Below are 72,089 nucleotides of genomic sequence, written 5' to 3' on the forward strand. Positions count from 1 at the left end.
GAGAGAGTCGGCTCTCGCTGCTCTGGACAGCCTGCCTTCTGTTGGCTGTCTAATATACTTTCATTTAAATGTAACTGTTTGACAAAGTTGCTGAAGTTTCGACTTCAACCCAAGTTTCTGAGCACAGTTGGCAATTGCGCCTTCTGCGTAAAAGTGGCCTATATTGTCCGTCTTGAGCAGTTTAGGCTAAAGTTGACTGTATCAGAGTTACTGTGTGACTTCGCTTGTTAAAATCAATCACTGTACCGTTAGTGATTGTGTGGCGAGCCTTCTTCGTCTCCCTCAGAGGCGCATTTGTATTGATAGGAAGTCTTTAGTCTGGAACAACCAGACCAGGATAATTTGTTTCGGGCTATACTCGTGACATTATCATCACCACGACGGGACGCCGAAGCAACCAGCCATCGCTCCCGATACGCCAGATCGTGTCCCTGCAGTTAAGAAGACAGCTTGGTAATGTATGACCGCAGCACTGGCAGATTAGGGAATTTTGCTCTGTGATAATCAGAGCTCTGCAGAGCGTGCCTGTTCCCGTCTTTTCTTACGTGGTTCTGTCTTAGGTGTTCATTGTCTGAGTTCTCACTACTGTAACAGCAATTAATGTTGGGTTGGCTGGGTGTTTCTCTTAAGATTTTAGTTGCAAGGTATTGGCTCCACATACCACTTGGTCAATAACGTCACAAGCTAGTTTACGGACAACTTCGCCTTCACAGCATTTATTTGAGTATCCAATTTGACGTATTGTAAATGTTTCATGTGTTGTGTTTATTATTTTGAGTTTAGTCATAACAAATCAAATTGTTATTTTGGATAGAACTTTCATTGTGTAGATCGGTAGAGCAACCTTTTCATTTCTCACCACGTTAACGAAACTTAATTACCAAATTAATTTCTATCAAATTAAATTATTGCAGGTGCCAAACTCTTTTCTACTCCACTTGCAGGGTCGATTACAATCAGTTCGTGTTTCTTCTTAATCCATGTGCAACAACCAAAGTCGAAGTTAGAAAAGGGGAGGGGGGCTTAGAGCATCATTTCCATATGAAGATTCTAGAAGAATTTAGTGTTAAATACACTGCTAGCCCCGGCACCTCGCAAGTTGCTCCGCATCCCATGTTACGCAGCTCCAAACAGCAATATAGGGCGACCGTATTCGTTCTGCTAACGAATTTCTAAGATATGATATTTGAGCTGGAAGCCAGCTTGCAGTGTCCAGGGCGCTGAGACTGGCTAGAAGAATCCTACTCTCGCCGCGCCCTAGGGCCGAGTGAACCACGCCCGCCCTATTGGCTTTTCCTAGCGCCCCCACCCAGCAGCCGCCACCTCCACGATTAAGCGGGTCGGGGTCGCCGCCGCCTGGGAGATTCTCGGCCATCGCTGCCGGTAATTAAGGAACCCTCCTCCTCTCCCCAATCGCCCCAAGAAGTGAGAAGCGGCGACAAAGTTCAGGGGTGAGCTTTGGGTGGCGTCACTTCTGACGGCACTTGCCGATTCACCTCGCCCTCCTTGTCCAGCGCACACATGACCGCGAAGCTGCCGCACCTTATTCTTACACACTTGTTATCGTATCGCATCTACTGGGATGCGAGTACGAGAGACGTTCAATAAGTAATGCAAATGCATTTATTTCTCAGGCTGTTCCTGTCGAAAAGATGCGCAATTTGTTGTGGAACACTGTGGAATATTCCCGCTTCAGCCCCTATAGTTCACGAAGTTCTCATAGGTGGATGCGGTATACCTCTTAAAGCTCGTTAAATAAAACTAACCTTATTTGCATGCTACATCTTTATTCTTCATGTGTTCTTATTTATTTCTCAGCGTAGTCATCCTGACGAAGAACACATTTCTCCCAACAGGCGACCAGTTTGTTGATACCGTCACTGTAGATTGTCTTACTTTGTTGACGGAGCAACAACGTCACCTGTGCTCGCATCGCTTCAACACTGTTAACATGAAGTCCTCGAAGGGTTTTTTTTCTTTACTTTTTGGAAACGGATGAAAATCGTATGCGCTCAAGTCGGGACTGCACGGAGAATAATCGGTGACAGTGAACCCAAGGTGTCGAATTGATGCAGATGTCGCAACGCTTGTGTGTGGTCAACCATCGTCATTCTCAAGGAGATGGTTATCCATGTCTGGGACGAACTCTTCTACGAGGTGCATTCAAGTTCTAAGGCCCCCGATTTTTTTTCTCCGGACTGGAAAGAGATAGAAACATGCGCATTGTTTTAAAATGAGGCCACGTTCATTGTCAATACGTCCCAGAGATGGCAGCACCGATGGCACAGATGGAATTTTACCACCAGCGGCGAGAATGAAAACTGTTTTAAATACTTAAAATGCCGAAGTTTTCCTTACTTGAACAGCGTGCAATCATTCGTTTTCTGAATTTGCGTGGTGTGAAACCAATTGAAATTCTTCGACAGTTGAAGGAGACATGTGGTGATGGAGTTATGGATCTGTCGAAAGTGCATTCGTGGGTGCGACAGTTTAATGAAGGCAGAACATCGTGTGACAACAAACCGAAACAACCTCGGGCTCGCACAAGCCGATCTGACGGCATAATCGAGAAAGTGGAGAGAATTTGTTTTGGGGGATCGCCGAATGACTGTTGAACAGATCGCCTCCAGAGTGGGCATTTCTGTGGGTTCTGTGCACACAATCCTGCATGACGACCTGAAAATGCGAAAAGTGTCATCCAGGTGGGTGCCACGAATGCTGACGGACGACCACACGGCTGCCCGTGTGACATGTTGCCGAGCAATGTTGACGCGCAACGACAGCACGAACGGGACTTTCTTTTCGTCGGTTGTGACAATGGATGAGACGTGGATGCCATTTTTCAATCCAGAAACAAAGCGCCAGTCAGCTCAATGGAAGCACACAGATTCACCGACACCAAAAAAATTTCGGGTAACCGCCAGTGCTGGAAAAATGATTGTGTCCATGTTCTGGGACAGCGAGGGCGTAATCCTTACCCATTGCGTTCCAAAGGGTACTACGGTAACAGATGCATCCTACGAAAATGTTTTGAAGAACAAATTCCTTCCAGCACTGCAACAAAAACGTCCGGGAAGGGCTGCGCGTGTGCTGTTTCACCAAGACAACGCACCCGCACATCGAGCTAACGTTACGCAACAGTTTCTTCGTGATAAGTACTTTGAAGTGATTCCTCATGCTCCCTACTCACCTGACCTGGCTCCTAGTGGCTTTTGGCTTTTTCCAACAACAAAAGACACTCTCCGTGGCCGCACATTCACCAGCCGTGCTGCTATTGCCTCAGCGATTTTCCAGTGGTCAAAACAGACTCCTAAAGAAGCCTTCGCCGCTGCCATGGAATCATGGCGTCAGCGTTGTGAAAAATGTGTACGTCTGCAGGGCGATTACGTCGAGAAGTAACGCCAGTTTCATCGATTTCGGGTGAGTAGTTAATTAGAAAAAAAGTCGGAGGCCTTAGAACTTGAATGCACCTCGTAATTCGCCTTATTACCGCCATATTACAGGCTACAGTTCGGAGCCCTCTAGCGGCAGAGGGCTGACAGTACGAGTAGTATGTATGAAGAATACATATGTAGGATGTTAATAACGTGTGCTACATTTAAAAGACTTTAGGAGTTTTGATATAAAAATTTCGGAGGCGTTACTTTTCAGCTGCAGTCGCCAACTTGCGCATCCCTCGTAAGGCGGCCAGGTGAATTTTCGCAGTTATTACTACCACCCCTTCAATGGTTCAAATGGCTCTGAGCACTATAGGACTTAACTTCTGAGGTCATAAGTCCCCTAGAACTTAGAAGTACTTAAGCCTAACTAACCTAAGGACGTCACAAACATCCATGCCCGAGGCAGGATTCGAAACTGCGACCGTAGCGGTCGCGGCGTTCCAGACTGTAGCGCCTAGAACCGCTTGGCCACACCGGCCGGTACTACCATCCCAAACAGCCATAGATCAGGGTCAGATATATCGATGACAATGCCGTCGATGAGTAAAGTTAAGAATAGGTGGACCGCTAATACGAGGGTCGTTCAATAAGTAATGTACCACACTTCTTTTTAAGCCATTAATTAATATACAGGGTGATCAAAAAGTCAGTATGTCCGACAGATGGCGCTTCATCCGATCAGAATAGCAATAAGTAGCATAACAAATTAAGACAAAGCAAAGATGTTCTCTACAGGAAATGCTCAATATGCCCACCATCATTCCTCAACAATTGCTGTAGTCAAGGAATAATGTTGTGAGGAGCACTCTAAAGCATGTCTGGAGTTATGGTGAGGCATTGGCGTCGTATGTTGTCTTTCAGTATACCTAGAGATGTCGGTCGATCACGATACACTTGAACCACAAAGCCAATAACCGCTCGGACTGAGGTCTGGGGACCTGGGAGGCCAAGTATGACGAAAGTGGCGGCCGAGCACACTATCATCACCAAACGACGCGCGCAAGGGATCTTTCACGCGTCTAGCGATATGGGGTGGAGCGCCATCCTGCATAAACATCGTACGTTCCAGCAGGTGTTTATCAGCCAGGCTGGGGATGATGCGATTCTGTAACATATCGGCGTACCTCTCACCCGTCACGGTAGCAGTTACCTGTTGTCCAGCGCCATCTGTCAGACATTTTATGTTTTTTTTTGTTGTTGTTGTTCTAATAAAACTCCATGTCACTCCAAGCATGTGTGTTAATTTTTATCTCTCTATCTACATTATTAGGAGGTTTATTAAGTTTTCAAATTTATACTGACTTTTTGATCACCCGGTATATAGACAAACGTCCTTGTTGGCGCTTCACATTTGATGTTTGTTCAGTCCGCCCGTGAAGTTTCGAACCGTTCTGGCAGATGGCAGAGCCGTAGTTCGGCGTCAAAATGGTGTCTACATACGACTCACGTCACAAGCAGTATGCTCTTATTGAATTCCTTGAATTCTTGTGTGCAGAAAAAGAAACCGTGGTGAACACCCATAAACGTTTGTGTGCAGTGTGCGGCGATGCTGCAGTTAATAGGAGTACAAATGGGGGATGGGTAAAGAGAGTTACAGCCTCACGAAATGCAGAAGCAAAGCTGCGTGATCAGGCACGCTCGGGACAGCCACTGCTGCCACAGCCACTGCATCATAACCCGACAATTGGTTGTGCTGTTGTCGGTCAGCATTCGAAGTGCGTCTGCAATGATCGAGACCCCCGGATATTCAAACAGGTGCTCACGACGGGTTCCACGATGCTCACAGCAGACCCCAAGATTCGAAGAAAGGCCATTTCATCTGAACTGTTGGAGCGTTTGGAGACCGGCGGCGAGGTCTTTCTGTCGCGGATCGTAACGGGGGACGAAAGCTGGGTGTACCACTTTGCGCCGGAAGCAAAGAGGCAGTCCATGGAGTGGCATCATCTTCATTCACAACAAAAGAAAAATTTCAGGACAACTCCCTCTGCCGGGAAAGTCATAGTGACTTCTGGGACTGTGATGGCATCATTCTTGTGGATGTGATGCCAAGAGGGTCAACCATCAATTCAAAGGCACACGTGAAGACTCTGAATAAATTCAAGAACCGTTTCCGACGTGTTCGATCGGACAAGAATCCAGCAGAAATCTTGCTCCAACACGATAATGCACGCCCATATACACGTCTGAGAACTGTAAGGGGTCCGTAGGCCCTTACTATAACTTTGCACTAGGCACAGGTCGACAGGGCGAACAATCGATTGTGACGTGTTGCGGGAGCGAGTGTCGAGATGCGCCAGAGTGGTTGGCGGGAATGGTGTGTGTGTGGAGGCCATTATTGGAATACAGGGTTTTTAATCGAGAAGGGTGTCACCATCGCCATGGCTAGACCCCTAAATAATATACAGGCTGTTACAAAAAGGTACGGCCAAACTTTCAGGAAACATTCCTCACACACAAATAAAGAAAAGATGTTATGTGGACATGTGCCCGGAAACGCTTAATTTCCATGTTAGAGCTCGTTTTAGTTTCTTCCACCTACGCTCAATGGAGCATGTTATCATGATTTCATACGGGATACTCTACCTGTGCTGCTAGAACATGTGCCTTTGCAAGTTCGACACAACATGTGGTTCATGCACGATGGAGCTCCTGCACATTTCAGTCGAAGTGTTCGTACGCTTCTCAACAACAGATTCGGTGACCGATGGATTGGTAGAGGCGGACCAATTCCATGGCCTCCACGCTCTCCTGACCTCAACCCTCTTGACTTTCATTTATGGGGGCATTTGAAAGCTCTTGTCTACGCAACCCTGGTACCAAATGTAGAGACTCTTCGTGCTCGTATTGTGGACGGCTGTGATACAATACGCCATTCTCCAGGGCTGCATCAGCGCATCAGGGATTCCATGCGACGGAGGGTGGATGCATGTATCCTCGCTAACGGAAGACTTTTGAACATTTCCTGTAACGAAGTGTTTGAAGTCACGCTGGTACGTTCTGTTGCCGTGTGTTTCCATTCCATGATTAATGTGATTTGAAGAGAAGTAATAAAATGAGCTCTAACATGGAAAGTAAGCGTTTCCGGACACATGTCCACATAATATATTTTCTTTCTTTGCGTGTGAGGAATGTTTCCTGAAAGTTTGGCCGTACCTTTTTGTAACACCCTGTATAAACACCGGGAAAGTGATGAAGTATCTTTATAAAAGTGATCAGTGACGTTACTAGTGCCGATACTTAGTTTCGCGTCTACCGCGCCAGCCTAACCTTGGATTGCAGTGTTGGATGCAGTGATGGATTAGCGTGTGACGATAACGGCAAATGAAGAAAGCCTGTGCTGAGATTAGCCGTAATTAGATATGTATGACGAAGGCAGTGGCTGTCTCCTTTTTGTGTTTTGAGAAGAATGTAAGTTCGTAATTAGTAAAACTGTGTTGGTGCTCCTTATTACCATACATTCAGTATTATAGTATTGAACAGGACGAACTGGAAAGTAACAACTTCCATACCAGTCAATTCCGATTACCAGCCCCATTAGGTTCACGGTCATGTTAATAATAAATATTGGTGTGCTATTCGATCAGATCAGGTCGGGATAAAAACGCAGGTGTTAGAGAACCCGGGAACAGATCACCAAATTGGATTGCACATCATTGCCTCATCCACCCCACAGTCCAGACACCCTCGGACTTCCATCTCTTTGGGATGCTTAAAGATTCTGCACGGGGAACACACATTGAAGATGACGAAAGTGTCAGTCACGCAGTGAAAACACGACTACCTCTACAGGACAAGAGTTTTTACTAGCAGGGAATATATGGTCTTCCACAACGTTGGAGTACGGCCATAGAACGTGATGGACACTACGCAGAAAAATAGGACATGGACAAGACATGTTGATGTACGTATATTGTCACCAAATTCTGACTCGTTAACAATAAATATGTTCTGAGAGAAACAGTGTGGATCACCACACACATCTATGCCCGAGGCAGGATTCGAACCTGCGACCGTAGCGGTCGGGCGGCTCCAGACTGTAACGCCTAGAACCGCTCGGCCACTCCGGCCGGCTGACGGGTTATATACAATATGTACAAGGACCAAAGGGAGCAATAAGACTCGAAGACCAAGCACGAAGGGCTCGGATTAAGAAGGTTTCGAGACAAGGATGCGGCCTTTCATCTCTACTGTTCGATCTGTACATCGATTAAGTGATGACAGAAACAAAACAAAGGTTCAACAGTGGGGTTAAAATTCAAGGTGATTATTAGTGATAAGATTCGCCGATGGCATTGCTATCCTCAGTGAATGTGAAGAAGAATTCCTGCCCGCTGTGTCGGAGCGGTTCCAGGCGCTTCATTCTGGACCCGCGCTGCTGCTTCGGTCGCATGTTCGAATCCTGCCTCGGGCATGGATGTGTGTGATGTCTTTAGGTAAGTTAGGTTTAAGTAGTTCTAAGTCTAGGGGACTGATGACCTCAGATGTTAAGTCCCATACTGCTTAGAGCCGTTTGAAGAAGAGTTATGGATGGAATGAATAGTCTAATGTGTACAGAATATGGAATGAGAGTAAACAAGGAAAAGGCCAAGTTAATAAGATGTAACAAAAATAATGACAGTGAGAAACTTAACGTCGACCAAGAAAAATCTACTGGTATCAGACATAGTCCTTAATTTGAGGAAGAAATTTCTGAGAATGCATGTTTGGAACACAGCATTGTTTGGTAGTGAAAACTGAACAGTGGGAAAGAGTGAGCAGAAGAGAATCCAACCAATTTAGATATGGTGCTGCTGAAGAATATTGCAAATTAAGTGAACTAATAAGATAATATATGAGGACTTTTTGCAGAGGATCGCTGAACAAAGGAACATTTGGAAGAATGGACGGAATGATAGGACATGTATTAAGAGAAGACAACAGGCAATAACCTCCATGGTACTAGAGGGAGATGCAGAGGGTAAAAACTGTACAGAAAGACAGAGATAGGAATAGATTCAGCAAATAATTGAGGACGTATGTTTCAGTTGCTGCTGTGAGATGAAAAGGTTCGCACAGGAGAGAAATTCCTGGCGGGCCGGAGCATACGAGTCAGAAGATGCCGATAATACTGTACGAATTGCACACTGTAGGCAGTATCTAAGAATACTAATTAACGTCGAGGGTATCGATTCGAACTGGGCTTGAGTGAAAGACAGGGCTAACCATTAAATGTTACTCCTACTCTATGTCATTCATCAGTCATTCAGGCTGTTGCGCCATTGTTTCGCCATACGACGACTAGATGGTATCAATGACTGAAAGATCTGCAGAACAGTCGCAAGAGCAATACGAGGTTCTGTTGTATCTTGTTCAAAGTTAACGTTACAGAGACCTTGAAGATTGTTGTTGTTGTGGTCATCAGTCCTGATACTGGTTTGATTCAGCTCTCCATGCTACTCTATCCTGTGCAAGCTTCTTCATCTCCCAGTACCTACTGCAGCCTACATCCTTCTGAATCTGCTTAGTGTATTCATCTCTTGGTCTCTCTCTACGATTTTTACCCTCCACGCTGCCCTCCATTGCTAAATTAGTGATCCCTTGATGCCTCAGAATATGTCCTACCAACCGATCCCTTCTTCTAGTCAAGTTGTGCCACAAACTCCTCTTGTCCCCAATTCTGTTCAATACCTCCTCATTAGTTATGTGATCTACCCATCTAATCACAGCATTCTTCTGTAGCATCACATTTCGAAAGCTTCTATTCTCTTCTTGTCTAAACTATTTATCGTCCATGTTTCACTTTCATATATGGCTACACTCCCTACAAATACTTTCAGAAATGACTTCCTGACACTTAAATCAATACTCGATGTTTACAAATTTCTCTTCTTCAGAAACGCTTTCCTTGCCATTGCCAGTCTACATTTTATATCCTCTCTACTTCGACCATCATCAGTTATTTTGCTCCACAAATAGCAAAACTCCTGTACTACTTTAAGTGTGTCATTTCCTAATCTAATTCCCTCAGCATCACCCGACTTAAATCGACTAAATTCCATTATCCTCGTTTTGATTTTGTTGATGTTTATCTTATACCCTCCTTTCAAGACACTGTCCAAGTGCTTTACTGTCTCTGACAGAATTACAATGTCATCGGCGAACCTCAAAGTTTTTATTTCTACTCCATGGATTTTTTTCTTTTGTTTCTTTTACGGCTTGCTCAATATACAGATTCAATAGCATCGGGGAGATGCTACAACCCAGTCTCACTCCCTTCCCCACCACTGCTTCCCTTTTATGTCCCTCGACTCTTGTAACTGTCATCTGCTTTCTGTACAAATTGTAAATAGCCTTTCGCTCGCTGTATTTGACCCCTGCCACCTTCAGAATTTGAAAGAGAATATTCCAGTCAACATTGTCAAAAGCTTTCTCTAAGTCTACAAATGCTAGAAACGTAGGTTTGCTTTTCCTTAACCTTTCTTCTAAGATAAGTCGTAGGGTCAGTATTGCCTCACGTGTTCCAACATTTCTACGGAATCCAAACTGATCTTCCCCGAGGTCGGCTTCTACCAGTTTTTCCATACGATTATAAAGAATTCACGTTAGTATTTTGCAGCTGTGGCTTATTAAACTGATAGTTCGGTAATTTTCACATCTGTCAACACCTGCTTTCTTTGGGATTGGAATTATTATATTCTTCTTGAAGTCTGAGGGAATTTCGCCTGTCTCATACATCATGCTCACCAGATGGTAGAGTTTTGTCAGGACTGGCTCTCCCAAGGTTGTCAGTAGTTCAAATGGAATGTTGTCTACTCCTGTGGCCTTGTTTCCACTTAGGTCTTTCAGCGCTCTGTCATACTCTTCACGCAGTATCATATCTCCCATTTCATCTTCATCCTCATCCTCTTCCATTTCCATAATATTGTCCTTAAGAAGGTAGTCCTTCAGAAATATGGCGTTAATGTCCGAATTATCGGCGATACGAAGCAGAGGTGATCGTTCGGTGCATCCAGCGGCACTCTGGACCAGGTTAGGGATCAGAAATGCAGTCTGCAGCGTTCACTCTGCAGTGAGCCTCCGCGCGCGGCTACGTCCAATCGCGCCTCTGGCGGGTCACACAGTTGGTGGTTCGCCCCTTGGCCCTTTTGGCAGTGCTGCGACCGCCGCAACAGGTCCCAGCGAACGAGCGGCCCTGCCGCTAGTAAAGTGACGTCACGGATAGCCGCATATGGCGACCTGTTGCCTAGTCCGTCTGCGGGGAACCTCAACGCCCTGATATCTGACCTCGTTCGAGGCCGTCCGCGTATTTCCACAGACTTTCTCTGTGGAAGGAAAGAGCTCGAATCCCTTTATGCAGCGGCAGAGAGGGTATTTTGTTCATGCTAGCGAGGCGTCCTCTAGCATATTCCATCGTTCAGAATTCATGTTGTGTACAACTACAGAAAAGAATCTAGAGTTATAAATTATGTGTCCTTTTGGAAGTCATATCTGGAAACTCGAGAGACTGAATAAGAGTCTCTGACCGACCTTTCCATAAACCTATCGTCTTAAGTTGTGTCCCCAGCGCAGAAGACAGCTATATCGTTACTCTTATGTTTCTCAAAACTTGTGAAAGTTAACCATGAGAGTCTGTCATACTAAAAACTGGGTTAGATACACCACTGGCCATTAAAATTGCTACACCACGAAGATGACGTGCTACAGACGCGAAATTTAACCGACAGGAAGAAGATGCTGTGATATGCAAATGATTAGCTTTTCAGAGCATTCGCACAAGGTAGGCGTCGATGGCGACACCTACAACGTGCTGACATGAGGAACGTTTCCAACCGATTTCTCATACACAAACAGCAGTTGACCGGCGTTGCTTGGTGAAACGTTGTTGTGATGCCTCGTGTAAAGAGTAGAAATCCGTATCATCACGTTTCCGACTTTGATAAAGGTCGAATTGTAGCCTATCGCGATTGTGGTTTATCGTATCGCGACATTGCTGCTCGCCTTGGCCGATACCCAATGACTGTTAGCAGAGTATGGAATCGGTGAGTTCAGGAGGGTAATACGGAACGCCGTGCTGGATCCCAACGGCCTCGTATCACTAGCAGCTGAGATGACAGGCATTTCATCCGCATGGCTGTAACGAATCGTGCAGCCACGCCTCGATCCCTGAGTCAACAGATGGGGAACTTTGCAAGACAACCACCATCTGCACGAACAGTTCGACGACGTTTGCAGCAGCATGGACTATCAGCTCGGAGACCGCGGGTGCGGTTACCCTTGACTCTGCATCACAGACAGGAGCGCCTGCGATGGCGTACTCAACGACGAACCTGGGTGCACGAATGACAAAACGTCATTTTTTCGGATGAATCCAGGTTCTGTTTACAGCATCACGATGGTCGCATCCGTATTTGGCGACATCGCGGTGAACGCACATTGACTCAACGCCCATGCGTATCAAGGCCGTTATTACGGCCAGAGGTCGTCGTTCTGGGTACTGATTTCTCAGGATCTATGCACCCATATTGCGTGAAAATGTAATCACATGTCAGTTCTAGTATAATATATTTGTACAATTAGTACCCGTCTATTATCTGCATTTCTTCTTGGTGTAGTAATTTTAATGGTCAGTGGTGTGCAATGAAAAGTATACAAATAGTAAGAGAAATTAGGCGTTTTGGCGCCTAGCATCCGAACGTTCCGACCTATCAGAAGCAAGTGCAGAACAGTTGACGGACTCTCCCACGGGGCTGGTACATACTGGAACAACTGTCGCCTGTAGGTTACTCCACTTTTGTACCATATGCTACTTCACGCGTATCAGACAGGATATCAGCGACAAGACTTCGTGAAGACATTGCTGTCATCAGTGGTTTGAGGAAGCATTTCAGCACCTCTCGAATGCAATTAACACACTAATGCTAATGAGTGTATAACTCAGATTGAGGGAGAATAATAGGTTAGCGATAAACTTAACATCAAAACTGAGGATTGCCGGCCGTGTGGCCGAGCGGTTTTAGGCACTCCAGTCTGGAACCGCGCGACCGCTACGGTCGCAGTTTCGAATCCTGCTTGAGGCATGGATGTCTGTGATGTCCTCAAGTTCGTTACGTTTAAGTAGTTCTAAGTTCTAGGGGACTGATGACCTCATATGTTAACTCCCATAGTGCTCAGAGTCATTTGAACCCTTTTGAAAACTGAGGATCAAATAAGAGAAGAAGTGAAGCCAGTCTCCTGATCCAGCTAAGGTGTTGACGACAGATATTTCTTGAAACGTTGGAGATATCTTAATTGTTTTCACACTGGTGAACTGTGAAAACGTCCTCACTAAATGGAGGAAGGTCTCTTTACATAGCTATATTAATTACACCTACATCTCTATTTGACTTTACAATTCACCTTGAAGTGTGTGGTGGAGGGTACTTTGTGTACCACTTCTTCATTTTCCTGTTGCAGTTGCGTGCGGTTCGTAGGAAGAACTACTTCCGATAAGCTTCCGTGTGGTCTGGAATGTATCTAATTTTGTCTTGATGGTATTTTCGCGGGATGTACGCAGGAATACGCGATATATTGCTTGACTCTTCTAGAAACGAGCGCTCTCAAAACTTTAACAGTAGATCAAACCTGATGCAGAACGCCTCTCTTGCAGCGTGTGCCCTTGGAGCTGGCTGAACATCTCCGTGACGTTTTCGAGCTCACTAAATGAACCTGTGACGAAACGCGCTGCCCTTCTTTGTACCTTCTCTGTTTCCGCTACCAATTCGGTCTGGTGCGGATCGCAGACTGACGAGCAACATTCAAGTATCGGTCGAACGAGCGTATTGTAAGCTACTTCCTTTCTTGATGGATGGACTGCGTTACCTGAGAATTCTTCTAATGATTTTCAGTCTGGTATCTGCCTTAATGTGATAGTTTCACTTCAGAACGTCCCTTCCATACGCTCCTAGATATTTTACGGGAGTAATTGCTTCGAACGATTTTTCTCCAATTTTGTAGTCGTACAATAAAAGCTTTTCCTTTCTATGTATGTGTTACATTTGTATACGCCAAGAGTCAGTTGCCACTCCCTGTATCAAGCGTCGATTCGTCGTACAATATGCGTTAGATGAGTATGTCCCAAGCAAGATCGTGAGAGATGGAAAAGAGCCATCGTGGTACAATAACCGAATTAGAAAACTGCTGCGGAAGGAAAGGGAACATCACAGCAAACATAAACATAGCCAAAGCCTTGCAGAAAAACAAAAATTACCCGAAGCGAAATGTAGTGTGAGGAAGGCTATGCGAGAGGCGTTCAATGAATTCGAAAGTAAAGTTCTGTGTACTGACTTGGCAGAAAATCCTAAGAAATTTTGGTCTTATGCCAAAGCGGTAGGTGGATCAAAGCAAAATATCCAGACAGTCTGTGACAAAAATGGTACTCAAACAGAGGATGACAGACTAAAGGCCGAAATACTAAATGTCTTTTCCCAAAGCTGTTTCACATAGGAAGACTGCACTCTAGAATGTCGCACAGATGACAAAATGGTAGCTATCGAAATAGACGACAGAGGGATAGAGAAACAATCAAAATCGCTCAAAAGAGGAAAGGCCGCTGGACCTGATGGGATACCAGTTCGATTTTACACAGAGTACGCGAAGGAATTTGCCCCCCCCCCCCCTTCTTGCAGTGGTGTACCGTAGGTCTCTAGAAGAGCGTAGCGTTCCAAAGGATTGGAAAAGGGCGCAGGTCATCCCCGTCTTCAAGAAGGGACGTCGAACAGATGTGCAGAACTATAGACCTATATCTCTAACGTCGATCAGTTGTAGAATTTTGGAACACGTATTGTGTTCGAGTATAATGACTTTTCTGGAAACTAGAAATCTACTCTGTAGGAATCAGCATGGGTTTCGAAAAAGACGGTCGTGTGAAACCCAGCTCGCGCTATTCGTCCACGAGACTCAGAGGGCCATAGACACGGGTTCCCAGGTAAGTGCTATATTTCTTCACATCCGCAAGGCGTTCGATACAGTTCCCCACAGTCGTTTAATGAACAAAGTAAGAGCATATGGACTATCAGACCAATTGTGTGACTGGATTGAAGAGTTCCTAGATAACAGAGCGCAGCATGTCATTCTCAATGGAGAGAAGTCTTCCGAAGTAAGAGTGATTTCAGGTGTGCCGCAGGGGGTGTCGTAGGACCGTTGCTATTCACAATATACATAAATGATCTTGTGAATGACATCGGAAGTTCACTGAGGCTTTTTGCGGATGATGCTGTGGTATATCGAGAGGTTGTAACAATGGAAAATTGTACTGAAATGCAGGAGGATCTGCAGCGAATTGACGCATGGTGCAGGGAATGGCAATTGAATGTCAATGTAGACAAGTGTAATGTACTGCGAATACATAGAAAGAAAGATCCCTTATCATTTAGTTACAATATAGCAGGTCACCAACTGGAAGCAGTTAATTCCATAAATTATCTTGGAGTACGCATTAGGAGTGATTTAAAATGGAATTATCATATAAAGTTAATCGTCGGTAAAGCAGATGCCAGACTGAGTTTCTTTTTAAGAATCCTAAGGAAATGCAATCCGAAAACAAAGGAAGTAGGTTACAGTACGCTTGTTCGCCCACTGCTTGAATGCCTCTCAGCAGTGTGGGACCCGTACCAGATAGGGTTGATAGAAGAGATAGAGAAGATCCAACGGAGAGCAGCGCGCTTCGTTACAGGATCATTTAGTAATCGCGAAAGCGTTACGTAGATGATGGATAAACTCCAGTGGAAGACACTGCAGGAGAGACGCTCAATAGCTCGGTACGGGCTTTTGTTGAAGTTTCGAGAACATACCTTCTCCGAGGAGTCAAGCAGTATATTGCTCCCTCCTACGTACATCTCGCCAAGAGACCATGAGCATAAAATCAGAGAGATTAGAGCCCACACAGAGGCATACCGACAATCCTTCTTTCCACGAATAATACGAGACTGGAGTAGAAGGGAGAAGGTACCCTCCGCCACACACAGTCAGGTGGCTTGCGGAGTGTGGATGTAGATGTAGAAGTAGAGGAGATTTTGCGTTCGAAAATTCTACAACAGAACGACGTCAGAGATATGGGCGTTTAGTTTTGTCCTTCTGTTCATGAAAACGGGAATGAACTGCGCTTTTCTTCTGCTGATTAGGAAACCTTCGCTCCTCCAGTGATCTACGTTACACTGCTAGGAGAGGTGCAAGTTCTCTCGGATAGTGTTTGTATGATAGTATTAGTAACCCGCCAAGTGTAGTTGCCTTCCCACTGTTGAGCAATTTCAGTTCCTTTTCTGTCCCACACTCACCTGTTTCAGTATATCTCATTTTAACATTCGTACAGCTTTTTAAAGGAGGAACTACAGTATTTCCGGTTCTCTTTGTTATCCGCCGTTCCTGTGCCATTACGGTCACAAAACGTCTAGCCAGTTGGCTTCGATTTCTTTACTAACATAAGCCAAAACGTCTTAAGACGTCAAGTCGGTAGATAGAATTTTACCTTCGAATTCGTTCAGTTATTGCACACACGAATGTTCTTATGTTAATTTTGGCTTTACACAGGTTTTTAAAATTTGCAGTTAAGCTCCCTTTGCTTCCGTGGCAGCTCTCTAACATGTCTGTCGAGCCACGGTGGGATTTCTCCATGACTTTGCTCGGCACATACCTAAAGCGTACTGCACACTACTCTCGAACCTTACCCTTTCTCAGTGATAGAGATGAGAGTCTCATGTTGTCCCCTCAGGTAATCTAAAATCTGTTTCTGTCGCCTTCGCTAAGCAGGAGTATGTTCCTATTTAAAGACGTGTTTGGTGACGCTATAACAACCATAAAATCTCTGATTCTATTTTTTACGCTAAGTGAGTCTTATAGTATGGGCGTGTCGGTGACCAAGAGAGCTAGTATATTGTTACCGTGAGTCGGTTCTTTGGCTAGCTGCTCAAGGTAGTTTTCAGATAAGACATTTAGAACAATTTCACACGATTTCTTAGTCTACTATTCGCCGCAAATGTGGAATGCACTTTACAAAGAACCATTTGAGTGTTGGACAATAGTAACTTTAGCATAATGGCTATTAGCAGTAACTTCCATCTACAGAGCACTAATAAAATGTAATTTGCCCAAATGAGATGTTCATTTTCAGAATTTTAATGCGTAATGAAATAATTAATGAAATACGGTACCTAAGCAAAGAAGAAAGAAATACTGTAAATCCGAATGTAATACAAACATTTGACTGGATTACACATTATAAAGGACTGTGTTACAATCCAGAAATCAAAGAAACAGAGAATAAAGAACAACTGCAAGCAATAGATTGTATAGATGTGGTGTAACTGAAGACAGTGCTCTAAAAAAATTGAAAAATCACTGATCACGAGAACTAGCTAGAACAACTTCCGAATTATTTAAACACGAAGGAATTTGCCTAGAATTAAAAATGCTACATCTCTTTAACATGTGCTAGATACAATGTGAGATACCGGAAGAATGGAAAATATTGTAGCAATGGTCATTTCATTATACATCCAACTACAATGATGTGAGTATTCTGATTAATGGGTACAAAATGTACAGCAAAATAATAAATGAAAGACTTTGAAGTATCTCAGATATAACTTTAACGGAGGAACATTTAGGTTTACCGATGGGAAGGTCACGGATTGACGGTATTCTCGCACTGAAACAGATAATAGAAAAGAGACGAGAATTAAATCTGGAAACTCACCTAGCTTTTGTAAATTACGAAAAAGCATTTGAAGAATTCAAAAAGTTATATTGTGGACAATAAAAAAAGAAACCCGTAAACATCTGATCTAAGGCGCAAAATTCCTTGCACGAACACTAGAATTAGAATTGACGCGACTAAAGAGAGAACACTTGAAATACAACGAATCAAAGCGTAAGGCAAGGGTGTAGCTTGTCACCAACGTTACTCAATATCTATTTACATGATACGATCAGAGAAAGGAATAGAGATGGAACACAATCACACATAAATATTGGGCGCAATGAGCCTATTAACACGACGTTATTCGCGAATGATCAAGTTATTCGAGACGGCGAAGCTAGATTACAAATGGTATTAAATAAACTAAATGAAATAAGCGCAAGCTACAATCTGGCTATACCTATAAATAAAACTAAAACCGTTGCCATTTCAGGTATTCACGCAGTACGAGCAAAAATAGTCCTCAATAGAAAACCGCGAGAACAGGAAGCCCTTTCCGATATTTAGGATGTGACGTATCATATGAACAAGATTTGGATATACAGAAAAAACTAATTCTTATCACCATACATGTGGCACAATCAGGAGAACTTCTAAAGGGTAGAACAAAACAGTTCACACTTTATTATAAGGGGCGTAAAATTAGACACTAAGAAATAAAGATCGAAGACAGTTAGAAACATACAAAAAAAAAATTTCTAAGCTCCGTGAAATGCTGTGTTAGGGAAGACAGAATGAAGTAATTAAGAGAAGAATTAGAGGTTCAACAAACAACCCAAAGAGCAACCTAAGACATAGCAAAATGACGGGAACATTTACTTCGTATGCCACCACAAAGACTTCTTTAACTAGAAATAGAATGGCGTAAGAGAGGTGTGGATAGGCAGAAGATGAGACAGTGAAACCGGAACAGGTCCTAGGTCTAACCCTGAAGCGGAATAAGAGAAAAAATTAAGAATTTTTATGATCACCTCGCATCTTACCGTTGCATTTCCCTCTCTTCGTACTGCAATTTCAGAAAAATTTTGAAAGGAGTAACCGCAAAGAGAAACCACAAGCTTTCAAACAGTCCTTCTTTGGATGAAATGGAGCCTCTTGTGAAATTGGTTTGTTTATCGATTAACGGAGCAACAATGTCTACTAGTTCACGGATGATAGCTGGACACACTTTTAAATATTATAATCGAGTAACGCAAATATTTCTAGTTTTTCGAGATTTTTAGTAACAAAAAATCCCTCGATTATTTCCACATGAAGCACAGGTAATTAGATACTCGATTCTGCAGACCATGACACCGTTAGACTCACATAAGTAGCCTAGAATTAGATGTGTTACATCAAATCGCGTGAACTACACCTAAAAAATGAATGCAAAGTTTCAATCCTGAATTATTCTGAAAAGGGAGAAAATTTTGGTGACTTAGAAATAAATTACACTACTGGCCATTAAAATTGCTACACCACGAAGATGACGTGCTACAGACGCGAAATTTAACCGACAGGAACAAGGTGCTGTGATATGGAAATTATTAGTTTTTCAGAGCATTCACACAAGGTTGGCGCCGGTGGCGACACCTACAACGTGCTGACATGAGGAAAGTTTCCAACCTATTTCTCATACACAAACAGCAGTTGACCGGCGTTGCTTGGTGAAACGTTGTTGTGAAGCCTCGTGTAAGGAGGGGAAATGCGTATCATCACATTTCCGACTTTGATAAAGGTCGGATTTTAGCCTATCGCGATTGCGGTTTATCGTATCGCGTCATTGCTGCTCGCGTTGGTCGAGATCCAATGACTGTTAGCAGAATATGGAATCGGTGAGTTCAGGAGGGTAATACGGAACGCCGTGCTGGATCCCAACGGCCTCCTATCACTAGCAGCCGAGATGACAGGCATCTCATCCGCATGGCTGTAACGAATCGTGCAGCCACGCCTCGATCCCTGAGTCAACAGATGGGGACGTTTGCAAGACAACAATCATCTGCACGAAGAGTTCTACGACGTTTGCAGCAGCATGGACTATAAGCTCGGAGACCACGGCTGCGGTTACCCTTGACGCTGCATCAGAGACAGGAGCGCCTGCGATGGTGTACTCAACGACGAACCTGGGTGTACGAATGGCAAAACGTCACTTTTTCGGATAAATCCAAGTTCTGTTTACAGCATCATGATGGTCGCATCCGTGTTTGGCGACATCGCGGTGAACGCACATTGGAAACGTGTATTCGTCATAGCCATTACTGGCGTATCACTCGGCGTGATGGTATGGGGTGCCATTGCTTACACATCTCGGTCACCTCTCGTTAGCATAGACGGCACTTTGAACAGTGGACGTTACATTTCAGGTGTGGTACGACCCGTGGCTCTACCCTTCATTCGATCCCTGGGAAACCCCACATTTCAGCAGGATAATGCACGACCGCATGTTGCAGGTCCAGTACGGGCCTTTCTGGATGCAGAAAATGTTCGACTGCTGCTATGGCCAGCACATTCTCCAGATATCTCACCAATTGAAAACGTCTGGTCAATGGTGGCCGAGCAACTGGTTCTTCACAATACGCCAGTCACTACTCTTGATGAACTGTGGTATCGTGTTGAAGCTGCATGGGGAGCTGTACCTGTACACGCCATCCAAGCTCTGTTTGACTCAATGCCCAGGCGTATCAAGGCCGTTATTAGGGCCAGAGGTGGTTGTTCTGGGTACTGATTTCTTGGTATCTATGCATCCAAATTTCCTGAAAATGTAATCACATGTTAATTCTAGTATAATATATTTGTCCAATGAATACCCGTTTATCGTCCGCATTTCTTCTTGGTGTAGCACTTTTAATGGCCAGTAGTGTATAAATGGAGATTCATATGGTTCAGTCACTGGTCCACTTCCAGTCAAAAATGGCTCAAATGGCTCTGAGCACTATGGGACTTAACTTCTAAGGTCATCAGTCCCCTAGAACTTAGAACTACTTAAACCTAACTAACCTAAGGACATCACACACATCCATGACCGAGGCAGGATTCGAACCTGCGACCGTAGCGGCCGCGTGGTTCCAGACTGTAGCGCCTTTAACCGCTTGGCCACCACGGCCGGCCCAGTCAATAAAACCAGATCTTTATCAACATTCTGGAACCCGTTATGAAGTATACTTCAGAGAGAGCTTTACGTCGTACAACCTATTAGTATTTCGTCTCATTTCGTGTCTATATAGATTGCCTGCAGTCTGTCTTACAAGAAGAGAGCAGAGTTAGGGCGCTTCGGCCCTGGTTCAGAGGAGAGACTGGAATGTTAGTCGGTGGCTGCAGCCTCACTGCTCCGGTAGCAGCTGCCTCGCCTCGCCTCGCCGCGCCGCTTAAAGAGATTGATTTTTAAAGCGGCAGTGCCGCGATTTTCACGCTCCACGCCCTGGGCGAAGCGTGTGAAACCGCGCCCAACGGACCGCGCCCAAGTGTCGCACAAGTGGCGACCGTTCCACGTCAGTGGTGTAGAAACAGCGCACGGCTGTGTGGCACCCACTGCAGTTAGGGATGCTTCCCGTTCCATCCGCGTAAAAAGTGTGCTAATAACCGCTGCTTAAATGTCTCCGTCCTCAATGTACGAAGGCTCTTTCAGTTTTTTTTTTCCAGGATCCAGTTTGTCGCGAAACGGAAATCACAGCGAAAGTTATGTGAGCGTGGGATTTGCTATTCTGTCATTCTGCGCAACGGATTAATCTGAGATGTACCCTTTACCCTGTGGATCCTGCAAGATGCAATTTCCACCCCCCACACTACTACAGAATTCAGACAGACGCTCCTAACGTTCTAAAGAGAAATGCCTGAAAAACTTTCAGCAATAAATATCTTCTGGAGTCGTCCGCTGTAAGGAAATGACACAAAAATTCACAAAATTTCCTACGTAACTAGTGGGATACTTGGGTACTGGAGCAGTGCTAGTCAGTGTAAGAAAAACATAAAACTAACGAAAATTATTATTTATTTTGCAAAAACTCTGAGAAATCACAATGGAAATTTTAGTTATGAATTGAGCAAGTTATTTCCTGGTTCTTTTCGGAATGTGAAGTTACCTCTCAAGAATAGGATTCGCTAATGAAATTTCTATACAAAGTTTAAGATTGTTATTGACTTGGCAGAATGGCTGAGAGCCGCACCTACTCAACTTGAATAATTATCCATTAGAATGTTGCTAGGGTGTCCCGTGTGAAATGCAGTGAAGGGTACTGTTGTGGGGGAAATATTGGGCTCGCAATATCTGTAGCGCACAATACCGTAAGCTGCGATAACTGCTGTCTGCGCCGCTCGCTGCTGACAAACAAGATAACTCTCATTCTATCTAGATTGACCTTCGCCAATCAAACTGTCCCTATGCCTTGATGAAGCCAAGGACTCCTATTCGCCCCTAGTCTAATGGCGTGGTACACTGATCAGACAACCAGTCCACCGTGAAGCCACTCAAAAATTCGCTCGCAGGCGTTTAACTATAACTCTGTCTGTTCACACCGCACAATAAGTGTCTCGGCCGTTCGTTCAATGTTTACACTCCTTACAGCAAGCGATGCGTCGCGTGGCATTTGCCGGTGTGACGTGTGGCTTATGACCAGCTGCTCGACCATGAAATCGAAATTTTCTCACCTCCCGCCTGCGTTTCATAGTACATAGTACTGACGCAATCATGAATTCCTGTGTAATGGTCTGGATAAATGGTTCAAATGGCTCTGAGCACTATGGGACTTAACATCTGAGGTCATCAGTCCCCTAGAACTTAGAACTACTTAAACCTGACTAACCTAAGGACATCACACACATCCATGCCCGAAGCAGGATTCGAACCTGCGGCCGTAGCGGTCGCGCGGTTCCAGACTGAAGCGCCTAGAATCGCTCGGCCACACCGGCCAGCTTGGTCTGGATAGATGTCTGCCTATTACTGTATCAGCTGTTGTATCAGCGCTGACTGTCCATCGTGTCTACAAGGGATGGTGTGCCACTTCCAGCCATGTAACACCGTACAGAAACATGATCGTAAAGATATTCTAAGAAACGGTGACAGGAGACAATCTGGTGCAAACGAGACATGAATCTCTCCTGCCTGTGAATGCAGGTAAAACTCAAATAGTTTCCGAGCGAAGAAGGAGAAGGGGATTCGACCCACTGGATATTTGGATGATGATGATGATGATGATGATGATGATGATGATGATGATGATGATGATGATGTTTGGGTTGTGGGGCCCTCAACTGGGCGGTTGTCAGCGCCCGTACAAAGTTCCAACCTTTGCTTAGTCCAAACTCGCCACATTCATGAACCTTGATGAAATGATGAGGACAACACAAACACCCAGTCATCTCGAGGCAAGTGAAAATCTCTGACACCGCCGGGGATCGGATATTTGGAGTCGGGTACTTTGCAAGAGGCCATTGTTCACAGTGGCATATAAAGATGTCCATCTTCAATGAGCCACATCTCTGACATCTAAATTGGACAGTAACTGAATGGCAGATGGTAGAGTGTTATTAAGAATCGTGGTTTTACTCCTTCCCAAACGATGTTATTTATACATTCACTCATCAAATAGTACAAGCCATAAATAGTAATATGCCACCGATCGGGATTTTTGTGATCTTTCAAAGGCGTTTGACGTTTGCACTTCATATTACTCTCTTAGAAAAACTTAAGTGTTACGGAACTGATGGCTTTACGAACAGCTGGTTTCAGTCACGATCAACAAACAGTATGCAAAAGGTTGTGCTGAATATATCAGATGATGTTGGAGGCATAGAAAATTTTAGCAAACTTGTAGGTATGAATGAATGACCTTACACTTAATACTGAACAAGCAAAACTGCTACTTTTTACAGAAATGCTGGCATTATAATAATTCCCGTCAGAGAGAAAGCGATGAAAGAGTTGGTAAATGATATCTTCCAAAGAATTATTAAGTGGTTCTCTGAAAATGGTGTCTCCCTAAATCTGGAAAAAAACGCCATATTCAGTTGTGTACAAGAGATGGCACATCATGTAGATACCTCTTCAAGGAGCTAGGCATTATAACCGTGCTGTCACAATACGTATATTCGCTAATGATAAATAATCCGCCATTGTTAAAGCTATTAATGGCTCAGAAAGGATTTTAATATACAGCAACAAAAATTCTTGATATTTGCCCAATAACAAGCAAGTTTTAAATCTACTTTAAAATCATTTCTCCTGAACAATTCCTTCTCTTCTTTTGATGAATTCCCACTTCAAAGCTGATAGCCAGTTAAAAAATAGAAACATGAAACGTTAAGTGTAATTGCATAGTTGGACTAAATATAATGATGTCTTCAATGATGTTAACACTTATCATGTATACATATCCTGTAAAGTGACTCGTTCCACACCATTTAGACGAAAGAATCCTTCACATGATATATGGAACACGTAAATTACTAACTGAAAGATGGTCCAGTGAGGCGTTTAATGTGCAATGTGTGTACGATGTAGCCCAGGCCCCAGGTTGTATGGTGTGTCGAAGAATAATAGAATATGCAAATTACAAAAGTCTCTGGTATAGAGTTTAAAATTGCTTTTCCCAATTACCGGGGCATTGGCCTTGCCGCAGTGGGTACCCCCTGTTCCCGTCAGATCATCGAAGTTAAGCGCTGTCGGGCGCGGCCGGCACTTGGATGGGTGACCATCCGGGTCGCCATGCGCTGTTGCCATTTTTCGGGGCGCACTCAGCCTAGCGATGCGAATTGAGGATCTACTCGACTGAACAGTAGCGGCTCCGGGCAAAGAAAACCATCATACCGACCGGGAGAGCGGTGTGCTGACCACACCCCCCTCCCATCCGCTTCCTCAGCTGAGGATGACACGGCGGTCGGATGGTCCCGGTGAGCCACTTGTGGCCTGAAGACGGAGTGCTTGTGCTTTTTTCCCCCAATTGCTACTCACTTTAGAGCCCCGAATCAAAAAGAAACACTACTTGCAAACGTACGTAAATCTATGTATTTTATTCACCATTACTTTATGCTTCATTCACCACAGTCTACAACAAAATGTGCTCCACACCTTCGACCATAAATATAATAGACTGGCCCTGACGTCATTTTCGAGGCTCCAACATCTCTGGACTAAAGTCACGTGAATGTTGGCAAAACATGGTTGTTTCGTGTTGCGTTTATGGCTGTACTCAGCGTTTTGTCGGGGGAAATGGCATTACATTTCATGAGTGTTTCTATGATAGTGCAGATGCGTTTACTGAAATCTGCTGACGTGACTTTTGCATGTTTTTTACACCTGAAATAGAGTATCACGTAAATTAAAGTGTTGAAAGTGATGCCTCTAAAGTCACACTCATATTACATTTTGGAAAGTATCTGTGACAACTCGGTTACAGAAGTAAGTATAACTGTTTCTCGTTCCTACTCATAGGTTCCCTAAGGATGAAAACCGAAGGCAGCTTTGGATACAGGCCCTGAAACGGAAAAACTTTAAGCCATCTGCACATACGCCCCTTTTTGTATATACAAGTGAGATTATAATAAGGTAAGAGCACCTATAGAGCATTTTTTTCTACCTTCTAATACTATTAAATAAATGTAGGCTCCAAAATTATTTTCTGAAACTTCAAAGTCTCACCTTTCATATAAAATATAATTTTTTTTAACTGATGGTTTAAACTTTTGTAAAAATTGTAGGAACTGAACCTTCGAAGTGCACCTAAAATTGATACTCTAAAATGGACCTGCTCCTAAAGTCGACAATTTGGCACCTATAGTTGACATAATTCCCATATCCCATTTTCTTTTATAAGTGACTAGAGCTCAAAACGCGGCGAATCCAATGTTTAAAGTTTTGACACGAGCCCACTCTTACTGTCTTAACGACATTTTACTTTAATTGGTAGTTTACAGTAATTTCGATGTATTTGTTAGATTTTATAAATGGTACTGTGAACAAATCCAGGTCAAATGTAGTTCTGACATAATTTTTCGCAAATAAAAAAGTAATTTTTGTTGGAAGCGTTTGGCAGTCAATTGAGAAATGTGGGTAAAATACGATACAAACATAGGATGGCAGACCGCTGATTTGAAATCCCGCCACATTTTGCCAACAGTCACGTGGTTTATGTTGGGGAACACCTGTTGTATGGATAATTTTTAAAGTGTTGGAAGACAAATTGCGACTTCTAGGTAGCCATAAAAAGTTCCAGGTCCGACCATGTTAAAAACCTACTTAATACCGACTTTTAAATCATATTCTTGAAAGAGAAAAGCCTGACTACACTATATTTTTACATTTGCCCATGGGCTACCCGCCCCTACCGCTTCCTTGCCACGAAATGCGGACGCCATTGCTTTTTAGTGTTTCAGTAAGTCTTTTGAGAAAAGGTGACTTCCGTTTTTCATCCATTCTCTGTCGTAATGTTTGATTAGTATGTTCAAGTTGTGCTGATAACCATGAGAAGATACACCACATCATTGGCCAGCACTATCTTCCCTCAGTGACGCGGTTCGGTGCAAGATTTGTAGTAATAACTCTGGATATACAAACCAATTTTCAAAATAAAGAAAACGTAGTTAAACTGTATCAGGTCGTGATATCAAAAATGAGTATATACGTGATATGCATGGTTTTATGTTAGAAGTAGTGTGTATTGTGCGTTGTTGTGTCCTTCTGTTACGTTGGTTCGAGGACGGTGGAGCAACGGCGGCACTTCTGTCACGTTGAACGATTCTCTTCAGTCGTCGTTGTTCCCGTTGTTGCAGCATCTTTTTCCGGCCGCAGTGATGTCGGAGAGTTGATGTTTTACCTGATTCCTGATATTCACTAGCGAAAAGGTAGTACGGGAAAATCCCGACTTCTTCGCCATCTCGGAGATGCTGTGTCCCATCGGTCTTGTGCCTACTGTAACACCACGTTCAAACTCACTTAAATCTTGACAATCCGCCGTTGTAGCAACAATAACCGACCTATCAACTGCGCCAGACACTTTTTGTCTTGTATAGGCGATGACGACCGCAGCACCGTATTCTGCCTGTTTAGAAACATATCTCTGAATTTGAATGCTTCTTCTGAATCCCACAGCGGAACGGAGATTGTACGCCATCCTGAAATGTCCAAGAAATAATACAAACTTGGTAATTTTATTGAGGTTCTGATAATTGTACCATAATGGCCTATAACGGCCTTGCCTAAAATCAAAGAACCTGTCTGCACATCTTATACCATTCGGCATAAATACATATTCTCTATAAGCGTCCCTCAACTGACGTACTAAATCATACAAATTGGGCTTATAATACCACAGTTCATCCAACACTAAAACAGCTGCAGAATAATTAATCCTGTTGCCATAAAATGTAATAGCAAGTTCATCAATCCTCTGCTGATTATTAGGAACAAGGAAGGCGAGGCGTAGATCGTCCGGGTAATTACGGATATGGTCCCAGTTGGCATAAAAAAACTCCAACGCAGACATTAGCTGTAAGCAAATACTTTTATTCAGAAAGTTACATTACCTTTCCTCTTACAAAATGTCATATACACTCTATTTCTTACAATAAATGTGACATATTTTACTTCACTCTGCACGTTATCGTTTTTCTCGGGTTCATCATCAGCAATTTGTAGTCCGATATAAAATGGATTGGTCCCTTGAAACAATCTATTTTTGACTTTACACTCTTTTTCAAGATCTGTCCAGGTTTTTACTGTGCTTACATCTGCACTTGGTTCTGGCTTAGAATACGTTACAAACTTAACCTATACCTTCCAGTATATTTACGCCAAGGTACACCAGATGCATTCTGCGGATTCAAATCAAAAGCACCCATTTTGTTACTACATGCTGTACGAACTTTCTCCAAAGCACCCTGATCTTCAAATATCTTCTTGTTAGCTTTATCATCAAGAGTTAGTCTTTCAATCCTAACATTAACCCTATACACATGTGTTACAATTTTATTAATGATTACAGAACCATATTTGTTGCCAAAAAACTTCAACTCATCAGTAATATCGTAATGTCGCAACGTTGAAAAATTCTTTGCTTTCTCATCATCCTTCTCAAGAGCAGCCATTTTACCATACTCAAAGCGTACACCATCTGTTTGAGTGAACTCGGTACGCCACATACACATTCGACCAAATATGGGCCTAGAGCATCCCCTCTCAATGAGGAACACACTAATAGTTCGGTAATTTTCACATCTGTCAACACCTACTTTCTGTGGTGATTGGAATTATTATATTCTTCTTGAAGCCTGAGGGTATTTCGCCTGTCTCATACATCTTTCTCACAAGATGGTAGAGTTTTGTCAGGACTGGCTCTCCCAAGGACGCCAGTAGTTCTAATGGAATGTTGTCCACTCCCGGGGCCTTGTTTCTACATCTACATCTACATTTATACTCCGCAAGCCACCCAACGGTGTGTGGCGGAGGGCACTTTGCGTGCCACTGTCATTACCTCCCTTTCCTGTTCCAGTCGCGTATGGTTCGCGGGAAGAATGCCTGAAAGCCTCTGTGCGCGCTCGAATCTCTCTAATTTTACATTCGTGATCTCCTCGGGAGGTATAAGTAGGGGGAAGCAATATATTCGATATCTCATCCAGAAACGCACCCTCTCGAAACCTGGCGAGCAAGCTACACCGCGATGCAGAGCGCCTCTCTTGCAGAGTCTGCCACTTGAGTTTGTTAAATATCTCCGTAACGCTATCACGGTTACCAAATAACCCTGTGACGAAACGCGCCGCTCTTCTTTGGATCTTCTCTATCTTCTCCGTCAACCCGATCTGGTACGGATCCCACACTGATGAGCAATACTCAAGTATAGGTCGAACGAGTGTTTTGTAAGCCACCTCCTTTGTTGATGGACTACATTTTCTAAGGACTCTCCCAATGAATCTCAACCTGGTACCCGCCTTACCAACAATTAATTTTATATGATCATTCCACTTCAAATCGTTCTGCACGCATACTCCCAGATATTTTACAGAAGTAACTGCTACCAGTGTTTGTTCCGCTATCATATAATCATATAAGACCCAGGTCTTTCAGTGCTCTGTCAAACTCTTCACGCAGTATCGTATCTCCCATTTCATCTTCATCTACATCCTCTTCCATTTCCATAATATTGTCCTCAACTACATCGCCCTTGTATAGACCCTCTATATACTCCTTCCACCTCTCTGCTTTCTCTTCTTCGCCACCTCGAAGATGCTGTGTTCCATCGGTCTTGTGACTACTGTAACACCACGTTCAAACTCACTTAAATCTTGATAATCCGCCGTTGTAGCAACAATAACCGACCTATCAACTGCGCCAGACACTTGTTGTCTTATATAGGCGATGACGACCGCAGCGCCGTATTCTGCCTGTTTAGAAACATATCTCTGAATTTGAATACGAATGGCCGTACCAGTTTCTTTGGCGCTACAGTGTACTTCACCTCTCACGACACTGGTGCTCTTCCACGTGTGGAAGGAATCGCCACGTCAACCCTTTCGTGGGCAAAATTACTGAGCTGTTTTTTTTTTTAATGAATGGAGAGCAGATAGTAGTTAACAGATGGTGAGGTCACACAACAAGGTGGGAAGTATTCTTCTCACTGCCCTTCCTTGGAGTTAAATGACAAAAACAACTTTTTCGATAAATGTCGTATTTATTTGATAAATTTACTTCTCTTGTTACAATGATTGTTCACAATTACTTGCCATGAAATTTTCTGAAACATGGGTCTATGCAAAGTGGTATTTGACAATATGTGCCAACACAGCGAGTGCTCTTTTCCGCAGCTTTGGTACTACAATGACGGCACGTCCAGTAGGTTTCTCCTAAAATGGGTTGATGCTCCCCTACAGCTACAAGACGAAAATCTTCATGTACTTTACCCATTTTTGCCAGAAAGACAGGTTTTTGTCCGCGCCTTTTTTGGGATGAGAAGCCAGCGATCAATTGTCTGGCTAGATGGATCCTGTACGTGAGTTGACCATGCTGCCCACTTTCTCTTTTACTTATTTTCCACAGGATAAAACTGTTCACTGCAGCAACGTCCACCAGGAAATAAAATATTCTGTGCCACCATTTTACAGAACGTCTGCCAATAGCATTCCTTTTTCGTAATTGATCAAATTTATCGACACTTTGTTGTATTCAGGACAAGAAATCTCTGTACTAGTACCATCCTTGTTTTTCCTTTTCACTGTGGCTGTTTCTCATGGGTCATGAATTGAGGACAGGAAAGTGACTGGACGGTTATCCATCCATTTTACTGCAGAAATGGCTCCTTTTGTTTCAAACTGGAATTCTCCTCGTTCAAATTTTACGTTTTCCTTCGTAAATTTGGGTAAATCAAAAGTATTTACCTTACACTGTAGTTTTGAGGAAAAAATCACAAAATGTCACGCAAACAGCACTGGAAGGCTCCTCTACGGAGCAACACTCACAAGGGAACCTCCCCATCGCACCCCCTTCGGATTTAGTTATAAGTTGGCACAGTGGATAGGCCTTGAAAAACTGAACACAGATCAATCGAGAAAAGAGGAAGAAGTTGTGTGGAACTATGAAAAAATAAGCAAAATATACAAACTGAGTAGTCCATGCGCAACATAGGCAACATCGTGGCTAGTATGAACACAGGAGCGCCGTGGTCACGTGGTTAGCGTGAGCAGCTGCGGAACGCGAAGTCCTTGGTTCAAGTCCTCCCTCGAGTGAAATGTTTAGTTTTTTATTTTCAGACAATTATCAAAGTTCAGGCACTCACGCATAATCAAATTCGCTCTCCAATATTCCAGGACATGTTCAGATTTCCTTGGACATATGCAGGATTTGACGGCCTACACACGGAAAAATTTGAAAACGCTAAAAACACATGTTTTGACAGAGCACATGGAAAACTGTGCGACTGTGAAACTGTTGCATTCATTTGTTGCAGTTTATGTGACAAACTCTTATGTTTTCATCACTTTTTTGGGAGTGATTATCACATCCACAAGAAAACCTAAATCGGGCAAGGTAGAAGAATCTTTTTACCCATTCGCCAAGTGTACGAGTTAGGTGGGTCGACAACATATTGCTGTCATGTGACGCACATGCCGTCACCAGTGTCGTATAGAATATATCAGACGTGTTTTCCTGTGGAGGAATCGGTTGACCTATGATATTGCGATCAAATGTTTTCGGTTCCCATTGGAGAGGCGGTCGCAAAACACAGACACTAAACTTATTACAGTGAACAGAAACGTCAATGAACGAATGGACAGATCATAAACTTGCGAAAAGAAAGAAAGTAAACTTTTCACTCGAGGCAAGACTTGAACCAAGGACTTCTCGTTCCGCAGCTATTCACGCTAACCACGGGACCATATTAGCGTTGATGTTGCCTATCTTACGCATGGACTACTTAGTTTGTATATTTTGCTTATTTTTTCATAGTTCCACACAACTTCTTCCTGTTTTCTCGATTCATCTGTGTTCAGTTTTTCAAGGCCTATCCACTGTGCCAACTTATAACTAAATCTGAGGGGGCTGCGATGGGGAGGTTCCCTTGTCAGCTATACACTGTATCTGCGCGAAGGTACAGCAAAAACGGCGGGAACTTCCGATTGGAAGTAGTACCCTATACTGTTCGCTAGGTGGTAGCACCGTACAGAGGGGTCTACTGTGAATCCCACGGGACTAGGAGCGGGTTCGTTGTAGTGGGAAGCATGTTTCCCACGGCTCACGAATGGGTTAACGGAGGGCGGCGACGTTGCTATGGCGTCGCAGCCGCGCGGCGAGGTCCTGCGTTGTCACGTGAGCGCTCCGTTTCGGTGAGGAGCGGCCGGTTGTCCGCCGTGGCAGTCTCTACTCGCAGCGCGCCGTGCAGCGACGCAGCCGGCGCCGGGGGCGGCTCCGATGGACCAGCTGCTCACTCCAGTTCGGGTGTCGCGTCAGCTGTCGGATTCCTGCAGTTGTCGAACGAGGTGGATAGCTGGCTCTCTCAGCGGCTCCGTCGGTGAATAGAGCGAGCAGCGAAACTGAATCGATGGGAGTTGCCGGCCGCGGTGGTCTAGCGGTTCTGGCGCTGCAGTCCGGAACCGCGGGACTGCTACGGTCGCAGGTTCGAATCCTGCCTCGGGCATGGCTGTGTGTGATGTCCTTAGCATAGTTAGGTTTAAGTAGTTCTAAATTCTAGGGGACATATGACCTAAGATGTTGAGTCCCATAGTGCTCAGAGCCATTTGAACCATTTCGATGAGAGTTGTTCTTTCACTTTGCTACCAGTGTAGGTTGCTACAGTCAATATTGCGTCGTTTAATTAGGATCTGAGTCAGTGCTGCGGCGCGTGGTTTATGCTCGCTCAGGTTCAGCTACCCTTGTGGATGTCGTGCTGGGGATATTTCTGCACTACCCCTTACTGAAGCCGCCCATCTGATTGGCTACAGCTTATTCTACATTACTTTACATTTTGACGTATTTAAATAATCAAAGTTTGACCACTTTCACGTTCTAAATAAAGTAACAATAATTTCCAACACATAATAAACGTTAAATTCTTTTACATAAAACCAATACAATTTCCTTCTTAACTTTGAATGCCACAGCCAGCAGCCTTGCACCAATGTGATTTCTGATAAATAAATGAAGAACAAAAGTAACTATTATGCACTAAACTTTACAACAAATATTCTATTACCTAATGATTCAATAATGTGTCATGCTGTCATCGTTCAATGTGTTTTGTGTGGAGGAAATGATGATCTGTTGCTTAACTGAAAATACTGATAATTTAGGTTTACTATACCTTTTAAACAAATGAAGTTACAGAGTTGATACTTGCAACATTTGCCATTTTAATGATGCGTTTCTATATGAAATGTCGATCGTTAAGATCGAAGAAAGGGTTCAGATTTTAGCATTCACTTCTTTGTTGCAAAACTTGTTAATTTCACTTTAACAGCAAATCCTTAACTATTACAGATATGATCAATATTCAAGTTTTATCGGAATCACCATTAAAATTTATGGAGGATGGTAGATTAAAATTATCGTGGATTCATTCCCTGAATTGCTACAGAATTCAATAGTTTTTATAAATGTTTCCCTTTATGGCCGATCTTAGGTCTGCTTTATTTAACACTGCTACGTCTCCCTGGCCACAAACAGCTTCTAAGGGGTTTCCCTATAACGTAGGTTCTCGTCTGTCTCACTTGCACCTTACAGCGCTTAGGCCTCATTCAGCACAGTAGACGCCAGTGAATTTCCCCATCTCGTGGTGAATCTGCGTTCTTTGTGGCACACGGTCCTAGACGACAGGGTTCGTTTCTCAATTCCTGAAGGCTGACTCTTTAGGCAATATACTTAAATGATAGCGAAATCCTCGTTAACTCACAGAGGCGACGCTACTATCGATCAGCCGACCGGTGTGGCCAAGCGGTTAAAGGCACTACAGTCTGGAACCGCGTGACCGCTACGGTCGCAGGTTAGAATCCTGCCTCGGGCATGGATGTGTGTGATGTCCTTAGGTTAGTTAGGTTTAAGTAGTTCTAAGTTCTAGGGGACTGATGACCTTAGAAGTTAAGTCCCATAGTGCTCAGAGCCATTTGAACTATCGATCCGGTTATTATTGGTGAAAAGTTTGCAACATTCTAGTAAAGATAAAGATGATGTCATTATCGCGTTTGAAGACTTGTAAGTTGCTAAGAGCTTGAAAGGCCAAACTAGTCAATATATGTAGTAGTACTCAAACTTATTTTTTAGAAAGCATCAGTTAAAATTACATAAAGATAAATGTGTAATAGAAAAACTGCCAGTGGGTAACTCAGAAGCTTTTAAATATAATCCATGTAGCAAGAAACTACATTTCGTTTAAACAAATATATCTTGCATCAAAACAGAAATAATACCTCTTCTGGTTCAAAAGGAGTTTGTAGCTCTATGTATGGAAGAACAAGACAAAACTATTTTGCAATCTGTAAAATAAATCAGTGTTTCATTACATACCAATGGGCTTTTATCACAGGTGCACACCCATTTGTCATTGAATGCACGAACTTTTGTGACAGGTCAAGTGGGAGTTTTCACCATTCGTCTACTGAGGCAGCAGCAAATTTATCTTTGTCTGAGTAGCTTGTACGACTAACACGTCTATCTAATGCATCCCACAAGTGTTCGGCTGGATTTAGATCCGATCTCTGGCTTGGCCATTCCAAAGTTTGATTTTTTCTTTTGTGGAAATATATGTTTTAATTGCCGGAGGTGTGTTTTGAATCGTTGTCCTGCTGAAATATCCAATTATCTGACATATTCATTCTCCCATGTGATCCATACTATTTTCCACAATGTCACTGTACAGGAAACGATCAATTTCGCCTTTTTTCCTATTAAAAACAGTCTTGATCTCAATTTATTTATTATGGTGACCTGTTTCGACCACTGCTGTGGTCATCTTCAGATCAATGAGTAAGAACCTCCTTCTGCTGGAGAAGATTGATCACTGTCACTCCCATAATGCTTAGTTAACCGTTAAGTTAAATATAAACGTAGGCTTCTGAGGCTATTGTCACAGTCAATAAAAAATTTTCCGGGTTTGTGACCCTGTTGTCGATATGTAAAACTACGTTGCAAGTGATGTCGGTAGTTTTACGTATTGACAATGCTGTCACAAACCCAGAAAATTTTTATTGACCATCAATTAAGTTGTCTGTTGGCTAAAATTTTACTTACGGCAGCGATGGCGCAATGTGCTGATGTTGGTAACGACCGTTGAATGCTCGGTATTCACGAGATTGAATTTTCTGTTTAAGACAGTCATGAAGGGCGATCTACTTTAATTCTTAAAAACCGTTCAAACGCCAAGATCACACAAAATATTTTTTTTTATATTCAAGACAACCAGTTTCGACAATCTTAGCTGTCGTCTTCAGGTCTTAAACTTTTATTTTTGTTCATTTTATGCTGACCTCATGCTCAAGATGTTTGTCATCGCTAAAATATTTGATAAAAAAAAAGCACATCATCTTGTCCAAAAGGCCATGTCGATATACATATTGCTCGCAGATGCTTGTTACTTAATACAAATACGTGTGATGCTGCTGCAGATGTGCTGTTATGTACATATTTGTATCACGTAACAAGCATCTGTCAACAATATGTATATCGACATGGTCTTTTAGACGGTATGTTGTTTGTTTTCAAATATTTTAGCCACGACAAACTTTTATAATATGCTAAGTTTTATCCACTTGACATCTTGTGCATGAGGTCAGAATAAAATGAACATGCCTTACTGCACAAAAAAAAAAAAAAAAAAAAAAAAAAAAAAAAAAAAAATTAAATTAAATTAAATTTAAGATCTGAACATGACAGTTAAGACTGTTGCAACCGGTTGACTCGAGTGAAGAATATTTTGTGCTATCTTGGCTTTTGACTAGTTTTTCAGGATTCACAACACAGATGCAGCCATCCAATCAGATTTTAGCCGGTAATAGTTAATTTATCTCCACAATAAACATGATTGCTTTGATATGTGCGATCGGGGGTTCCTGTTCCACGACGTGGGACAAACGCTGGTCCGTGATTTAAGTTCAGAACTCGCCTGGTGCGCAAATTGTCACGTGTATGTTTTTAACACCAGTGGAAGGAGCCCCTGAAATTGTTTCACAAACGGAAAAGTCTCTCGTAAACTCGTTGATTGACGTGTGAGATAATGTTATGGGCGCAATTTTTTTAGTGTCAGACACGTGAAATTTGTTTACGAAAACAGATGTCTTTAATGCAGAATGGTCACACACACACTGATCGTATGTAAAATGTCTTTGAAAACATAACCACAAAGGATCTCGAGAATAATCCTGCCTGTTTTCCACTGATAAAAGAAGTAACACTATTCCCGCTATACAGTTGTATGTACTTCTGTTGCGATACTGAAGTAATTATTTTGTCGCAACCAGGGAACACAGACAAAGAAAAATCAGGACAGTGAAACTTCTGTGACCATCAACTTCGTAATCAAAAAGGCACTAGAAATAGATTGCCAAAATATGACTATTCTTAGAAAACACAACCATATAGAATGAGGAAAAAAATCCTATCATATAGATTGACGGGAATAACCTTTAGTGTTGAACATGAAGTAAATAATTAATGCCGTTCCCGCTCTAGGGTTGACAGGTTCTTGGATGTACCCTTATGTGCTGAGTAAATTGATTAGCCTTGTTTATCGAACGTTTCATAACACAATTTGTGTTAACATGAAAGGAATGTCTTTGGATACACTATACTATTACTCGACTGCTTGACAACAAGGTCACATAATTCCCAACATTCAACGGTAGTGGAGAACATCACTGCATTACGCCGCCGTTGCTGTAAATAAAATTTAACCGTCTATTGTGTGTGTCTGTGCCTTCCTGCTAGAAGATAAGCGGTGGGGTTGCTAATGATTGTTCAAATGTTCAAATGTGTGTGAAATCTTATGGGACTTAACTGCTAAGGTCATCAGTCCCTAAGCTTACACACTACTTAACCTAAATTATCCTAAGGACAAACACACACACCCATGCCCGAGGGAGGACTCGAACCTCCGCCGGCACCAGTCGTACAGTCCATGACTGCAGCGCCGCAGACCGCTCGGCTAATCCCGCGCGCTGCTAATGATTGTGGGGAGGCTACCGTGTGCCCAAACGTTGCTTTATGTCCTCAGCGCAGGATATTTCAAGTAGCGTTAGTAGCCATCCTTACGATTGTTGATTTATTTACACATAAAGTGTAACAGCGTTCTTCTTCTCGCATATCAGGTACAGGTGGGCTGGAAATGCATTGAATGAGCTCTGTAGTTCCAGTCTAAGGTTAATTATCCGTGTATGTTCGGTATGGTGAATACTGCCAGCCCCTGATTGCTAATTAATGGATTATTAACTGAAGCAGCGAAGGAACTGGTATAGGCATGCATATTCAAATACAGAGATTTGTAAACAGGCAGAATGTACATGTGCGTCAATGAAAAAGACCAATAAAAAGGTGTTAGCATGAGGACGTAATGTGCTGTTCCAGTGTCTTCTGTACCTAAGGTCCATCACCGTTCCCTTTGGATCCCTACGTAATTCGGTGCTCTCCGATACACACGATCGAACAGCGGAGGAGTGGTACTCAAGCGTCAACTTTAGGTTACAATATCTCCGGATGTAATTAGCATTTTACAATGCAACAAACGGCACTGATTACGTATTTGTTTGTATGTTCAGATGTGCTAACAAAACGAACGCGGTTCCATTTAGAAAAACGTAGGTTTGTGTAAAAAAACATGCTTCCGTGCATTTTGTTATGGTCTGTATTAACCAAATACACTAGCCCCTCTCCTCACGTTCGGTCTGTGGAATCGATTCGTGAGTATTTGATGTGGTTTACGAAATATATCCAGCGGTAATGTTAGGTGTATATATATATATATATATATATATATATATATATATATATATATATATATATATATATATTGGGATCCATCGATAATTCGGTTTGCGAGTGGGATTTCAAGGCCGAAGAAATTTAACTTCATTCAAATCTTTCTGCGACCTTGCTACAATATGCCTGCAAGCCATAGAGGTCCTCTCTACATTATCGAAACATTTGTAGACTAAAAAAAGCAAAAAAAAAAAAATCAGATTCATATAGTCCAGTCCGTTAACGATTCAGAAGTTAGATATTTGTGCTAGGGAATTGTTTTAAGGCGAAGCGAGAATCGTTGCGAAATAATCTGGAGTTTGTAAATCGCAGCGTCTTTGGTAGACAACTTTAGACTATTTCTACGGCAGCCACCAGAAAGTAGTGTTGTTGGCGCTGTCAGTTAACCCTCTGAGTTCCAAGACATGAAAATAAATATAATTTTAAATTTTTTCAGAGAATTAACCATTATTATCAGAGTAAGCAAAGAATACAAGAACAAATTTCCAAAACGTAAAGCCTCGTCTTTAGGAGACGGTTTCACTTTGGGACCACTGGCCACTTATTTCATGTGATGTACTTACAAGCAATTTCACATTTTTCGTGGACACAATCCTACATCTCGAAGCACCCATGAACTCTCAACGCCCAAAACAAATTGTAGGCAGAAACCACTAATACTCGAACGACTACGAGCATGCGACTTATACCATTCTCTGTTTCAGAATACGCAGCCGGTCGCTGTCGCCGGGGACTATTACGGCGGTCTTCATACGGTCCACTTACGCCCTCGTAGCTGGGAAGAAGATGAGCCGGAAGCTCCGACATACATTATAATGTTCTTACGAAATTTGAATGATTAAGTTCAGGTCAATCAAATAAACCCATCTCTCCGCGGAAGTGGCGCAAAAAAAGACTTGCACTAAGCTACGATTTTTCTTACACTACTGGCCATTAAAATTGCTACACCACGAAGAAGACGTTCTACAGACGAGAAATTTAACCGACAGGAAGAAGATGCTGTGGTATGCAAAAGATTAGGTTTTTAGAGCATCCACACAAGGTTGGCGCCGGTGGCAACACCTACAACGTGCAGACATGAGGAAAGTTTCCAACCGATTTCTCATACACAAACAGCAGTTGACCGGCGTTGCCTGGTGAAACGTTGTTGTGATGCCTCATGTAAGGAGGAGAAATGGGTACCATCACGTTTCCGACTTTGATAAAGGTCGTATTGTAGCCTATGGCGACTGCAGTTTATCGTATCGCGACATTGCTGCTCGCGTTGGTCGAGAGCCAATGACTGTTAGCAGAATATGGTATCGGTGGGTTCAGGAGGGTAATACGGCACGCCGTGCTGGATCCCAACGGCCTCGTATCTCTAGCAGTCGAGATGACAGGCATCTTATCCGCATGGCTGTAACGGATCGTGCAGCCACGTCTCGATCCCTGAGTCAACAGGTGGGGACGTTTGCAAGACAACAACCATCTGCACGAACGGTTCGACGACGTTTGCAGCAGCATGGACTATCAGCTCGGAGACCATGACTGCGGTTACCCTTGACGCTGCATCACAGGCAGGAGCGCCTGCGATAGTGTACTCAACGACGCTCCTGGGTGCACGAATGGCAAAACGTCATTTTTTCGGATCAATCCAGGTTCTTTTTACAGCATCATTATGGTCGCATCCGAGTTTGGCGACATCGCGATGAACGCCCATTGGAAGCGCGTATTCGTCATCGCCATACTGGCGTATCACCCGGCGTGATGGTATGGGGTGCCATTGCTTACACGTCTGGGTTACCTCTTGTTCGCATTGACGGCTCTTTGAACAGTGGACGCTACATGTCAGATGTGTTACGACGCGTGGATCTACCCTTCATTCGATCCCTGCGAATCCCTACATTTCAGCAGGATAATGCACGACCGCATGTTGCAGGTCCTGTACGGGCCTTTCGGGATGCAGAAAATGTTCGACTGCCGCCCTGGCCAGCACATTCTTCTGATCTCTCACCAACTGAAAACGTCTGGTCTATGGTGGCCCAGCAACTGGCTCGTCACAATACGCCAGTCACTACTCTTGATGAACTGTGGTATCGTGTTGAAGCTGCATGGGGAGCTGTACCTGTACACGCCATCCAATCTCTGTTTGACTCAATGCGCAGGCGTATCAAGGCCGTTAATACGGCCAGAGTTGGTTGTTCTGGGTACTGATTTCTCAGGATCTATACACCCAAATTGCATGAAATTGTAATCACTTGTCAGTTCTAGTATAATATATTTGTCGAATGAATACCCGTCTATCATCTGCATTTTTTCTTGGTGTAGCAATTTTTATGGCCAGTAGTGTATTTTACATTATTTTTTTACTTTCACTTCGAGTTATCAATTTTCCGACTGGTTTGATGCAGCCCGCCACGAATTCCTCTCCTGTGCCACCCTTTTCTTCTCGAAGTAGCACTTGCAACCTATGTCCTCAATTATTTGCTGTGTGTATCCCAATCTGTGTTCCTCCACAGTTTCAACCCTCTGCAGCTCCCTCTAGTACCGTATCCTGATATCTTAACAAATGTCCTATCACCCATTTTCCTTCTCCTTATCAGTGCTTTCCATATCTTTCTGTCCTCGCCGATTGTGCTTAGAAGCTGCTTCTAAATTACCTTATCAGTCCATCTAATTATCAACTTTTTTCTGTAGTACCAAATCTCAAAAGCTTTGACTCTCTTCTGTTCCAGTTTTCCCCCAGTCCATGTTACACTACCACACAATGTTTTGCTCGAAACGCACGTTCTGAAAACTTTCTTCGTTAAATTAAGCCCTATGTTTGATACTAGTAGACTTCCCTTGGTCAGGAATACTCTTTTTGCCAGTGCTCGTCTGCTTTCGATGTCCTCCTTGCTCCATCCGTCATGGGTTGGTTTGCTGCCTAGGTAGCACATTTCCTGAACTTCAACTACATCGTGATCACCAATTCTGATGCTAAGTTTCTCGCTATTCGCATTTCTACTACACTCCTTGAAATTGAAATAAGAACACCGTGAATTCATTGTCCCAGGAAGAGGAAACTTTATTGACACATTCCTGGGGTCAGATACATCACATGATCACACTGACAGAACCACAGGCACATAGACACAGGCAACAGAGCATGCACAATGTCGGCACTAGTACAGTGTATATCCACCTTTCGCAGCAATGCAGGCTGCTATTCTCCCATGGAGACGATCGTAGAGATGCTGGATGTAGTCCTGTGGAACGGCTTGCCATGCCATTTCCACCTGGCGCCTCAATTGGACCAGCGTTCGTGCTGGACGTGCAGACCGCGTGAGACGACGCTTCATCCAGTCCCAAACATGCTCAATGGGGAACAGATCCGGAGATCTTGCTGGCCAGGGTAGTTGACTTACACCTTCTAGAGCACGTTGGGTGGCACGGGATACATGCGGACGTGCATTGTCCTGTTGGAACAGCAAGTTCCCTTGCCGGTCTAGGAATGGTAGAACAATGGGTTCGATGACGGTTTGGATGTACCGTGCACTATTCAGTGTCCCCTCGACGATCACCAGTGGTGTACGGCCAGTGTAGGAGATCGCTCCCCACACCATGATGCCGGGTGTTGGCCCTGTGTGCCTCGGTCGTATGCAGTCCTGATTGTGGCGCTCACCTGCACGGCGCCAAACACGCATACGACCATCATTGGCACCAAGGCAGAAGCGACTCTCATCGCTGAAGACGACACGTCCCCATTCGTCCCTCCATTCACGCCTGTCGCGTCACCACTGGAGGCGGGCTGCACGATGTTGGGGCGTGAGCGGAAGACGGCCTAACGGTGTGCGGGACCGTAGCCCAGCTTCATGGAGACGGTTGCTAATGGTCCTCGCCGATACCCCAGGAGCAACAGTGTCCCTAATTTGCTGGGAAGTGGCGGTGCGGTCCCCTACGGCACTGCGTAGGATCCTACGGTCTTGGCGTGCATCCGTGCGTCGCTGCGGTCCGGTCCCAGGTCGACGGGCACGTGCACCTTCCGCCGACCACTGGCGACAACATCGATGTACTGTGGAGACCTCACGCCCCACGTGTTGAGCAATTCGGCGGTACGTCCACCCGGCCTCCCGCATGCCCACTAGACGCCCTCGCTCAAAGTCCGTCAACTGCACATACGGTTCACGTCCACGCTGTCGCGGCATGCTACCAGTGTTAAAGACTGCGATGGAGCTCCGTATGCCACGGCAAACTGGATGACACTGACGGCGGCGGTGCACAAATGCTGCGCAGCTAGCGCCATTCGACGGCCAACACCGCGGTTCCTGGTGTGTCCGCTGTGCCGTGCGTGTGATCATTGCTTGTACAGCCCTCTCTCAGTGTCCTGAGCAAGTATGGTGGGTCTGACACACCGGTGTCAATGTGTTCTTTTTTCCATTTCCAGGAGTGTACTTCTCACTAGATTCGTCTTTCTTGGATTAACTCTCAGAGAATATATTCTGTTCGATCCATTCATCACGTCCTGTAATTCTTCTCCACGTTCACTGGGAATAGCAATGTCATCAGCGCATCTTATCATCGATGTCCTTTCACCTCGAATTTTAGTCGCACTATTGAACCTTTATTTTATTTCTGTAATTGTTTCTTTGTTGAACAGCAGGGGCGAAAAACTGCGTTCCTGACATGGAGAATTTCGTTCTCGGCGGTCTAACAACCCCATATGCGGTATCCCGGCCAATAATTCAGTACAACATTCAATTTTTTTACTAACATCTTTCAATAATCTTTCAGTTTATTTCCAGCCGAAATACTGTCTCAGGAACTTCAAAGACGTCTTACCGTAGGATATAATGGGCTGTCAGACTCGTTTGCTGGCTGGCAGGTAAGTTTTTGCGCTACTGTATAATCGTTGGAAATACTTCCCCTGTAGCAACTCCAGTATTTGAGTAGCTTTTAAGTATTAATTATAATCTCCAGTTCCTAAGCTTTTGCGATCTGTTTCCTCATGAGCTCAAAAAGTGGCGGTCTTATTCCTTCCCACGAAAAAATAGACTTAATGGATTTTCAGCCTGACGACTCAGTTATGAATAAGCAAAACCTACTTTCCAGTACCACAACTAGACATTAATAACAATGCACTAAATATCTGTGTAAAGTCCTCAGCGAGTCATTCAGTTTTACACACTCCTAGATATAATTCAGCCAGCGTTGTAATTTGATAATGTAGGAGAGTACTTTGGCTTATTTACTTTAAATTCTGATAACATTAAAGCACCCGGATTCCGGAAGAGCAACCTTCTATCTTCATACACACCTCATCACAAGAATGAAAATGCGTAACTGCGTAAAAGCTACAAATTGGTTCACAATGACAATATCGTCCTCCTGCGGGTTGACAAGACGACAACTTTGGATTTTTTATGTGCATTTATATTTAGCTTTTATTCAGCGAAGTATTCTGATTCTTGTGTAAGGTGTGTCTACAGACAGAACCTTGCTCTTCCGAAACCAGTCAGTGTAGTGTGATCAGATTTTTATATGTCTGACATTACAAGCGTGGCTGGAACGAAATCTTGTATTACACTGTCCTTCGAGTAGAACTGGCTAGAACTGAAACATTCTCTTAAACTGCTCTTCGACTCCAGTTGAATAACGGGTTGAAATAGTCAGTAAACGGAAAATCTACTCAAGCTCAGTTCATGATGTTTTGCACCTAGAAGTGTCTGTCATTCTATTGAAATAAAGATAAGGGGTTTCTCAGTACCTTGTATGCTGAGACTTATTTCATCAATAGCTGGGTATGTATTTATTCCAGTCTTCTATTATTTCATCTCCTTCTTTCCCCTTCTCACTGTCCATTTCTTCACCCCCTCCCCTCTGTTTACTTCCTACTCCCCATCTCCTTGTCCTCTTTCTCCACTCCTAAACTGTGTCATTCTCCTGCTGCCCCATTCTCCTCCCTCCTATCTGCGCCTGCCTCTCCATCCAACACCTCCTGCCACTCCCTCTCTCTTCCTCAACCTCTCTAGGACCATTTTCTCCTCTCCTATCTTCCCTCTGTCCTCTGCTGTCCAGTTCCCCTCCTTCTGTCTATCTCCTTCTGCCCGTAATGTGCCCATCTTCCTGCTCTCTGTGTCTCCATATCCATCTCCCTCATTATTTCTCCAGGTTATCACCGACATCCCAGTAGGACGCTGTTGATTCTTAACCCCACAGCATTTCTTTCCAGATAGTAAATGATACGTGCACAGTACTAAGTTCGTTGCAATCGATCCCCAAGTCTCCAATTATGTCTCCAGTATCATAACTATAATGACACACAGTTCATTACGATGGCACCATTGTGGAAACGTATGTAAATACTCTTGTCACTTAAAACAAATTACTTTTTTATAAAAGTCATGCCAACGCTGATACAAGTCCAAAAGCTGCGGAACATCTGGAGTACATCCGCGTTAGTGGATACTTTGGTACGCAGTGCCTGGACTCCCCTCCAGCAACACACTGCTTAGTTACTTTCAGGTGTTGAAATCGAAATATGTAACCAGACGTATATGCATCTCTGGTAGATTTGCACTATTGTAGATTTTACAAGATGGATAATCGTTTGCATGCTAGTAAAGCAACATTACAGTTGTGCTTTCATTTGGTTTAATATGCAATTGGATTTCTGACAACAGCTCGTCAACTAACATTACACACTGCTCCTGTTGCATCGTTCATGAAACCAACACTCGTTTTCCCTGTAGCTAAGACTTTATCGACTTTCGTTCTCAGTACATCACTGTTTGAACTTTCCAAATTCTTGAGAACTGAGCATCCCCTCTCAATGAGAAACACACTATCTCTGAGGTGACAGGAAGTTTATCTATGATTAATTAGTTAAGCCAGCAGTTACATTGTAAGTCCCACTCAAAAGAGCTTTCAGTGCTCATCTAATCTTTAGATGAGTAATGGATTCTGAATCAAAAAATTGTAAATTGATTGGAAAAATGAAAGTATAAATTTGTTGTAAGGATTGTATTGGTCAGATGGAAAGCTCTCATCCTTTTAAACATTCAGTTATACTTCTATGTTAACAAGTTGAAGTCAAGAAATATTTTTTTCTTAAAGAATGTGTAAGAAATACTTCATACCAGAGAACGTTCATACATTACTTTTTTTTCATGGAAGACGTTAAACACTTTTACAACATAAATGAAATAAAATTGAAATTAAAGCATATTATTTGAAAACATACAGATCTGATGATTCCACATTTTTTCAGAAGATTAATTGCAATTATAAAATGTAGTGCAGCCATCATGAGTCTTCGTCTTGTATTTAAGTAAATGAAGTTCCTATCAACTTCATCAAAAGGAATTATTTCTTTTGGGCTGTATACATACACTGAGGATTCTTGTAAACGGCATTATCCCAGAACAATATTTCAAATAAAAATTATATCCTCTGTGCTCTGACCTAAGGAAAAGAAAGCTAATTGTAAAAAATCTGAGGACTGTATGTAACACTGTATATACACTTTTATCTTTGGAAATAGTGATAAAACATCTAGTTCCACAACACATGTTCTCCCATTTTGAGTATAAAGTTATTTCTTAAAATCCTCTGACTCAAACATCAGAATCCTATATTAAAATATGTGACAGTATTGTACATTCCTTCAGCTGTATTCTTCAATCATGTAGCTAACATACTGAAACTCTTATTTCTGTGAAAAGTTCTCCTTATACAGAGACAAATTTGTGAAGGACATTTTGTAACAGTATTAACAGTGATCTATACAGCTCAACATCAAATGTTAACTTATTAATTTCAAGTACTAGAGGTCACTCAGTGTAAGTCCTACACACTTTAACAGTCATAAGCATGGACAAGCAATCCACATTGGAGTTTATGATATTTTAGCTGCACACATACAAAAATAAGGACTGCTGTTAACAGCAAATCTTGTTATTTGCAGTTATACAAAGATGTGACAATCTAACTTGTCATTCTTGAGTTGTTTTAAATTTTCCAATTAATTTCGGAAACATCTTCAGATTTTACGTAAAGGTCAATCGTGTCGCTTCTCTCTTCTCAGATGGCCGTAAATTTCGAAGAAACGATTGATAAAAAAAGCTTCATAAAAGTATGTGGAAACAATTGATGGTGGAGTACAATGTGATGAATAAAAATGAAATGACAATTAATTTTCAATAGCATTTACATTACAAATGAGCATTATATGTATGCTCAGGACGGAATTACTGGCTGTGTAAACTTGTTGCTTCCATAGCAGTGGAAACTGTGGACGTCAGCCATGAAATACTTTGTTATTGAAAACACTGTTCTATTAAAACTTCTCTTCTGGTCAGCAATTTTTGTTGCTTTAATTTATTTACAACTGGTTTCAAAGAAATGACGGTTTCATCCCGAAGCACAGAGATCACAGGATAATGTGGGCTGGTAGATTTTTATGGTGACAAAAGGCTATTATACTACTAGATATGTCCCACTCAACAGTGTTCATAGTTTTAATTTATTTACAATTCATTTCGAAGCAAGTAAGTTTCATCTTGAGGTAATTGAGCGGTGTTATTGGTAAAAGTGCTTGAGTGTTGGAAGATGAAACTGTACTTGCTTCGAAAAGAAGTGCAAATAAAATAAAATAACAAACACAGCTTTCCATTTAAAAAAAATGTAGCAGTCTAAGTTTTATTGTGCCCTCTCAGTGTATGAAGGGGAGCAGTAATTGCTTATAAATAATTGCAAATACATTAAAACAATAAGCACAGATTAAAGGAAGAAATCAAATAGTGGGCTACCCTTTTTCTCCGTAAAATAGCTACTGTCTTCCCAGTGTACCTAAAGAAATGTTTTAAGTTGATGCTAAGCGTAACAGGAATATAGCTGATCACTAAACTAAACTAAATATCTAGTTACATGATGAATAACACAAATTTAAAGGGAGTTTAAATACTAAAGTACTGTACCTGTTGGGTTTTATCATACATTCCACGACAGGTTTCAGGAAAATATTCACATTTTGAAGTTCTGTCGATGTTCACATCGGCATTTAATGTATGTGTATGTGTTTGTGCTTCACTTACCCAAAAGTTGTCTTTTTCTGTTGTCACTTGAACGAAAAAAGGTGAAGTATCGGTCTCGGAACTTAAAAAAATTCCAAGACGACACAGAATGACAGAGAAAGAGACGCAGAATGACGCTCATATAGACACCACAACCATTACCGATGTATACTCCCACAGAATTTCAAAAACGAATAAGTTCTTAAATGTGTTGTCCAATGCTTGGGAAAAAGAGTAACTGGGGTAGTGTTTCATTACTGCCATCGTTATTTCAAAAAGAATTGTTTATAAGACATGAAAATGATCGATGTAAGAATCACCCATATTGTATCTCATTACTACCTCTCCTGATGATGGAACACATATGACGAAACACAGAATGCTACAGCCGTAGCTGAGGATAACAACGTGGACTCGCCCACAGCTTAAAGCAGAAGAGCGACTGAAGTGGCTCTGCACGGAGTTGAAAGGGGGGGGGGGGGGCGGGGGAGGAAGTTCAGTTGTTAGGGTAGGCTGTAGCGCTGGCTAGCATACACTGGAGGGGAGCCGTGACGCGGGCAGGTATATCTGACAGGAGAAACAGGTGTAAGTGCGTAGCGCTGGGCAGCCTACCTGCAGGGGCGCGGCGGGCACCGGAAAGGCAGGCGGAGCTGAGCTGCAGCGCGTCGAGGGCTGGGTCGTCGTAGCCACAGCCAGGCGGGCACTGGCCGCTGCCACCGCGGCGCAGGCGGCCCGGCTCCAGCCGGCCCGGCCGCAGTCGATACGGAGGGCGCGGCGCGTCACCTCCACCCCCGGCAGCGCCGCCTGCTCCTCCCCCAGGGCAGCAACGGCGCCTCCAGAAGCTTCACACCGCGCCTTCCACGCATTCCAGGCCACCGCTGGCATTTGTGCCCCGTCATCTCTGGAGCGCCACGCCGGACCCATATCGTGAGCTAGTTCCATTAAGCCGTATGACAGGACATTTATTATTATGAAGGGGTAGCAGCATGGAATGTACGACACTTACCAGATGGGTAGGTTACAGAATTTAAAAACATGTGTGAATATGTTGTAGTTAGATGTAGTGGTAATTTCTTAAGTGTGCTGGCAAGTAAGAACAGAACTTTCAATCAGGTGAGTATAGGATTATATATGCGAAACAAAATAGATTTAACGCAAGAGCAGATCTAACAACGAATACGAAAACAGGAGTGTAAGTATTATTTTAGCCAAAATAGATCTGAAGCCAACACTCACCAAAGTAGACACGTTTATATGCCTGCTAGCTCCACAGATGATGAAGAGATTGAAAAAAATGCAAGAAGATAAAAAGATAGGATACTTTAAAGGAAACGAAAGTGTAACTGTGATGGGGGCAGCGAATTCATTAGAAAGAGAAGGAAAAACAGTAAAGAATTTGGATTTGTGAAAAAGAATGAAAGAGAAACTGCCTCCTAAAGCACAGAGCACAATTTTAATCATTGGAAACGCTTTACTTAAAAATCATGAAATCAGATTTTACACATGGAAGAGATTTGGAGATACTGGAAGACTTCACATAAATTGCCTCCTAGTAAGATAGATTTCGAATGATGCTTTTAAACTGCAAGCCGTGTTCTAGGTCAGATGTGGAATTCCACCATAATTACTTGGTTATGAACTGTAGATTGAAACAAAAGAAACTGTGGAAAATTGAGGGGATAAAAACTACAAATTATTGAGAGTTTCTAATGGAACTTTAGGCAACGATTGAAAGCAACAGGTGAAAGGAATACAACAGAAGACGAGTGGGTAGCTTTCAGAGATGAAATTATGAGGTCACCAGAATATCAAATAGACAAAAAAGAAAACAAATGCTCAATAGAAATGTTTTCATAACACACAATACTGAACTCCACTGCCGAAAGGAGCCACTTAAAAATGTAGCAAATGATGCAGGTAAAGGGAGAAACGAACATCTAAGAAGTGAGCTTCACAATAAGGCAAAGCAGAACTGTCTAGAAAAGAAAAGTAAAGCTGTAGAAGCTTGCATTTTTAGGGGAAAGACATATCCAATACAAAAATTAAAAGAAGAGAACCACGTCCATGAATCATAGGATACATATGTAAGTGCTGTATAAGGGAAAGGAACTTGAAGACATTATTATAGAATGGAGAAAGGAAGTAGTTGAAGATGCCATGGGAGATATGATACTGTGAAAAGAATGTGACAGAGCATTCGAAGACCTACGAGGCACCTTCAGTATAAAAAATGGGACTGATGAAGAATGCAAAACAGCCCGCATCTCGTGGTCGTGCGGTAGCGTTCTCGCTTCCCACACCCGGGTTCTCGGGTTCGATTCCCGGCGGGGTCAGGGATTTTCTCTGTCTCGTGATGGCTGGGTGTTGTGTGATGTCCTTAGGTTAGTTAGGTTTAAGTAGTTCTAAGTTCTAGGGGACTTATGACCACAGCAGTTGAGTCCCATAGTGCTCAGAGCCATTTGAACCATTTTTGAAGAATGCAAAACGTCGAGTAAGGAATGTATAGACAAGAAATGTAATGTAAAAGTATCGTGACAACGGAAAATATGCATGCAACGGATAAAATAATAAAAGAGTACCACTGGCAAACAGAGAAGCAACTTTATGAAAATCAAGAGCTCAGACTACAAGAAAATATTAAGCAAAGACGGAAGAGGTGGAAGGTTTATATAAGCTCATCAGACAAAAACTTTGTCACCCCAGTGCACATGCAAAGATGATCATTATGCCTTTACAGAAGCTGCAGCGACACAGTTTCGCACTCACGCGCATGCGTACTGCCTCCTCCGTGAGCATAATGCAGTAGCGACCAGTGGGACATTTATGTTACAAGCGGACATTTTACGTAAAAGTGGGTGAACATAAGGGCTTAACAGAGTGCAAAAAGGGGCAATTGCGTTTAGCTGCGCCCATGGCCATATGGTGGAAGAAGTTGTTGGATTTGTTGGTGATTCACGGTTGATTACTGAACAGTATAAAAACAGTGGTGTAGCACATGTGGCCATAAAAACGATGTCAGATTTATGGTCGAAAAAAAATCCAGACGGAGAGGGACTGGAGACAGGTGTGAATCAAAATTGCTTCCAAATCCTGCGGGAAGTGATTCAGACGGTGGACGAACGTCCATCCCACCTTGTCAGCGAGAGAACATTGCCACGAGAACTGCATTCAATGAACATTTGGAGTCAGTCACCTCGCAAAAGGTCATTGCTGACACAGAAACATAAAGACGACAACAGGAATCCTCATCGAGTTGGAAAAATACACTACTGGCCATTAAAATTGCTACACCAAGAAGAAATTCAGATGATAAACGGGTATTGATTGCAAACATATATTATACTAGAACTGATATTTGATTACATGTTCACGCAATTTGGGCGCATAGATCCTGAGAAATCAGTATCCAGAACAACCACCTCTGGCCGTAATAACGGCCTTGATATGCCTGGGCATTAAATCAAACAGAGCTTGGATGGCATGTACAGGTACAGCTGCCCATGCAGCTTCAACACAATACCAGAGTTCATCAACAGTAGTAACTGGCGTATTGTGACGAGTCAGTTGCTGGGCCACCATTGACCAGACGTTTTCAATTGGTGAGAGATCTGGAGAATGTGCTGGACAGGGCAGCAGTAGAACATTTTTTGTATCCAGAAAGGCCCGTACAGGAACTGCAACATGTGGTCGTGCATTATCCTGCTGAGTTTTGCAGGGATCGAATGAAATGTAGAACCACGGGTCGTGACACATCTGAAATGTAACGTCCACTGTTCAAAGTGCCGTCAATGCGAAGAAGAGTTGACCGAGACGTGTAACCAATGGCACCCCATACCATCACGACGGGGTCATACGCCAGTATGGCGATGACGAATACATACTTCCAATTTGCGTTCACCGCGATGTCGCCAAACACGGATGTGACCATCATGATGCTGTAAACAGAACCTGGATTCATCCGGAAAACAGACATTTTGCCATTCGTGCACCCAGGTTCATAATTGAGTATACCATCGCTGGCGCTCCTGTCTGTGATGCAGCGTCAAGAGTACCCGCAGCCATGGTCTCCGAGCTGATATTCCATGCTGCTGTAAACATCGTCGAACTGTTCGTGCAGAGCCGGCCGCGGTGGTCTCGCGGTTCTAGGCGCTCAGTCCGGAACCGCGCGATTGCTATGGTCGCAGGTTCGAATCCTGCCTCGGGCATGGATGTGTGTGATGTCCTTATGTTAGGTTTAAGTAGTTCTAAGTTCTAGGGGACTGATGACCACAGATGTTAAGTCCCATAGTGCTCAGAGCCATTTTTTTTTTTGTTCGTGCAGATGGTTGTTGTCTTGGAAACGTACCCATCTGTTGACTCAGGGATCGAGAAGTGGCTGCACGATCCATTACAGGCATGTGGATAAGATGCCTGTCATCTCGACTGCTAGTGATACGAGGCCGCTGGAATCCAGCACGGCGTTCCGTATTACCCTCCTGAACCGACCGATTCCATATTCTGCTAACAGTCATTGGATCTCGATCAACGTGAGCAGTAATGTCGGGATATGATAAATCGCAATCGCGATAGGCTACAATCCGACCTTTATCAAAGACGGAAACGTGATGGTACGCATTTCTCCTCCTTACACGAGGCATCACAACAACGTTTCACCAGGCAACGCCGGTCAACTGCTGTTTGTGTATGAGAAATCGGTTGGAAACTTCCCTCTTGTCAACAAGTTGTAGGTGTCGCCACCGGCGTCAACCTTGAGTGAATGCTCTGAAAAGCTAATCTTTGCATATCACAGCATCTTCTTCCTGCTGGTTAAATCTCGCGTCTGTAGCACGTTATCTTCGTGGTGTAGCAATTTTAATGGCCAGTAGTGTATAAAAGAGCAGTGAATAGGCGGAGCTGTCATTTGTACTAAGGTGAAACGGTTTCCGATGTGACTGTGGCTGCGCGGCGGTTATTAACGCGGAATGGTAACTGGAGCTAGACGCATGGGTTATTCTTTTTCGGAAATCGTTAGGGAATTCAATCTTCTTTGATCCACAGCGTCAAGAGTGTGCCGAGAATACTAAATTTCAGGCATTACCCCTCACCACGGACAACGAAGTGGCCCATGGCCTTCAGATAACGAACGAGAGCAACGGCGTTTGCCTGGAGTTGTCAGTGCTAACAGACAAGAAACTCTCCGTGAAATAACAGCAGAAATCAATGTGGGACGTACGACGAACGTATCCGTGAAGACAGTGCGGCAGATTGGGGTTAATGGGCTATGGCAGCAGACGTCCGACACGAATCCTCTGCTAACAGCAAGACATCACCTCCAGCAGCTGTCCTGGGATCGTGACCATATCTGTTGCACCCTAGACAAGTGTAAAATTGTGACCTGGTCAGATGTATTCTGATTTCAGTTGGTAAGAGCCAATGGCAGGTTTCAAGTGTGGGGCCAAATTGTCAACAAGTAACTATGCAAGCCAGCGATGGATACATAATGTTGAGGACTGTGTTCCAATGTAATTTACTGGGTCCTCGTTGTATTCAGCTACGTGGAGACCATTTACAGCCATTCGTAGACTTCATGTTCTCAAACAACGACGGACTTTTTGTGGATACCAACGCACCACGTTACACCATGTCACATTTCTGCTTGTGTAAAGAATGTCAATGTGACTTCCTCCTGATTCAAGAAACTCATCGGGGCAGTACAAGACCTACCCCAAAATAGATGGGAGTAAGATGATCTTGGAGAGACCACATGAACGGTACGGAAGTGCCATCTTCGCCAGGCCAGGAATTAGAGTCACTTCTGCATCATTGACTGACAGGCCAGACATTGAGATATTAACCGTTCAAACTCAGCAGTATAACGTTACCTCTGTGTACAAACCCCCAGAATCAGATTTTGTCTTCACTGAGCCTGGCAGTTTCAGTTACCAAGACTTTAATTTTGTACTGGGCGATTTCAACTGTCAGAGCACTACATGGGGCTATAAAGAAACTAACAGCAGCGGAGTGGAACTAGAGACCTGGGCCGAGGTACACGATCTACTGCTCATACATGACCCGAAACTGGCAAGCTCCTTTAATAGTGGCAGATGGAGGAAAGGGTACAATCCCGATAATATCTTTGTTAGCAAGAAACTCGCTGACAAATGTGGAAAACTGATTGGGGGCCAATTCCCCATACGCAGCATCGGCCCATAATTTGCACGGTCAATGCAGTTGTTAAGCCTGAACAAGTTACTTTCAAAAGAAGGTTCAATTTTAAAAAGGTCAATTGGAAGAAATTTAGAGAGCTCATTGATGTAGACATAACAAAAATTCCCCGACAACCTGAGATGTAAGACTCTTATGTCAAACTCGTTCAGAAGGTGTCTAGGAAAACAATACCGGAAAGATAGCAGAAGCTCTTCGATAACGACCCATTTGATGATGAGACACTTCTAGCAGGCGATGAACTCATGTCATCCATAGCTAAGAACCGCAAAGCCAAATGGTGTGACCTCGTGGAGACCCTGGACTTGAAAGTGAACAGTAGGCGGGCTTGGAAACTGTTAAAGAACCTTAACGGTGACGTCACAAAGTCAAATGATAAGTTTACTAACGTCAAGGCAGACCAAGTCGCCACTACACTCCTTATGATTGGCAAAACCCACGGCAGAAAGTACCAGGAACCATCAGCACGTGATCCGGCAGAGGAAAATCATCACCTTAAGGCACCATTTACAAAGTCAGAACTTACTGCAGCCATTTCCAGTTTGAAGATTAACAGAGCTCCTGGTATCGATGAACTTAGAGTCAATCAAATTAAAAACTTTGGCAGTAATACCCTACAATGGCTGCTAGATTTGATAAACGCATGAGTAGAAAGGCTCCATATTCCAAAGACGTGGAGGAAAGCCCGAGTGGTTGCGCTTCTGAAACCAGGAAAGGACTCTAATGATCCAAAAACCTTCCGACCTGTGTCTCTTCTATGTCACTGTTTTAAGATCTTGGAAGGCCTGACGCTAAGTCGCATAGAAAGCGCCCTGGAACAACAGATCATCCCACATCAGGCAGGTTTCCGACCAGGCAAATCGTGCTGCGGTCAAGTCCTGAACCCGACCCAACATATCGAGGGTGGGTTTGAGAGCAAGGAGATCACGGGAGTGGCATTCATAGACCTTTCAGCTGCATATGATACTGTAAACCATCGGAGGCTCCTTAGGAAAGTATATAATGTGACAAGAGATTACCATTTAACATCACTGATGGGCATTTTCCTGCATAACAGGAGATTTTTCGTCTGTCTCCAGGGTAAGAAGAGCAGGTGGAGAAATCAGAGGAATGGCCTACCTCAGGGAAGCGACCTCATCCCCGCTCTGTATAATATATATACAAGTGACCAACCAGTGCCAAACATCACGCGCCAGTTTATGTACAGGGCTATTACAAATGATTGAAGCGATTTCATAAATTCACTGTAGCTCCATTCATTGACATATGGTCACGACACACTACAGATACGTAGAAAAACTCATAAAGTTTTGTTCGGCTGAAGCCGCACTTCAGGTTTCTGCCGCCAGAGTGCTCGAGAGCGCAGTGAGACAAAATGGCGACAGGAGCCGAGAAAGCGTTTGTCGTGCTTGAAATGCACTCACATCAGTCAGTCATAACAGTGCAACGACACTTCAGGACGAAGTTCAACAAAGATCCACCAACTGCTAACTCCATTCGGCGATGGTATGCTAAGTTTAAAGCTTCTGGATGCCTCTGTAAGGGGAAATCAACGGGTCGGCCTGCAGTGAGCGAAGAAACGGTTGAACGCGTGCGGGCAAGTTCCACGCGTAGCCCGCGGAAAATTGGCTCATGCCACAACTGGAGACCGACAGCGCCGACTTCATCTTTCAACAGGATGGTGCTCCACCGCACTTCCACCATGATGTTCGGCATTTCTTAAAAAGGACATTGGAAAATTAACCCCATGCGATTTCTTTCTGTGGGGTTATGTGAAAGATTCAGTGTTTAAACCACCTCTACAAAGAAACGTGCCAGAACTGCGAGCTCGCATCAACGATGCTTTCGAACTCATTGATGGGGACATGCTGCGCCGAGTGTGGGAGGAACTTGATTATCGGCTTGATGTCTGCCGAATCACTAAAGGGGCACATATCGAACATTTGTGAATGCCTAAAAAAACGTTTTGAGTTTTAATATGTGTGTGCAAAGCATTTTGAAAATATCTCAAATAATAAAATTATTGTAGAGCTGTGAAATCGCTTCAATCAATTGTAATAACCCTGTACGTCGATGACACTGCAGTTGTAGCCCAAGGTAACAATTTTATGGATGTAGAGGAGAAATTAACCAGTACATTGGAAGCTCTCTCTCAGTATTATGAGGCAAACCACCTACGGCCGAACTCTTCCAAGACGCAGGTCTGTGCATTCCATTTAAATCGTGAATTAAATGTAATATGGAGAGGTGAACGTCTTGAGCATTGTAAAACGCCCAAATATCTTGGTGTCACGTTGGATCGCACACTGACCTATAAACGTCATTGTAATGCCACAAGGGAAAAAGTCTCAACTAGAAACCACATCATCAGGAAACTAACCAGAGGATCCTGGGGCGCAAACCCAAAAGTCCTGAGAACTTCAGCCCTTGCGCTCAGTGTGTCAGCCGCGGAATACGCCGCTCCAGTATGGTCTGCATCAACACACGCGAGAAAAGTTGACGCCGCGGTGAATGAAATGACACGGATTGTTACCGGATGCTTGAGGCCAACCCCAGTGCACAAGATGTACTTAATGGTGGGGATCGCACCGCCCAACATACGACGTGACATCGCAGCCGACATGCGTCACCCTTTATATGGACACCAGCCTGCTGACCGACGGCTTTGTTCGAGGAAGAGCTTCCTGTCACGTACCCGAGCCCTGGAAGGGTCGGCTGCGGAGAATCGCCTGATAAGGTTGGAAATCGACCTGAGAAACCCCCATAAAGATGTAAAAGAAGAACTGGCGCCTGGCGGAGACCTACCATACACAGTCTGGAGAACCCTAAACCGTATGAGGGTAGAAGTGACAAAGTGCAAGACAGACCTGCAGCAATGGGGGTTTCCTAAAAGACAATGAGAACACTCTCTGTCTGTGGTTCTGTCCAGGATCCTCAACACCTGCTTATCTGTCCATATTTAGACCAGCCCTGCACAATGAATGACTTACGGGAGGCAAATGACAAAGGCCATATTGGCTGCTGATTTTTGGAAGTCTGAAGTCTAGTTCCGGACGCGGAAAGTAAAGTAAGTACCATGTCACCTGGCCACAACTGTTCGCGATTGGTTTGAAGAACATTCTGGACAGTCGAGAGAATAATTCGGCCACCCATATCGATCGACAGTAATCCCATCGAACATTTGTGATACATAGTCAAGAGGTCAGTTCGTGTGCAAAGTTCTGCACCAGCGTTTCCTCCGCGATTAGGCACGTCTATAAAGGCAGCATAGCTCAATATTTGTGCGTGAGACTTCCAACGGCATGTTGAGTACATGCCTTGTCGAGTTGCTTCCCTACTCCGATTAAAGGAGGTCCGGCACGATATTATGAGGTATCAACATGTATCAGACAGGCGAAATACCACCAGACGTCAAGAAGAAGACATTAATTCAAATTCTAAAGAAGACAGGTGCTTACAAGTTAGTATATTACCCCAAAATTTATCTAATCAGTCATGGTTGAAAAATACTACACGAATAACTTTAATAGAGATGGAAAACTTGTTGAAACCATCTTTGGGGAAGATCTGTTTGGGTGCTGCAGTCCGGAACCGCGGGACTGCTACGGTCGCAGGTTCGAATCCTGCCTCGGGCATGGATGTGTGTGATGTCCTTAGGTTAGTTAGGTTTAAGTAGTTCTAAGTTCTAGGGGACATAGGTCATTAGGGGACTTATGACCTAAGGTGTTGAGTCCCATAGTGCTCAGAGCCATTTGAACCATTTTGAAGTATTTATAAAGAAGAGACATTTAAAAATTGAATAAGATACATTTTTCTCATGTATCCGTATTATAATAATTTCTCCGTGTAAGTTTCGAGGGCAAAGAAATATAACAAAATGATCTAAAGAGACGACAAGATACGCTCTTTTGTTAACTTTTTAGTCGTCTTCACTTCTTCTCTTGTCTTGGTTGTGTGTAGACGGACATCTTGTGAGTCGTGGCAAATGTAAGCATATTTGTACTAATTAAGCAGATAATATATTGATTTAATATTATTGTGCGCTTCTAATGTGTTATAGATGATACCGATTTCATGTCCGCCTTCCTTGAATTAACCTACATTCGAGTAATTTATAGTGCTACAATCGCAGCGGCCGATACAGCCAACGACGCCATTACGGGGCGATAGTAACTTATAAAATTTAGCGGAAGCGAAAAACTCGCTCGCTATTAACATAATATACATTCCTCTACACAGCCGCCCGACGCTGCAGAAAATACGTAGCTTTAAGATTCTTATTTTCAGTACAACAGCCGAGAGCCAGAGCCAGGACTCCGACTACAATGCAATGGTTAACGGAGGTAAGAAGAAATACTCTCGCGCGTGTGTGCGGGCGCAACTGTAATTAATAACTAAAAATTTTTTGCTTTAAAGTGAACTGACTAGCCGAGGAAACTAATATGAAAAGTTTATTCCACTGTTCAACTTATATGCTCATGTTTTAAGATTCAGAGAGTCTAACGTTCATTAACGTAACAAATAATTTATACTGAAGATTAATATTGTTAAAAAGAGAACTTCACAAAAGCATTTAATTGTAAATCAAAATAAAATGAAAAATCATTTTTATTAAGGCCCACCACGTAAGTCGGCAACAATCAGCATAATAAAAATATATGAAATTACGTCGGCTGACGGACGCGAGAAGGAGTATTAATCCTACGACTTCTGTCAGAAATAAGACTGAATAATTTATAGCGTTTACAGAAGTAACGAACCAGTTTGACAATTTGAATAGCGACACTCCATTCAAAATCCTGAAGGTAGCATGGAAAAATTCAGCGAACGAAGGTTACCTACAATTTGTACAGTAACCAGACCATAGTCGTAAGATTAGTTAGGGAAGCAATGCTCTAGAAGAAAGAGTTCTATCCTATCCCCCACGTTATTCAAACTGCACACTAAGTAAAGAGAAGTTCACATATACGTACCGACGTAGAGAGCAGATGATGAATAAATAGAGATACTGAATAGGTAATTCAGTACGTAAGAGGAGATGAAAATTTACCGGAATAGCAATGGAGGATTGGAACGCAATTGCATGAGAAGCAGTAGAAGATATGTTACAGAAGAGTTTGGGCTTGGTAGTACGAATGAGAGAGGAGAAAGACTAATTAAGATCTCTAGTAAATTTCAGTTTGTAATAGCGGATACTCTGCTCAAGAATCTCAAGAGGAGGAGGTATACTTGAAAGGGCCAGAGGATACAATAATCTCATTCTGGAAACATCCCCAGGTTGTGGCTAAGCCATGTCTCCGCAATATCCTTTCTTTCAGGAGTGCTAGTTATGCAAGGTTAGCAGGAGAGCTTCTGTTAAGTTTGGAAGGTAGGAGACGAGATACTGGCAGAAGTAAAGCTGTGAGGACGGGGCGTGGGTCGTGCTTGGGTAGCTTAGTTGGTAGAGCACTTGCCCGCGAAAGTCAAAGGTCCCGAGTCTCGGTCCTACACACAGTTTTAATCTGCCAGGAAATTTCATATCAGCTCCGCTGCAGAGTCAAAATCTCATTACTACCGCTACAGGTATCTCTGACAGAACCATTTTACAGCAGTTCAACCGGATTTCTTTGTATGCTCGGAAGTCTGTTACATGTAAATGCATTCCACTTCAACCACACCTTCCTCGAGGCAGAGCTCATCAGTTTAAGAAGCAGGCTTGTTGGAATCAGCAACAATGCTCCAGAGTGATATTCTCCAACAAATACGACTTCAGCGTGGCAAGTGATTTTGGTTCAAAAATGGTTCAAATGGCTCTGAGCACTATGGGACTTAACATCTGAGGTCATCAGTCCCCTAGAACTTAGAACTACTTAAACCTAACTAACCTAAGGACATCACACACATCCATGCCCGAGGCAGGATTCGAACCTGCGACCGCAGCGGTCACGCGGTTCCAGACTGAAGCGCCTAGAACCGCTCGGCAGTGATTTTGGCCACCAGTTAGTGTGGAGAGAGAGAGAGTGGAACATGTTACATATCACGGAATGTTCATGAATGACATCAATATGGCCTACGTGCTTCGGTGTGGGGAGGCATTATGCACAATGGCCGAACCCCTTTGCATATCTTAGTGCGAGGTATCGTTACAGCATAACGGTATTGCAGGGAGATTATCACGTCCATCTGTATAGAGGTACAGTGGGTCCCAACTATCTCCCTATGGATGACAACAGTACCCGACCACACGGGATCTCTTATGTGTCAGATACTGGAAACGGAAGATACTGGACGTGTGGAATGGTCTGCATACTCCCCAGACCTAAACCTTTAGAGCATGCTGGGGATGCTCTTGGCAGGCGTGTTTCTCAGTGAACACATACTCCCCGAAGCGTGCAAAAACTGAAAACCACCTTGAGAGAGGAGTGGGACAATATCCCCAAAGGACTCCTCAACAGTTAGGTAGCCAGTGTTGAATGACAGATGCAAAATGTGCGTTAGTGCCTGAGGCAACCACATTCCATACTGAGAGGCTGATTCTGACCTTCATGTTCGGAGTCTGACCAGTGTCCACCATGAACATTATTTATGTCTGTTATCCTGTGGTGAAATCTATATCACTTTTATTATAAATATAACATTCCACCTCTATTACTTATGTACTGTGTATCATGTCATGCATCATTGTGTGTGATTATTCCTGTCCAACAATGTGTCTGTTCCTTGGTAATTGTCAAACAGTCTAGAAAATCATTTCACCATTGACATTGATTCTTATGAATGTTTTCGTATTTAATGTGCTCTTCAAACTATAATTTCTTTCATCAAATGTCAGCAAAGGTGACTGAGAAGGGGGAGGTGACCATGAGAAAAAGATTGAATAAGCAACGAAAGGATAAGGTTCTACGAGTCGGGACGTGGAATGTCAGAAGTCTGAACGTGGTAGAAATTCTGAAAAGGGAAATGAATAGGCTGAGTCTAGATATAGTGGGCGACTGTGAAGTGCAATGGAAAGAACACAAGGATATTTGGACGGACGAGAGCATGATAACATCAACAGCAGCAGAAATTGCTGTGACGGCAAAAAAATTGGTTATTGATAGGAAGGTAGGACAGAGAGTGAGCTAATGTGAACACTTCAGTGATAAGGCTGTTCTTATCAGAATCGGCAGAAAACGAACGCTGATAACGATAGTTCAGGTACACATGCCGACGTCGCAAGCTGAAGATCAAGAGATAGAGAAGGTGTACGTGGATACTGAAAGCTTAATTCAGTACGCAAAGGGAGACGAAAATCTAATAGTCGTGGGACACTGGAATGCGGCTGTAGGGAAAGAAACAGAAGACGGGATTACAGGAGAATATGGGTTTGGTAACAAGAATAAAACAAGAGAAATACTAGTTGAGCTCTGCAATCAATTTCAGCTAGTAATAGCGAATAACCTGCTTAAGAATGACCAGAAGAGGAGCTATACTTGGTAAAGTCCGGGAAATACAGGAACATTTCAGTAAGATTCCGTCATGTTCAGGCAGAGATTCAGAAATCAGATATTGGATCATAGGGCTTACCCAGCAGCAGGTATAGGCTTACGTCACAAATTAGTAATAATGAAGAGCAGGCTGAAGTTTAAGAGACTAGTTAGGAAGATTCAGTGCACAAAAAAGTGGGTTACTGAAGTATTAAGGATTGAAGGGAAACGGTTGGAGTTCTCTGAGGCTATAGATACTGCGATAATAAAAGGTTCAGAAGGCACCTCAGTTGAAGAGAAATTCATACCTCTAGAAAGGGCAATGACAGAAGTTAGAAAAAACGTAGATAACTGCGAAGAATGCTTCAGTTACTCGACGAAAGAAAGAAACACAAAAACGTTCAGAGAAATTCAGTAATAAGGAATTACAAGTCACTTACAAATGAAAAAAATAAGTGCAGGAAAGGTAAGGCGAAATAGCTACACTAAAAATGTGAAGAAATTTGAAAAGAAATTAATGTCAGAAAGACTGACTCAACATACAGAAATGTTAAAACAACCTACTGTGAAATAAAAAGCAAGGGCACTAACATTAGGAGTACAACCGGAATTGCACTGTTAAATGCAGAAGAAAGAGCAGATAGTTGGAAAGACTACACTGAAGGTCTCTTTGACGGCGAGAACGTCTATGATGACGTTATAGGAGAAGAACCAAGAAGTCGACAAGTGAGAGGTGACGGATCGAGAATTAAAGTGAGAGTTTACAACAGCTTTTGACTACTTAAGATCAAATAAGGCGGAAGGGATAGATAACATTCCATCAGAATTTCTAAAATCATTGGCGGAAGCGGCAACAAAACGACTATTCATGTCGGTGTTTAGAGTGTATGAGACTAACGATATACCGTCAGACTTTAGGATAAACATGAGCCACACAAATGCAAAGATAGAAACAGCTCACAAGTGTGAGAATTATCGCACAGTCAGCTTAACAGCTCATGGGTCCAAGTTGCTGACAAGAATAATACAAGACTGGAAAAGAAAATTGTGGATGTATTCAATGACGATCAGTTTGGCTTTAGGAAAGGTATGGTTCAAATGGCTCTGAGCACTATGGGACTTAACATCTGAGGTCATCAAATCCCTAGACTTAGAACTACTTAAACCTAACTAACCTAAGGACATCACACACATCCATGCCCGAGGCAGGATTCGAACCTGCGATGGTAGCAGCAGCGCGGTTCCGGACTGAAGCGCCTAGAGCCGCTCGGTCACAACGGCCGGCTAGGAAAGGTAAAGGCGACAGAGAGGCAACTCTGACGTTGCGGTTGATAATAGAAGCAAGACTGATGAAAAATCAAGACACTTTCACAGGACTTGTCGACCTGGAAAAAAGCTTTTGACAGTGTAATGTAGCGCAATTCTGAGAAAAATAGGAGTAATATGTAGGGAAAGACAAGTAATGCACAATCAAGAACTGAGAGGGAACAATACGAGTTGAAGAACAATAACAAAGCTCTACAGTCTGGAACCGCGCGACCGCTAAGGTCGCAGGTTCGAATCCTGCCTCGGCCATGGATGTGTGTGATGTCCTTAGGTTAGTTAGCTTTAAGTAGTTCTAAGTTCTAGGGGACTGATGACCTCAGAAGTTAAGTCCGATAGTGCTCAGAGCCATTTTTTTGTACAAAGTGCTCGGCTTAAAAATTGTGTAATACGGGGATGTAGTCTTTCACCCCTACTGTTTAATCTATAAATCTAAGAAACAGGAGTCGACAGAAAGGTTCAAGACTGGAATTAAAATTGAGGGTGAAAGGATATCAATGATAAGATTCGCTGGTGATATTGTTATCCAGAGCCAAATTGAAGAAAAATTCCAGGCTCTGTTGAATGGCTCAACCAGTCTAATGAGTAAATCTAAGAAAGACGAAAGTAGTGGCAAGTGGTAGAAATGAGAACAGCGAGAGACCTAAAAACAGAACTGGCAACGACGAAGTAGACGAAGTTAAAGAATTCTCTCCAGGTAGCAAATTAATGTGTGATGTACAGAGCAAGGAGGATATGAAAAGCTGAGTAGCACAGGTAAACAGAGCGGTCTTGGTCGAGAGAAGTCAACTAGCATCAGACAGAGCCTTTAATGAGGCAGATATGTCTGGGACTGTGCGTTTGGAGCACTGCATTGTATGGTAGTGAAAGCTGGACTGCGGGAAAACCGAAACACAAGAGAATCCTAGCGTTGAATTTGTGGTGCTATAAAAGAGTGTAGAAAATTAGGTGTACTAAAGTGCGCGTCATTTACGATGGCGGCCGAGTTAAGGTTCGTTCTGCGCATCTGACGTCACAAAACACAGTCAGCCAATGAACAGAGAACGGCGTTGCCAGAGCTCGACTGCAGTGCAGACCATGGACGAGTGTCTTCAGTTTTAGAAACATTCAGTCATAAATAAAGTAATTGATCAAAAGCAATGTCTTAATAGCAGACTTTTTTTATAGAAAGTTTAGAAAAAGCATTCTTTATACCAGTTGCTTCATATTCTATTAATTATTTAAACCAAACAAGCAATAAGCCTCCTAATTCAGGCGATAGCAAGGAAAGGTGTTTGTATCATTCTCACTAACCGCTTTTTTGCAATAAAGAACACTGGTAATTGTTTATTTCCTATTGTACTTCGACGAAACGTGAGTAATTCATAGTCATACCAACAGTGTTTGTCGATATTTTACCTGATGTTTTAAAGTCCTCCGCCAGGTGAGCTATTCAATAACGAGTTGCGTTAGCGTAATGGTTAAAGTGTATGGCTCCTAAGGGAAAGGTTCTGAGTTCAAAACCTGTTTGGTGCTTAACACTTTCTTTATTTAAAAACAATATCGAAGTGTCTTACTTCATGAATTTTATTCGTTTGAATGTAATTTTTTGAAATTTCTAGTGGCAACTAAAATCGACCATACAGAACCATACATACACTATGGACTTTTACCTCTGCAAACTCTTCAAAATTTCGTGCAATGGTTTACTACATCTAATGCTGCACAATAACTGCGTTGAACATCGAAACAAAATTAAGTAATTTATGCAGGGAAGGTATCAGTCAAGAAGATGTGTAAAAATCAAATTTTTGGACCAAATAGTTTTTGTGAAATCGAGTGATAAAGTATGTCAAAGCAGTCGAAACACCATGTGTCTGCACAGGCGAGCAGTGAAGTGATGACAAAATCGCGCGGAAAGCGGGGAGCACGTATCTGCAGCAGCGAAAGGGTCAATGCGGCCGTGGTGGCTTTACTTCATAAACTGCGCGCTCCCCCCTAAACGTAAGTTTGCGAACTTACTATACTATGGCGCTGCTTCTCTTAGCGCGTACGTCGTTTGCAACTGGCAACGCAGCAATTTCCCGCGTCTGGGCGGGCATGCGAGAACCGCCAAGATAAAAGAACTGAACTATAACAAAGTAGTAATGAGGAGATTCTTCGCAGAATCGGCGAGGAAGAAAATGTATGGAAAACACCGACAATAAGAACGCACATGATGACAGGACATGAGTCAAGACATTAGGGAATAAATTATATGGTACTAGAGGAAGCTGCAGGGGATAGAAACTGTAGAGGAAGACGTACTGGAATGCATCCAGCAAATAACTGAGGACGTAGGTTGCAATTGCTACTCTGAGATGAACACATTGACTCTCTGAGAAGAAAAGGTTGGCATAGGAGCATTTCGTGGAGGTCAGCATCAAAATAGTCAAAAGACAGAAAAAAAATATGTCGCCTTAGGCGAGGTACAAAATGTGAAAGCAGGGCCAATGTTCAACAGGTGTAAGGCCACAGGATGTGCCAGGGGCGACGTATCTTCCAAGTGATATGTGCTAAATATTAGTGATCACGGGGGAAACCACATTAATCACCGGCTAACAGTAGCGCTAGCCGTAATGTCTGTCTCATTTCGCGAGGAAGAGTGTTCACAAGTTTCTTCAGTTACGCCCCATCCGGCTGAAGCCGCTAATTGATAGTCAGATCTTGTAGTGTTACCACATTGCGACTCCAGCCCCTGGTAGCTGAGTGGACCGTGCTGCTTTGATACTTCACTCCGACCGTGACTTGAACATACTACAGAAAGTTAAGACCATCGAGATCGCCATTACGAGCAAGATGAATTACTTGGCGCAAATTCTTCCAATCTCCGACCATCTAGCCAAGTGTATACAACAAGCGTTAAGTTGGTTGCTTTTTAGGGGGCACATTTTCAAAGTTCAGTTCGATACCTTGACCTTACCTTCGTCCAAAGGTGGCCTTAACCTCATTAATGTACACAAAAATGTGTCACCCTGCTCCTAAATCGCATCAGGAAATGAGTTTCGTACCCGGCGGACCAGTATCATCACAAACCTCATTCAGCGGTGGAACCCTCATAGCCTTGACCCACCCGTTAATATCACCGGCATTCCACTTTCTTACCGACATGTGCGACTGTACTACATGGAAATGAGCTACATTCGACACAGCCTCGTCGATAACGGAAGCCTGACGAACAGGAAACTTTATGACCTTCTCATGATAACAAACGACAGAAATCGCCTCGAAGAAAAACATCCACATACATATTGGAGTATAGTATGGCGGAATGTGCACAGCGACATGTTACCATCACGCGTCGTAGCCGACTGGTATCTAACAGTCAACGATAAAGCAGCAACGAATGAAAAGCTACATAAGATAGGCCTTCATCCAACACCCAACTGTGACGCATGCGGAAGAGTCGATACGCTTATTCGAAGGCTCACGTGCGGACATGCAGAGGAAATTACATTTCTTCGTCAACGATTGTCGGTGATAGACCGTACGTCGCCCAGTGGTGTAGACCTTTTAGAGATCATTCAGCCACAAAAACTGAGGTATCCACGAGCAACAAACAACGCTGCAACGTGCATCATGGGCCACACAGCATCGTTTATTACGCAGAATAGGCATGCTACTTTCCTAGACTATTAATCCAACATAGAAAATGAACACTTTAAAATGAGCCAACATTGTGACTACAGGAGGATATTTGCAAATATCCTGAAAATCATAATTAACGGTTAAATACTTCAAATACAGTATTTCGGATAGCAGAGGTTGCCAGTGATCTGTATGTATGAATCCTAATTGCTTCCTGAGACTTTTGTTCATGTCGGAATTTTAAGATAATATCCAGACGCTCACCCATGCAGAAGGCATTTTTTCTTTCCCATTTTCGTTCTAACGTTTTCCTTCTCTCGCAGAGCAGTGGAGCAACTTTCCTTCAACAATGAAGTGATAGTCTTTTGTGCACCATAAAATTTTCTCTTTACTGCATGGCAAAAAAAAAGAAAGAAAGAGAAAACATAACAAGAAGGCATTTCATTTCTTGTATTGCGCAACGGCAGCCTAGAAATGATATATGCTTTGTTCATTCTATTCTCATTACAAATTGGAGCAAATGTTTATTTTCCCTTCCTTATAAGAAATACAATAAGAAAAAGAAAAAAAATAAGTAAAAGAAAAGTGGTCAGCGCGACGGAATGTCATACCTAACGGCCAGGGTTCGACTCCCGGCTGGGTCGGAGATTTTCTGTGCTCAGGTACTGGGTGTTGTGTTGTCCTTGTCATCATCATTTCATCCCCATCGACACGCAAGTCGCCCAAGTGGCGCCAGCTCGAAAGACTTGCACCAGACGAACGGCCTACCCGACGGGAGGCCCTAGCTACACGGCATTTCCATACCACATTGTGAGTATGTTGGCCGTTAAGGCTTCACCCGATGTTCCAAGAAAGAACAGACTTCTTTCGTGGGATTAGTTTTGGTTGATTTTTGGGCCAATCGAGATGCGATGGGATCAAGGACGTGGCCAGAGTTTTGTCAAAGGGGAGGCGTCCGATCTGTCAAAGAGGATCTTAAAGGGGTTCTGGTTTTTCATTTATTCTGAGAACAAATTTACTTATTTAATAAATTTAGGTACATAAGTTACTTTCGGAAGGCTGTCATACATATAGTATCTGGTTTATAAAATTAAACAAGGAAAGCTTTTCTTAAAATAAAAAATACCCAAATGCACAATTAATTATTTCTTTATTTGCAAATATGATCACTTCATTGCCAAACTAATTCAAATTCTAATATGACGTATTGCCGCTCTGCTAACAAAAGACAGCTTAGTCTTCTAATACGTTTAAAGTACACTAACAGAGAGCGGAAAAATCTTAACTTTAGGATGAACAATTTATAAAGTTAGGTTCAAACATTTTTCGACAACAGCCATCTTTTTCCTAATACAGGGCTATTACAAATGATTGAAGCGATTTCATAAATTCACTGTAGCTCCATTCATTGACATATGGTCATGACACACTACAGATACGTAGAAAAACTCATAAAGTTTTGTTCGGCTGAAGCCGCACTTCAGGTTTCTGCCGCCAGAGCACTCGAGAGCACAGTGAGACAAAATGGCGACAGGAGCCGAGAAAGCCTATGTCGTACTTGAAATGCACTCACATCAGTCAGTCATAACAGTGCAACGACACTTCAGGACGAAGTTCAACAAAGATCCACCAACTGCTAACTCCATTCGGCGATGGTATGCGCATTTTAAAGCTTCTGGATGCCTCTGTAAGGGGAAATCAACGGGTCGGCCTGCAGTGAGCGAAGAAACGGTTGAACGCGTGCGGGCAAGTTTCACGTGTAGCCCGCGGAAGTCGACGAATAAAGCAAGCAGGGAGCTAAACGTACCACAGGCGACGGTTTGGAAAATCTTACGGAAAAGGCTAAAGCAGAAGCCTTACCGTTTATAATTGCTACAAGCCCTGACGCCCGATGACAAAGTCAAACGCTTTGAATTTTCGGCGCGGTTGCAACAGCTCATGGAAGAGGATGCGTTCAGTGCAAAACTTGTTTTCAGTGATGAAGCAACATTTTTTCTTAATGGTGAAGTGAACAGACACAATGTGCGAATCTGGGCGGTAGAGAATCCTCACGCATTCGTGCAGCAAATTCGCAATTTTCCAAAAGTTAACGTGTTTTGTGCAATCTCACGGTTTAAAGTTTACGGCCCCTTTTTCTTCTGCGAAAAAAACGTTACAGGACACGTGTATCTGGACATGCTGGAAAATTGGCTCATGCCACAACTGGAGACCGACAGCGCCGACTTCATCTTTCAACAGGATGGTGCTCCACCGCACTTCCATCATGATGTTCGGCATTTCTTAAACAGGAGATTGGAAAACCGATGGATCGGTCGTGGTGGAGATCATGATCAGCAATTCATGTCATGGCCTCCACGCTCTCCCGACTTAACCCCATGCGATTTCTTTCTGTGGGGTTATGTGAAAGATACAGTGTTTAAACCTCCTCTACCAAGAAACGTGCCAGAACTGCGAGCTCGCATCAACGATGCTTTCGAACTCATTGATGGGGACATGCTGCGCCGAGTGTGGGAGGAACTTGATTATCGGCTTGATGTCTGCCGAATCACTAAAGGGGCACATATCGAACATTTGTGAATGCCTAAAAAAGCTTTTTGAGTTTTTGTATGTGTTTGCAAAGCATTGTGAAAATATCTCAAATAATAAAGTTATTGTAGAGCCGTGAAATCGCTTGAGTCATTTGTAATAACCCTGTACAATGTTATATGTAAATTTACGACCTTGTCAGAATTCCTTCAATACATGAAAGAGAAATTCAGTCCAGATTATATTATAATACCTTTCATTTCAATAAAATTTTTCAGTTACCTTCAGTGATCTCAAACTTATTTTTAAATTGTTATTTCAACAGTCAACTTGAATCTATAGGGAACATTAATTTTAATTTATTAAAATAATTCATTAAAATTAATATTAATATTTACACAGCCGGGAAATGTTGCAGATATTTAAATATTATAGGGAACAAATTCATTTAAAAAACAAAAGGTAATACACAAATGCTATAGATTACAGTTTTGGGATCTTAACACTTATGCTTAACATACTGGAAGGTTTCACTTTATGAACGTGATTTTATTTTTAAACTTTTTATACTGGCTTTTACACAATTGTTTGTTCTGCTTTGGCAGGCCAAACCTTCCCATTACTGCTGTTCGCACCTTATATGTGGATTTTAAGTATGGAATTTAATTCGATATACTGTATGTCTGTACATGTTTTATTCACAGACTCTCGTTTTGCCATGTGGATTAATTTTAATTAATGACTATGCATAGTGCATTTTAACTGTTACTCATGTACCCTCGCTATAATGCCCTCTGTTGACTTCAGTTATTTGAATAAATACCTGTCACATCCGGGTCATCACCAGCACTTTCTACACTATGTGATCAAAACTATCCGGACATCACCAAAAACGTTTTCCATATTAGGTGCATTGTGCTGCCACCTACTGTCAGGTACTCCATATCATCAACCTCAGTAGTCGTTACTGTTTCCGATATGATAGTGAAGTGGAAACGTGAAGGGACATGTCGTTGTTGTGGTCTTCAGTCCTGAGACTGGTTTGATGCAGCTCTCCATGCTACTCTATCCTGTGCAAGCTGCTTCTTCTCCCAGTACGTACTGCAGCCTATATCCTTCTGTATCTGCTTAGTGTATTCATCTCTTAATCTCACTCTACGATTTTTACCCTCCACACTGATCTCCAATGCTAAATTGGTCCCTTGATGCCTCAGAACATGTCCTACCAACCGATCCCTTCTTCTTGTCAAGTTGCGCCACAAACTCCTCTTCTCCCCAATTCTATTCAATACCTCCTCATTAGTTATGTGATCTACCCATGTGATTTTCAGCATTCTTCTGCAGCAGCACATTTCGAAAGCTTCTATTCTCTTCTTGTCCAAACTATTTATCGTCCATGTTTCACTTCCATACATGGCTACACTCCATATAAATACTTTCAGAAACGACTTCCTGACACTTAAATCTATACTCGATGTTAACAAATTTCTCTTCTTCAGAAACGCTTTCCTTGCCATTGCCAGTCTACATTTTATATGCTCTCTACTTCGACCATCATCAGTTATTTTGTTCCCAAATAGCAAAACTCCTTTACTACTTTAAGTCTCACATTTGCTAATCTAATTCCCTCAGCATCACCCGACTTAATTCGACTACATTCCATTATCCTCGTTTTGCTTTTGTTGATGTTCATCTTATATCCTCCTTTCAAGACACTATCCATTCCGTTCAACTGCCCTTTCAGGTCCTTTACTGTCTCTGATAGAATTACAATGTCATCGGCGAACCTCAAAAACTTTATATTTCTTCTCCATGGAGTTTAATTCCTACTCAGAATTTTTCTTTTGTTACCTTTGCTGCTTGGTCAATTTACAGATACAATAACATCGTGGATAGGCTACAACCCTGTCTCACTCCCTTCCCAACCACTGCTTCCCTTTCATGCCCTTCGACTCTTATAACTGCCACCAGGTTTCGGTACAAACTGTAAATAGCCTTTCGCTCCCTGTATTTTACCCCTACTACCTTCAGAATTTGAAAGAGAGTATTCCAACCAACATTGTCAAAAGTTTTCTCTAAGGATACAAATGCTGGAAACGTAGGTTTGCCTTTCCTTAATCTATCTTCTAAGATAAGTCGTAGTGTCAGTTTTGACTCACGTGTTCCAGCATTTCTACGGAATCCTAACCTTCCCCGAGGTCGGCTTCTGCCAGTTTCTTCATTCGTCTGTAAATAATACGCGTTAGTACTTTGCAGCTGTGACTTATTAAACTGATAGTTCGGTAATTTTCACATCTGTCAACACCTGCTTTCTTTGGGTTTGGAATTATTATATTCTTCTTCAAGTCGGAGGGTATTCCGCCTGTCTCACACACCTTGCTCACCAGATGGTAGAGTTTTGTCAGGACTGGCTCTCCCAAGGCTGTCAGTAGTTCTAATGGAATGTTGTCTACTCACGGGGCCTTGTTTCGATTTAGGTCTTTAAGTGCTCTGTCAAACTCCTCACGCAGTATCCTCAAGAATATTGCCCCTGTATAGACCCTCTATATACTCCTTCCAACCTCTTGCTTTCCCTTCTTTGCTTAGAAATGGGATTCCATCTGAGCTCTTGATATTCATGCAAGTGGTTTTCTTTTCCCCTAAGGTCTCTCTAATTTTTATGTAGGCAGTATCTATCTTACATTTGTCCTCTAGCCATCCCTTCTTAGCCATTTTACACTTACTGTCGATCTGATTTTTGAGATTTTTGTATTCCTTTTTGGCTGCTTCACTTACGGAATTTTTGTATTTTCTCCTTTCATCAATTAAATTCAGTATCTCCTCTGTTACCCAAGGATTTCTACTAGCACTCGTCTTTTTACCTACTGATCCTCTGCTGCCTTCACTATTTCATTCCTCAAAGCTACCCATTCTTCTTCTACTGCATTTCTTTCCCCCATTCCTGATGCAATCCCTGAAACTCTGTACAACCTCTGGTTCTTTCAGTTTATCCAGGTCCCATCTCCTTAAATTCCCACCTTTTAGCCGTTTCTTCAGTTTTAATCTAAAGTTCATAACCAATAGATTGTGGTCAGAGTCCACATCCGCCCCTGGAATTGTCTTCCAATTTAAAATATGGTTCCTAAATGTCAGTGTTACCATGTGAAGGGACATGTACAGCACAAAAGCGTACAGGCTGTTGACTGACAGAGACCGCCGACAGTTGAAGAGGGACGCAATGTGAAATAGGCAAACATGTATCCAGACCATCACACAGGAATTCCAGATTGCATCAGGATCCAGTGCAAGTACTGTGACACTCAGGCAGCAGGTGAGAAAACTTGGATTTCATGGTAGAGCGGCTGCTTATAAGGCACACATCACGCCAGTAAAAGCCAAACGACGCCTCGTCTGGCTTAAAGAGCGTAAACATTGGACGAATGAACAGTGGAAAAACGTTGTGTGGAGTAACGAATCACGGTAAACAATGTGACGATCCTATGGCAGTGTGTGGGTATGGCGAATGTCCGGTGAACGTCATCTGCTAGCGTGTGTAGTGCCAACAGTAAAATTCGGAGGCGGTGGTGTTATGGTGTGTTCGTGTTTTTCACGGCGGGGTCTTGCACCCCTTGTTGTTTTGCGTGGCACTATCACAGCACAGGCCTATATTGATGTTTTAAGCACCTTCTTGCTTCCCACTGTTTAAGAGCAATTCGGGGATGGCGATTGCATCTTTCAACACGATCGAGCACCTGTTCATAATACACGGCCTGTAGCGAAGTGCTTACCCGACAGTAACACCCCTGTAAGGGACTCGTCTGCACAGAGTCCTAACCTGAATCCTATAGAACACCTTTGGGATGTTTTGGAACGCCGACTTCGTGCCAGGCCTCACCGGCCGTCATCGATTCCTCTCCTCGCCTGTGAGAGTGGAAGGTGTCATCAACGCTAAGGGTGGGCCAGCATTAAATTGAATTCCAGCGTTACTGGTGGAGGGTGCCATGAACTTGTAAATCACTTTGAGCCAGGTGTCCGGATACTTTTGATCACACAGTGTATGTTCTTTCATGTATAATTTGAGGTTGATACCTCGATCAGAATATTTTATGGTATCTAAGGCTGTTATTTTTGGCTATTAATCATGTAAACATTTTTTTTATTTTTCTCATGTACCACCAAGCCTGTTATAGATTTTTCTACCTGAACTTAGTTGGTTACACAACAGTTTTTGTTTGTAATAGATCTGAAGATGGCAGTAGCCGAAAGCGGTAATAGCAAAGTGTAAATTTTTATGTATTCAATACGGGCCTTTAAAATGAAGTGCCACAATATGGTCTCTGACTCGTTTTTAAGACTTTATGTTTTCAGTTGGTAAACTGATCTGCGCATTGGTTTAAACTAGACTTGTAATTTACTCGACCTTATAAATGAGTTTGTATTCAGTCATGATAATATGGTTATTCACTCTTTGATGCTAATAAACTCCTCTATGGTATAGAATATATGTTGTTTTTTCGCCGGCCGGGGTGGCCGAGCGGTTCTAGACGCTGTAGTCTGGAATCGCTCGACCGCTACGGTCGCAGGTTCGAATCCTGCCTCGGGCATGGATGTGTGTAATGTCCTTTGATTAGTTAGGTTTACGTAGTTCTAAGTTCTAGGGGACTGATGACCACAGATGTTAAGTCCCATAGTGCTCAGAGCCATTTTGTTGTTTTTTTCTATGGCATTTACAGACACGTTACAGCTGTGACAGCTGGACTCACTACTCCAAGGATGTTATGAATAAGACATTTCACAGCAGAAAATCGTTCTTGTAGTAAAATTTGAAGACATAGTACAGGGTGTCCGAAAAGTCTTTCTCTGATTACATAAATTGATAACTCAGGCTAGATGTAAGATACAAATATGAAAATGGTGTCTAATGGTTTACAAACTATCTAGGTTTTTTTCACACATCAGTAAACCAGTCAGAAAACGGATAACTCAAAAAATTTATTTAGCAGAAAGCTGAGGTATGAAAATCAACTCGACAAGAAGACATTAATTTTATATTTTCTTGTCGTATTAGAAGGTGCAGTTTTTCTTAACGGGAGAGAAAAACATTTCATCTCTCGGATATGAAGAAGGGTAATTTTACTTCACTTTAAGACGAGGTAGTCACTCACAAAATAAGAATGATTATGAAGTCATGAGGATGTGTTATACCTAATTTATTTTAGTAAAAAGTATCCCTTTTTGTTATCAGGAGCATTTCTAAAGCAACACAGATAATTGAAGGGAAATGCAGTAACAATTTTTCTTCTTTTTTTTCTTGAAGAATGTAGGAGAGAAGCTCGTCTGTGAAGGCATGCATAACTAGAGAGCGAAAGGAAGGCCAGAGAGTGATAGTGAAAAAACGTA

Source organism: Schistocerca cancellata, chromosome 10 (genome assembly GCF_023864275.1).
Source record: "Schistocerca cancellata isolate TAMUIC-IGC-003103 chromosome 10, iqSchCanc2.1, whole genome shotgun sequence".
Taxonomy (NCBI): domain Eukaryota; kingdom Metazoa; phylum Arthropoda; class Insecta; order Orthoptera; family Acrididae; genus Schistocerca; species Schistocerca cancellata.